This window comes from Bufo bufo, chromosome 4 (assembly GCF_905171765.1).
Source record: "Bufo bufo chromosome 4, aBufBuf1.1, whole genome shotgun sequence".
NCBI classification, from domain to species: Eukaryota; Metazoa; Chordata; class Amphibia; order Anura; family Bufonidae; genus Bufo; species Bufo bufo.
The window spans coordinates 238,127,307-238,199,395 of record NC_053392.1 but is presented as its reverse complement, the minus strand read 5'-3'; the positions used below and the strand labels follow the sequence as shown (position 1 = coordinate 238,199,395).

Genomic DNA, 72,089 nt, shown 5'->3' with positions numbered 1-72,089 from the left:
AAATCATGTTTTTCTTGAAGGATGCAGACTTCTTCCTGTACCACTGCTTGAAGAAGGTGTCTTCCAGAAACTGGCAGTAGGACTGGGAGTTGAGCTTGACTCCATCCTCAACCCGAAAAGGCCCCACAAGCTCATCTTTGATGATACCAGCCCAAACCAGTACTCCACCTCCACCTTGCTGGCGTCTGAGTCGGACTGGAGCTCTCTGCCCTTTACCAATCCAGCCACGGGCCCATCCATCTGGCCCATCAAGACTCACTCTCATTTCATCAGTCCATAAAACCTTAGAAAAATCAGTCTTGAGATATTTCTTGGCCCAGTCTTGACTTTCAGCTTGTGTGTCTTGTTCAGTGGTGGTCGTCTTTCAGCCTTTCTTACCTTGGCCATGTCTCTGAGTATTGCACACCTTGTGCTTTTGGGCACTCCAGTGATGTTGCAGCTCTGAAATATGGCCAAACTGGTGGCAAGTGGCATCTTGGCAGCTGCACGCTTGAATTTTCTCAGTTCATGGGCAGTTATTTTGCGCCTTGGTTTTTCCACACGCTTCTTGCGACCCTGTTGACTATTTTGAATGAAACGCTTGATTGTTCGATGATCACGCTTCAGAAGCTTTGCAATTTTAAGAGTGCTGCATCCCTCTGCAAGATATCTCACTATTTTTGACTTTTCTAAGCCTGTCAAGTCCTTCTTTTGACCAATTTTGCCAAAGGAAAGGAAGTTGCCTAATAATTATGCACACCTAATATAGGGTGTTGATGTCATTAGACCACACCCCTTCTCATTACAGAGATGCACATCACCTAATATGCTTAATTGGTAGTAGGCTTTCGAGCCTATACAGCTTGGAGTAAGACAACATGCATAAAGAGGATGATGTGGTCAAAATACTCATTTGCCTAATAATTCTGCACTCCCTGTATATATAGCCAAGCGGTAGGCTCCGATATGTCTGGATGAAAAAACAGACACTTCCTGCCTCTTTCTGGCAGTGCTACGTAAGCACTATACAATGTCCCAACATACGTGGATGTATCTATCTGTCCCAACAGGATACCCAAATATCAATGACAGTGGCAGGTATACTTTACCACACGCTAGACAGTCTTCTTGCCTCTCGTGCCGCTCTACCCAACGAGGCGTCCCACGTGGTATGGAGTCTCCTAATTGACGTCTCACGTGACTCCTCGGCTTATCAGAGGTACGGTGTTGAGCGCTCTGTGTAATCCTAAATCTCGTGCTCCAGCGCATCCAGTAAATCTATGCTTAATTACTGTATATAACGGTTGAGGCCTAAATTCACGCACAGATGTGACCAAAACCAGTGAAACTTGTCACAAATAAAAATAATTCTCTGGTGAATAACTGTATATATGGTTGTGGCCTAAATTCACGCACAGATGTGACCAAAAGTAGTGAAATTTGTCACAAATAGAAATAATTCTCTGTTGACTAACTGTATATATAGTTGCGGGCTAAATTCACGCACAGATGTGACCAAAACCAGTGAAACTTGCCACAAATAGAAATAAATCCATGCTGACTAACTGTATATATGAATGTGGCCTAAATTCACGCAAAGATGTGACCAAAACGAGTGAAATTTGTCACAAAGATAAATTATTCTCTGTTGACTAACTGTATATATGGTTGCGGCCTAAATTCACGCACAGATGTGACCAAAACCAGTGAAACTTGTCACAAATAGAAATAATTATCTGGTGACTAACTGTATATATGGTTGCGGCCTAAATTCACGCACAGATGTGACCAAAAGTAGTGAAATTTGTCACAAATAGAAATAATTCTCTGTTGACTTACTGTATATATAGTTGCCGACTAAATTCACGCACTGAAGTCACCCAAACTAGTGAAATTTGTCACAAATAGAAATTATTCTCTGTTGACTAACTGTATATATGGTTGTGGCCTAAATTCACGCACAGATGTGACCAAAACCAGTGAAACTTGTCACAAATAGAAATAATTATCTGGTGAATAACTGTATATATGGTTGCGGCCTAAATTCACGCAGGGATATGACCAAAAGTAGTGAAATTTGTCACAAATAGAAATAATTCTCTGTTGACTAACTGTATACAGGGAGTGCAGAATTATTAGGCAAGTTGTATTTTTGAGGATTCATTTTATTATTGAACAACAACCATGTTCTCAATGAACCCAAAAAACTCATTAATATCAAAGCTGAATATTTTTGGAAGTAGTTTTTAGTTTGTTTTTAGTTTTAGCTATTTTAGGGGGATATCTGTGTGTGCAGGTGACTATTACTGTTATTAGGCAACTTAACAAAAAACTAATATATACCCATTTCAATTATTTATTTTTACCAGTGAAACCAATATAACATCTCAACATTCACAAATATACATTTCTGACATTCAAAAACAAAACAAAAACAAATCAGTGACCAATATAGCCACCTTTCTTTGCAAGGACACTCAAAAGCCTGCCATCCATGGATTCTGTCAGTGTTTTGATCTGTTCACCATCAACATTGCGTGCAGCAGCAACCACAGCCTCCCAGACACTGTTCAGAGAGGTGTACTGTTTTCCCTCCTTGTAAATCTCACATTTGATGATGACCACAGGTTCTCAATGGGGTTCAGATCAGGTGAACAAGGAGGCCATGTCATTAGATTTTCTTCTTTTATACCCTTTCTTGCCAGCCACGCTGTGGAGTACTTGGACGCGTGTGATGGAGCATTGTCCTGCATGAAAATCATGTTTTTCTTGAAGGATGCAGACTTCTTCCTGTACCACTGCTTGAAGAAGGTGTCTTCCAGAAACTGGCAGTAGGACTGGGAGTTGAGCTTGACTCCATCCTCAACCCGAAAAGGCCCCACAAGCTCATCTTTGATGATACCAGCCCAAACCAGTACTCCACCTCCACCTTGCTGGCGTCTGAGTCGGACTGGAGCTCTCTGCCCTTTACCAATCCAGCCACGGGCCCATCCATCTGGCCCATCAAGACTCACTCTCATTTCATCAGTCCATAAAACCTTAGAAAAATCAGTCTTGAGATATTTCTTGGCCCAGTCTTGACTTTCAGCTTGTGTGTCTTGTTCAGTGGTGGTCGTCTTTCAGCCTTTCTTACCTTGGCCATGTCTCTGAGTATTGCACACCTTGTGCTTTTGGGCACTCCAGTGATGTTGCAGCTCTGAAATATGGCCAAACTGGTGGCAAGTGGCATCTTGGCAGCTGCACGCTTGAATTTTCTCAGTTCATGGGCAGTTATTTTGCGCCTTGGTTTTTCCACACGCTTCTTGCGACCCTGTTGACTATTTTGAATGAAACGCTTGATTGTTCGATGATCACGCTTCAGAAGCTTTGCAATTTTAAGAGTGCTGCATCCCTCTGCAAGATATCTCACTATTTTTGACTTTTCTGAGCCTGTCAAGTCCTTCTTTTGACCCATTTTGCCAAAGGAAAGGAAGTTGCCTAATAATTATGCACACCTGATATAGGGTGTTGGTGTGATTAGACCACACCCCTTCTCATTACAGAGATGCACATCACCTAATATGCTTAATTGGTAGTAGGCTTTCGAGCCTATACAGCTTGGAGTAAGACAACATGCATAAAGAGGATGATGTGGTCAAAATACTCATTTGCCTAATAATTCTGTACAGGGTGTATATAGTTGCGGACTAAATTCACGCACAGATGTGACCAAAACCAGTGAAACTTGTCACAAATAGAAATAATTATCTGGTGAATAACTGTATATATGGTTGCGGCCTAAATTCACGCAGGGATATGACCAAAAGTAGTTAAATTTGTCACAAATAGAAATAATTCTCTGTTGACTAACTGTATATATAGTTGCGGACTAAATTCACGCACAGAAGTCACCCAAACTAGTGAAACTTGTCACAAATAGAAATAATTATCTGGTGAATAACTGTATATATGGTTGCGGCCTAAATTCACGCAGGGATAGGACCAAAAGTAGTGAAATTTGTCACAAATAGAAATAATTCACTGTTGACTAACTGTATATATAGTTGCGGACTAAATTCACGCACAGAAGTCACCCAAACTAGTGAAATTGGTCACAAATAGAAATAATTCTCTGGTGACTAACTGTATATATGGTTGTGGCCTAAATTCATGCACAGATGTGACCAAAAGTAGTGAAATTTGTTACAAATAGAAAAAAATATATATGCTGAATTATTGTATATAACGGTTGCGGCCTAGATTCACGCACAGATGTGACCAAAACCAGTGAAACTTGTCACAAATAAAAATAATTATCTGGTGAATAACTGTATATATGGTTGCGGCCTAAATTCACGCAGGGATGTGACCAAAAGTAGTGAAATTTGTCACAAATAGAAATAATTCTCTGGTGACTAACTGTATATATGGTTTTGGCCTAAATTCATGCACAGATGTGACCAAAACTAGTGAAATTTGTCACAAATAGAAATAATTCTCTGTTGACTAACTGTATATATGGTTGTGGCCTAAATTCACGCACAGATGTGACCAAAACCAGTGAAACTTGTCACAAATAGAAATAATTATCTGGTGAATAACTGTATATATGGTTGCGGCCTAAATTCACGCAGGGATATGACCAAAAGTAGTGAAATTTGTCACAAATAGAAATAAATATAAGCAGAATTATTGTATATAACGGTTGCGGCCTAAATTCACGCACAGATGTGACCAAAACCAGTGAAACTTGTCACAAATAGAAATAATTATCTGGTGAATAACTGTATATATGGTTGCGGCCTAAATTCACGCAGGGATATGACCAAAAGTAGTGAAATTTGTCACAAATAGAAATAAATATAAGCAGAATTATTGTATATAACGGTTGCGGCCTAAATTCACGCACAGATGTGACCAAAACCAGTGAAACTTGTCACAAATATAAAGAAATCCATGCTGACTAACTGTATATATGGTTGTGGCCTAAATTCACGCACAGATTTGACCAAAACTAGTGAAATTTGTCACAAATAGAAATAATTCTCTGTTGACTAACTGTATATATGGTTGTGGCCTAAATTCACGCACAGATGTGACCAAAACTAGTGAAATTTGTCCCAAATAGAAATAAATCTATGCTGAATTACTATATATAACGGTTGAGGCCTAAATTCACGCACAGATGTGACCAAAATTGGGTACAGTGTTTTTTTTCTTTTTGCCAATTTCACCGGCAGCTGGCAGTTTAATTTCGCCCAGGGCCACGGCCTCTGCCTGAACCGTCAGCAACACGCCTACTTCCACGTCCCTTAGTGCTCGCCTTCTTCATATTAAAAGTTTCATTGTACAGATGTTGGAAAACCTTGTTAAATTTGCCACCAGCAAAATTTCTTCTTATTGTACAGTCGTGGCCAAAAGTTTTGAGAATTACATAAATATTGGAAATTGGAAAAGTTGCTGCTTAATTTTTTATAATAGCAATTTGCATATACTCCAGAATGTTATGAAGAGTGATCAGATGAATTGCATAGTCCTTCTTTGCTATGAAAATTAACTTAATCCCAAAAAAACCTTTCCACTGCATTTCATTGCTGTCATTAAAGGACCTGCTGAGATCATTTCAGTAATCGTCTTGTTAACTCAGGTGAGAATGTTGACGAGCACAAGGCTGGAGATCATTATGTCAGGCTGATTGGGTTAAAATGGCAGACTTGACATGTTAAAAGAAGGCATGAAATCATTGTTCTTCCATTGTTAACCATGGTGACCTGCAAAGAAATGCGTGCAGCCATCATTGCATTGCATAAAAATGGCTTCACAGGCAAGGATATTGTGGCTACTAAGATTGCACCTCAATCAACAATTTATAGGATCATCAAGAACTTCAAGGAAAGAGGTTGAATTCTTGTTAAGAAGGCTTCAGGGTGTCCAAGAAAGTCCAGCAAGCGCCAGGATCGTCTCCTAAAGAGGATTCAGCTGCGGGATCGGAGTGCCACGAGTGCAGAGCTTGCTCAGGTATGGCAGCAGGCAGGTGTGAGCGCATCTGCACGCACAGTGAGGCGAAGACTTTTGGAAGATGGCCTGGTGTCAAGAAGGGCAGCAAAGAAGCCACTGCTCTCCAAAAAAAACATCAGGGACAGATTGATCTTCTGCAGAAAGTATGTTGAATGGCCTGCTGAGGACTGGGGCAAAGTCATATTCTCCGATGAAGCCTCTTTCCGATTGTTTGGGGCATCTGGAAAAAGGCTTGTCCGGAGAAGAAAAGGTGAGCGCTACCATCAGTCCTGTGTCATGCCAACAGTAAAGCATCCTGAGATCATTCATGTGTAGGGTTGCTTCTTATCCAAGGGAGTGGGCTCACTCACAATTTTGCCCAAAAACACAGCCATGAATAAAGAATGGTACCAAAACACCCTCCAACAGCAACTTCATCCAACAATCCAACAACAGTTTGGTGAAGAACAATGCATTTTCCAGCACGATAGAGCCACCGTGCCATAAGGCAAAAGTGATAACTAAGTGGCTCGGGGACCAAAACGTTGACATTTTGGGTCCATGGCCTGGAAACTCCCCAGATCTTAATCCCATTGAGAACTTGTGGTCAATCCTCAAGAGGCGGGTGGAAAAACAAAAACCGACTAATTCTGACAAACTCCAAGAAGTGATTATGAAAGAATGGGTTGCTATCAGTCAGGAATTGGCCCAGAAGTTGATTGAGAACATGCCCAGACGAATTGCAGAGGTCCTGAAAAAGAAGGGCCAACACTGCAAATACTGACTCTTTGCATAAATGTCATGTAATTGTCGATAAAAGCCTTTGAAACGTATGAAGTGCGTGTAATTATATTTCACTACATCACAGAAACAACTGAAACAAAGATCTAAAAGCAGTTTAGCAGCAAACTTTGTGAAAACTAATATTTGTGTCATTCTCAAAACTTTTGGCCACGACTGTATACATGGTTGCAGCCTAAATGCAGACACAAATGTGACCTAAACCAGTGAAATTTGTTACAAATATAAATAATTCTCTGATGAATTATTGTATATAACGGTTGCGGCCTAAATTCACGCACAGATGTGACCAAAACCAGTAAAATTCGTCACAAATAGAAATAAATCTATGCTGACTAACTGTATATATGGTTGTGGCATAAATTCACGCACAGATGTGACCAACACTAGTGAAATTTGTCACAAATAGAAATAATTTTCTGTTGACTAACTGTATATATAGTTGCGGACAAAATTCACGCACAGAAGTCACCCAAACTAGTGAAATTTGTCACAAATATAAATAATTCTCTAGTGAATAACTATATATATGGTTGCGGCCTAAATTCATGCACAGATTTGACCAAAAGTAGCAAAATTTGTCACAAATAGAAATAAATCTATGCTGAATTACTGTATATAACGGTTGCGGCCTAAATTCACGCACAGATGTGACAAAAACCAGTGAAACTTGTCACAAATAGAAATAAATCCATGCTGTCTAACTGTATATATGGTTGTGGCCTAAATTCACGCACAGATGTGACCAAAACTAGTAAAATTTGTCCCAAATAGAAATAAATATATGCTGAATTACTGTATATAACGGTTGAGGCCTAAATTCACGCAAAGATGTGACCAAAACTAGTGATATTTGTCACAAATAGAAATAATTCTCTGGTGACTAGCTGTATATATGGTTGTGGCCAAAATTCACGCACAGATGTGACCAAAACTAGTGAAATTTGTTACAAATAGAAATAAATATATGCTGAATTATTGTATATAACGGTTGCGGCCTAAATTTACGCACAGATGTGACCAAAACCAGTGAAACTTGTCACAAATATAAATAATTATCTGGTGAATAACTGTATATATGGTTGCGGCCTAAATTCACGCACAGAATTCACCAAAACTAGTAAAATTTGGCACAAATAGAAATAATTCTCTGGTGACTAACTGTATATATGGTTGTGGCCTACATTCACGCACAGAATTCACCAAAACTAGTAAAATTTGTCACAAATAGAAATAATTCTCTGGTGACTAACTGTATATATAGTTGCGGGCTAAATTCACGCAGAGAAGTGACCCAAACTAGTGAAATTTGTCCCAAATAGAAATGATTCTAGGCTGGAATACTGCATATAACGTTTGTGGATTGAGCGCGCACACAGATGTGGCACAAATTAGGTTAATTTCCCCAGAAAAATACATTTCTATGATGGAGCGGTGTGTATCTCACTAGCAGGCACACTCTAGTGAATAAGCCCCTTTTTAGAATTTCTGCTAAACACCCTGCTTTCTGATGGTGTACTGTAGATCTCACTGATATGTAATATTTCTTTCTTTTGAAAGCTTTTTGGTACTGAACACAGCGATTTTCCAGCCCTGCACTATCTGTCCCTTCCTGCAGACACCTGTCTTTAACACTGCTGAATTTAACCCTTTTTCAAAAAAAAAAAAATGCTGCACTGCTGTCAAACACACACTTTAGTCCTGAAGAGGACCGTTTTGTCTTTCAAGATCTTTTTGGGAGTTCAATCGTTGTAATTTCAGCAAACCGCTACATGTCCCTGCCTACTGTCTGCTCTCCCTGACGCTGAATGATCTGAGCGCGGGACCTCGGCTCCTATATAAACTATTACCACGTGTTCCGGCCAGCTAACCAGTGTAAGGCTTATAGCTAACATGGCTATGGGATTACACTGGAGGGAATTACTTACCTGAACGCCGATTGGATGCTTCAGGAGGCGCCAAACGTGCGGGGCGGAGACTCGAGCAATGCACTAAACACACGTGGTATTCGGCCGAGTACCACCACGTGCCGAGCATAGCGATGCTCGAGCTGAACCAGTACTCGGCCGAGCATGCTTGCTCATCACTAGTAAGGACCTGCTTCACCTACACTAGTTGTGTGCTTATTTTCATTTACTCATGAAGAGGGCACTGGCTATTTGCTCGGTCCCACTAGCTCAACCATCATCCTACCCCCACCCCACATCCTAACCCAGGAAATAAACACACCACACCACTGCTTGGATTTAATCGGCCACAGCAGCCGTTTATTGAATACATACAAAATAAATAACATAAGTTAACACATGACGAGGGAGGTCCTAGAAGCCCCAATAACTCCATAAACGCTGGAACACCTGCGTCTCCATCTTGCCCCCAGCCGTTGAACCCAGCTCGGAGGCAGCAACTGATGGAACGCGTAATTAGTTCCTACCAGCTCCTCAATGAGAGTCCAGCCCCTCCCGCGGGGCCCTCCCATCCTCAGGTACCACCATATTCCTCCACTTCAAGGACCTCCCCCGCCTCCAAGAACGCGCAGCTTGACCACCTCAACCCTGCGCGTCCCTCCACACACGCAAAGCAATTTCAACACCACTCTGGAGCCCCAGAGCCCACAAATCCGTACCCACCGCATTCAGGTGCACTCCATCTGCTCTCCAAAATGCACCCTCACCTTTCTCTAACACCTCATGCCGCATCACAACACCGCCATTCCTTGCCATAAACCGGCCAACTGCTCTGTTCACCTTAATCCGAGCCTTATTAAGGCTCTCCACCGACCTCGCACCCCTCCACACCTTCCGCGGCACAATGTCTGACCAAACAGTTATGATCCCTGGAAACAACGCCCAAATCCTGAGCAAGTCAAACTTGACATCACGGACCAATTCCCTAAAAGGACGCTTACCCAAATCATTCCCCCCCACATGTAACACTAACACATCCGGAGGACGATCCAATCGCACAAAATGATGTACCTCCCGCAAAACTCCACCCCACAACATACCTCTAACCCCTAACCACCTGACCGTAGCGCACTCCGGACTAAAACCCAACTGTCGCCCACTCGGCCTCACATCTGCTCTGATCGCACCCCAGAACACATAGGAGTGCCCCAGAATCCATACCAAAGCCGCCACCCTCCGACCTGTGAACACAAAAGGAACAAATTAAAACCAACCTATCACTAACCGTACCACTACAATAATGCAGGCCTCACATATGATTTGAAACGCACCGACTCCCACCGCCCAATCCTCCTAATCACCTTCTCACTGGCGCCCCACCTGGCTGCCTCAGTTGCAGCACCAATTCTGAACGAATGACCAGAATACTCCTTGACCGGCACACCCAAAAGCTTCAAACATTTTTTAAAAACCGCCAGGAACTGAAACCTAGACAAAAAGGAGCCGTCCTCATGCTTAAGGAAAGGAACCTCATTACGCTGTAGCCCCGCCCCATAAGACCCTGCACACCGCACCGGACACATACTACAACCTGGTACCGGGAACAACGTAAAGCGCTGCCCCCTGCCCTCCTGATCAGTTTTTGACCTCCGAATCCGGACATACACCCTATCCCCCGCTAACTCAACATCTGCACTCCTAAGTCCCCCCGCTCTACTCACACTGTCACACACCAACTCCCCCAAGCGAAAAGCACCGAAAAACGCCAAAGCAAATGCAGCCCTAAACAGCACTAACTCCCACCCAGAACTACAAACACAACTCAACTTATCACCCATTTGCACAAGCAACTCAAAAGACACCGGCCTCCGATAATCCGGCACCCTGCCTGCCCCCCTACGCCACCCTTTCAACACCTGCCTAACCAAAAAACCCTTAGTCAAGTCCGGCAACCCCCGCAACTTAAAGCCAAACGCTACCCCCGCAATCAAATGATTCACCTTAGACACCGACCACCCTTCGCCCTTCAACTGTCCTAACAACATCAACAACCTCACATCACCATCCCCAACACCAGCCCCCCAGGATCCGTTCCAAGTTTCCCAGGTCGCCCACGCCTTACCATACTCCCTCCAAGTACCCGGGCTCAACGAATCCCTCAACATCCCCATCACTTCTCCTCCAGGATCCCCCACAGCCACGGCGGACACTCCAGACCTTCCAGCTCCGCTTCTGGCGCAAGAAGCCGGAACCGCTCCCACTGTAAACAAGAAAGAGAATCCGCCACTGAATTAGACACTCCAGCCACATGTTCTGCCACCAACCACATGTTAATTGACAAACATCGTAATACCAAAAACTGTAACAGCCTAACCACCGGCGGGGAAGATGCGGACAAACTGTTGATAGCCTGAACCACCCTCAAATTGTCACAATGAAAACGCACCTTCCTGTTTTCAAACTTCTCACCCCACAATACCACCGTCATCACAATGGGAAAAAGTTCCAGCAACACCATGTTCCTCACCCAACCCCGACTTACCCACGAATCCGGCCATACTCCCGCACACCATTGTCCTTGGCAATAAGCCCCAAAACCCACACCCCCCGACGCGTCAGTGTACAGCTCGAACTCCACACTATCACACAACTCCGCCATCACTAAAGACCTGCCATTGTACTGACCCAAAAACTCCGCCCACACCCTTAAATCCACTTTTAACTCCTTGCGTAACCTGATAAAATGATACGGCGCTAACACCCCCGCCGTAGCAGCAGCCAGTCGCCTACAAAAAATTCTACCCATTGGCATAATTTGACAAGCAAAATTTAACTTACCCAACAATGACTGCAAATCCCTCAACCTAATCTTCTCCCTAACCAAGGCCCTATCAATTTCCAAACGCAAATCCACCAACTTATCCTGCGGAAGCCTGCACTGCATCCGCTCAGTATCTATAACAATCCCCAAAAAACACAACTCTGTCACCGGCCCCAACGTTTTCTCCCGCGCCAATGGTACCCCAAAACGCGCAAAAACCGACTGCACCGTGTGCAGCAACAAAGAACACACCCGCGAATTCGCCGGCCCTAAACACAAAAAATCGTCTAAATAATGGATAATGGATGAACAACCTGAAACATCCACCACTACCCATTCCAAAAATGAGCTAAAGGTCTCAAAATATGCACATGACAGAGAGCACCCCATCGGCAAACACCTATCCACAAAATATTCGCCATCCCAAAAACAACCCAACAAACCCATGCTCTCCACGTGCACCGGAAGCAATCGAAAGGCCGCCTCTACATCCACCTTAGCCATCAACGTCCCCTGCCCCAACCGCCTCACCCATCTTACAGCCGCATCAAAGGAGGTATATACCACCGAACAAAGTTCAGGATCTATACCATCATTGACCGACGCACCTTTTGGATAAGACAAATGATGAATGAGCCGAAATTTATTCGGCTCCTTCTTAGGCACCACACCTAACGGGGACACCCTCAATCCCAGAATCGGCGGCTCCTTGAATGGACCCGCCATCCGCCCCAACTCCACCTCCTTCTTTAACTTTTCCGCCACAACACCCGCATGAACAAGCGCAGACCTAAGATTCTTAAGAACCGTAGGCCCCGCCGTAACCACTGATGGAATACGAAAGCCACACCTAAAACCATCCCCCAACAACCCGGCCGCAACCCGATCCGGATATCTATCTAGGAACTCCTGCATCTCTTCCACCCGCACCGGCGTCCGTCCCTTTTCCAGCACCATCACCCCCCCTATTCTTACCCCCTTTGAAGCAACGGTTAGCTCCATGGGCTCCCCCACACCCCGTGCACTCGTGCTTAAATTTGCACTTGGCCCCAAATCTGCAATTTCCTTCATTAAAAAGGAAGCACAACCCTTTCGCCGCTGCCAACGCCCCAGGGGATGACCCCCCGGACTCCCCACGAAAGGACTGCCCAGCCCTAGGAGGCGCCGTCACCCTCAACCACAACCCAATATCCTTATGATCCCACCGGATATCAGGCCTCACCGCCTTACGCTGCCGGAACTGCTCGTCATAACGGAGCCAGCCCACACCCCCATACACCCTATAAGCCTCCCCAATAGCGTCCTGGTAACAAAACAGCGCCGAACAACATTCTGGCGCCCGTTCCCCAATGACACTTGCTAATATGGCAAACGCCTGTAGCCAATTAGCAAAGGTACGTGGAATCAATCGATGCCTACGCTTATCCTCATCCTCCTTTTTCCCCTCATCCTTCTTACCCCTATCCAGGTTAAACCTTTCCAATGGGAGCAGCGAGAATATCTCCACATACTCTCCCTTCCAGATCTTTTCTCTCACTTCCTGCTTTAAATGAGCCCCCAGCGGCCCCTCAAAGCACACGTACACCTCACCCCGAGCCCTATCATCCAACCTCTGCACCTCCTCCTCCCCCCCCACCTGTGTCTCGACCGACACCGACCCTGCCCCTGCCGTAACAACCTGCGTACCTGACCCTAGCCCCGGCACCACTCCCCACCCCGGCAATGGAGACCCAGCACCGGCACCCATCCCTGACAACCAACCCGCCAATCCCCCCAAAAACTGCCCCAAACCTTTACCAAATTCGCCCATGTTCCCACCCCCCCCCCGGGAAACCCTGAGCTAAAACAGATCCCCAACCAATCTCACCAGGCACCACGGGCGCTGTGACTCCCGCTGCCGTAGATCCTGACTCCCGCCGTAACGCCACTTCACCATCAAAGCTCCTGGATGTCGACGGCTGCTCTTCCTGGACCATCTGCACGACCCTCTGCACCACGCTGGCTGGACGCCGGGACGAGACCGCAGCACCCACCGCCGCAAGGGGATCTTCCTCCACACTGCTAGAATCTTCTCTGGGCCTGCCCTGGTATTCCTCTCCCCTCAGAGCAGCCCGAGGACCCCGGATCCTTTCTGAATGCCGAGTGGACCGCCCGCTCAAGGAAGGACTGGGCCGGTCCACCGTTCCTGGTCCCGCATCCGCGTCCAATGCTGCAGGGAACGGGGGAAGGGGCGTCCCGCTCCTCACAGGGCCCCGCCGAGAATCGGGATTCCTCCCACGGCGAGAGCGGCTCGCAGGAGGCTGAGCGGCCGCTCTCCGCCGCCGAGGGTCCACAGGGGGGCTCCCTATCCGGCACCGGGCCCGGGGGGTGATTTCAGGGCTTAGGCGTGCCGGCGGTATGCTCCGCCGCAGCCGGGCAGCCCTAGCAATGGGGGTAGCCACCGGAGCAGGCGATACAATGCAGGCGCCCACCTGTTCCTGCAGCCAGCCAGGCCCCCTCACCTCCGCCTCTCGCCGCAACCTCTCCAGCATCTCCTCCACCGACATTCCTGGCGCCGACATCCTGAGGTACGTCCTGCTCGTTTGGATCCCCTGGCCGCACTGACCTCACTTCCGCCTCCTTCTCCGCTCCGGCCACGCCCCCGCCGCCCCTGGCAACTCCCGCCTTTCCTCTTACACCGCCCCCCACAAACAACTAACCCTTTCCTCACCAGTCCCTCACCGCCCGGCCTCTTCATGCGCGTCCTCCCCAACCGCTGCGCTCCAGTCCGGCCTGACTAATGAACTGTACAACAGTCATTTTTAATTTATTTCTACCGAGGCCTCACCAGGCAAAATATGGTATTGGTCATAGTTCATGGAAATTTTTTGTGTTTGAAACCAGCTCAACTTTTATTACATTAAAATAAGCACAAAGAATCAGTTATATTGCTAATCCAACGATAAGTGCAACCATAGAGAGGTCTGTGTAGTAAATAATTACTTCTGCCAAAACTGCCTCCCCAACGACTGGGGTATGCTTCACCATTGAGACCTGTCTCATACTTTGAGAAGCACTGGTCTAAATAACATCATTTGAAATTGCTCTTAAATACTACAGTTTAACTTCTGAAAGTTAGTAAGTGAGCAGTATGATGGTAACTTGACCCAAGTAATTAGTTTGAGTACAAAATTAGGAAGTACTGATCGTTTCCTATGGCAGTGTAAACTCCCTACTGGAAGGCCATATAAACCCCTTACTAGAATATTGCAGTCTATGTTATAAGCGATCAAACAATCATGTCCCCTTAGGGGGACTAAAAATCATTATACAACCCAATTATTATTTTTGTTTTATCAAAAAGGGATTGTAAAGTAGACAAGTCTGTGAAAGTTGACAGCTGAATATATACATACTGAATGTAGGATAGTACATAAAGGAGGAGTAACCAGGGTGGCTGTAATGGTAAAGAGACAAAATGGCAATATGGGAAATGAATTAGCACTCCAAAAATGTAAATTCAGACCTATGCTTATAGTATCAGTGTAGGATATGGAAATTCTATACGCATTTTATCAAGTATTTCCTGTGAATAGGGGGTTTACCTTTCAGATCTTTTATCCATTTTCACCTTGATCTCTATTAGGTTTCATAACAATGTGCTGATTTAGCGCCTCTAAATTTTGCACTCTACTGTGTCTGTACAATGAAACAAATATTACTTTTCAATTAATAAAGAGCAACGTGTGCCATTTATGCTTTTAACTAATGATACATTTGAAGCAAAATGTTGTTATAGGAAGGTAGCAAAAATAAAGAAATAAATCACAATGCGTTATGAGTGGGGGGGGAGACATAGAAAACTGAAACCAGACACAGCACACAGATTATTTAATTTTCTTTTCAGCATTATGTTTCCTGCGGGGTTAGCAATTTGGTCTGATAAAGATATATTCATTGCATGGCTTTTTGTGAGTGCCAAGTCCCTGCTGATATAGAATTTCCTTTTCATGTCCTTATGAATTGATCCTGTTTTAAGTGATATCACATCTACGGAATTATCTAAATGTAAAAATTATGGGCATACTGTCAAGAATTTGGCCATGAGTACTGAAAACTGAGAATTACTGACCTTAGCTGACTTTGAAGTTTTTGACCTTAAAAGGCTTGGCTGCTTTATTTTTGAACTCACTACTGCCCTGCCACTTTAAAGGCCATGTTTACTAAATGTCCCCCATCTGTTTTTCCCGTCCTAACACCTACATTTCCTTTACTGTTGTCCCCGTATATGTTTTCATGTCAACTCTCCTGAATGGATTCTGTCTCTGAGCATCTTGAAAGTGGATGCAATATATCCCAGCATGCCTTGTCCCCCTTTCTCCCCACACCACAGATATCTCAACCACATAGATTGTGTCTATGTGTAGTCACTTGATATATCAGCAGGACATGCAGTAAAAAAACAATGAATGGGGACAATGTGGACTGATGGCACGTACCCTGGTTCTTGGATTTGGCGCATAAGCAATAGAAACTGATTGACGAGGGCTTGAAGAGAGCCATGTAAAGGTGGGACATGTGACCCTCGAAGAGAAGACATCAAATGGAAGTGCTGTGGTGCATGTCAAGAGGAGATTTGTTTGTTTACGGCCAGAATAGCAGGGAGAGAAAATGGAACTGCAGCAGAATTGAAAGGAAGGTAAAGGTATTTACATATGTTTATGCTGAGTCTAAGGAAATATATATTTTAGGTAAACAGCCAACCCCTTTAAGTTTTTTTTTATAGACATCTGGGAGGATGCATTTTTAAAATGGGAAAATCTTAGGGAAAGGGGAATATGAATCTGTAGATGTATCTTTTAGATTAGCTGCCCGTGGCATGAGAAACTTGGGAATGTTCCTTTCCATGCAAGGCAAATTCCATAACCTGATTGGCTGACTTAGGCTATGTGCACATCTTCGGAGGAGGTTCCATCAGAAGGCTCCATCACAGATTCTGGCAAAGATTAAGGATGAAAATACCACTGCATGTACTTATGTCGGAACCCAACAGACTTCTAATTATGAATGGGATCCAGCAGGACGCCAGCAAGGGTCTGGCATATACTGTTTTTGGCAATTCGGGTATTCTGTTCCTATGGTGTAAAAGAATACCAGAATCTAGGTGCAAGTGTGCACCTAACTTAGTCTCAGCAGAAATAAGGGGAACAAGGGAAGAAGATCTGCAGCAGTGTTAGAATGTGTGCTAGTTTGAATACATGAAGCATACCCACATTCTTGTCCACATTTTCCTAATTTTGTATTTTATTAGTAGGTTGTCATTTAGCTTCTACTGTCTGACCACATTACAACTGCCCTTAAAGGGAACCTATCACCATGAAAATGCAAGGTAAGCTACATGCAGCATGTTATAGAGCAGGAACAGCTAAGCAGATTGATATATAGTTTTGTGGGAAAAGATTCTGTAGAAATTGTACTTTATACATGTAAATTCCTGCTCATTCTGTGCTGTGAAGTCTGTATACACAGTGTAAGAAGGTACAAAGAATCATTGTAGATGATACAGTCAGGTCTATAAATATTGGGACATCAACACAATTCAAAAATTTTTGGCTCTATACACCACCACAATGGATTTGAAATGAAACGAACAAGATGTGCTTTAACTGCAGACTGTCAGCTTTAATTTGAGGGTATTTACATTCAAATCAGGTAAATGATGTAGGAATTACAACAGTTTGCATATGTGCCTCCCACTTGTTAAGGAACCAAAAGTAATGGGACAGAATAATAATCATAAATCAAACTTTCACTTTTTAATACTTGGTTGCAAATCCTTTGCAGTCAATTACAGCCTGAAGTCTGGAACGCATAGACATCGCCAGACGCCTGGTTGCATCCCTGGTGATGCTCTGCCAGGCCTCTACTGCAACTGTCTTCAGTTCCTGCTTGTTCTTGGGGCATTTTCCCTTCAGTTTTGTCTTCAGCAAGTGAAATGCATGCTCAATCGGACTCAGGTCAGGTGATTGACTTGGCCATTGCATAACATTCCACTTCTTTCCCTTAAAAAACTCGTTGGTTGCTTTTGCAGTATGCTTTGGGTCATTGTCCATCTGCACTGTAAAGCACCGTCCAATGAGTTCTGAAGCATTTGGCTGAATATGAGCAGATAATATTGCCCGAAACACTTCAGAATTCATCCTGCTGCTTTTGTCAGCAGTCACATCATCAATAAATATAAGAGAACCAGTTCCATTGGCAGCCATACATGCCCACAACATGACACTACCACCACCATGCTTCACTGATGAGGTGGTATGCTTAGGATCCTGAGCAGTTCCTTTCCTTCTCTATACTCTTCTCTTCCCATCACTCTGGTACAAGTTGGTCTAGGTCTCATCTGTCCATAGGATGTTGTTCCTGAACTATGAAGGCTTTTTTAGATGTCATTTGGCAAACTCTAATCTGGCCTTCCTGTTTTTGAAGCTCACCAATGGTTTACATCTTGTGGTGAACCCTCTGTATTCACTCTGGTGAAGTCTTCTCTTGATTGTTGACTTTGACACACATACACCTACCTCCTGGAGAGTGTTCTTAATCCGGCCGACTGTTGTGAAGGGTGTTTTCTTCACCAGGGAAAGAATGCTTCGGTCATCCACCACAGTTGTTTTCTGTGGTCGTCCAGGTCTTTTGGTGTTGCTGAGCTCACCGCTGCGTGCCTTCTTTTTAAGAATGTTCCAAACTGTTGTTTTGGCCACGCCTAATGTTTTTGCTATCTCTCTGATAGGTTTGTTTTGTTTTTTCAGCTTAATGATGGCTTACTTCACTGATAGTGACAGCTCTTTGGATCTCATCTTGAGAATTGACAGCAACAGATTCCAAATGCAAATAGCACACTTGGAATGAACTCTGGACCTTTTATCTGCTCATTATAATTGGGATAATGAGGGAATAACACACACCTGGCCATGGAACAGCTGAGAAGCCAATTGTCCAATTACTTTTGGTTCCTTAACAAGTGGGAGGCACATATGCAAACAACTGTAATTCCTAAGCCGTTCACCTGATTTGGATGTAAATACCCTCAAATTAAAGCTGACAGTCTGCAGTTAAAGCACATCTTGTTTGTTTCATTTCAAATCCATTGTAGAGGTGTATAGAGCCAAAAAAAATTGAATTGTGTCGATGTCCCAATATTTATGGACCTGACTGTAGGTATGTGTCACCTAGGTTCCTGGCCTCAGAGTAAGAGCCAGTTTTCTGTGTCAGCAGCAGTTGCTGTTTGACACCTTGCTATCTAGTATGGCTGTAAATAGCTGATCCGGGACGGCTCTTACGGGGAGTAGTCAAAGTGCTGGGTGGGTGTCTACTCCCCACGGTCCAGGCCAGGTTTTGACAGGCCTATAAAAAACAGCCAGCAGTGTAAGGTGGGTGAATAACTCCTCTCTGACACTGGAGCTGTGTGAAACTCTGCTGAGATCTGAAGCCTGTGTGTGGGCTGAAAGCTGAAGACAGTGTGCCGGGCGAGCAGGTGGACTTTCTGAGGCTGAGCATTCAGCCGGGTGTAGATTAAACACTGAGGATCAAAGGTGAATGTTTTTCTGTATGAACTGTTTTGGGTGTGTACTAACACCAATACTGAAAATGAACTGTGAACCTGCAACTAGTGTGAATAAACACTGCAGTTTCTGAGTTACAAACGTGTCTTTGCCTCTATACTGCACCCGCTTGTCCTGTCTACCAGAGTGAATCCCCACAACAGTCATAGAGGGAAGGATGTCAGTCACTGATAGGATAACCTTCTTGGCCTCAAAGCCCAGAAAAAGCAGGAATTTAAATGTATAAATGACAAGTTTTACTAAATATTTTCCTACAAAACGATATATTAATTTGCTCAGATCATCCTATGACATAATATGCTGCCTGCAACTCAAACACCATATTCAACATGACAGATTCCCTTTAGGTATTCCATTTTTAATGATTACCGTACATTTATTTGTTAAAAGAATAGGATGGCAAACAATCTTCTAACATACATCCTTTTAAAATTTTATGCAGACCTTTATTACTTCCACATAGTAGCCTCTCTCTAAAGCTAAACAAAATGATATTGCATATTTTAGTCCTGTAAAATGCATTCAAAGGAGAGCTGAATAGGACTAAAAATTGTGTCAGTTATGTGAACATCACACGTCATGTGACTTCTGAATTTTGGTTAAATGCCAAAGTATCTAACAGGTTAATAGTAGTGTATTAAGGAGCAGAACATGTACAGTATATACAGTATTACAATGTGCAGCAGCACCTCATCATGTCTGTCAGGGTCTGTGTAGAAGCAGTTCTAATATTGTTTCTGTTCCCTGCAGTTCCTCTTAGAGACAGGCAGCCATTTTGCAAATCACCTATATACAGGCAGCCACATGAATACACACAGTGATGTACAGTAATCATTGTTATAACCACAGTAAAGATCATTATTCCACCATTAGCCCTTTAGACCATAGTGATGCCATGGATGTGTCCTGTGTGCTCATCTAGCACATATATGACACGTAACACCGCTGGTTACTGAATACCTAGAGGTCACATGATATGAAGGTTGTCACATGACTGATGCCATGTTTCAGTTAGGCCATGGATATATTACACTGGGCTGATCCAGGGGCTATAACATTCTACTGTGCATAGTGTGGTCATCTGCTTTCACGAGGGTGTCATGACCTATGGCTGACCCTGTTGTGCCTGGGGTCAGAAGGTCGTAGCGGGTGGCTACTCGCTTGGTTTCAAGAGAATGGATTCCGGTCCAGGTTTTCCTGCTTAGGTTTGGGATCCTTTTTGTCCCATTTAGGAATCTGTAGCTTTTCTTTTCAGCTGTTCTCTGTCAGCCACTCCCAGCTACTATATATTCTCCCTTTCTGCTTCCATTGTTGCCAGATATAGACCTTCTTTCCAGATCTTCTATTCTGACCTCTGGTGGAGTTGTAGTTGCTGTGCTGTTGGAACTGGAGCTGTTGGATCTCCAGTTCACTCCTGTTTGTTGTCTCCCTTTGGGGATTGTTTGTGGTGTTTGCCCTTTCCCTGTTGTTACCCTAAGTGTCAGTGGGGAGGACTAGTGCACCCACTGCCCTACTCACTACTTAGGGCTTATTTTAGGGTGAGCCAGGGACGAGGCACGTGATCGGTGTACGGGTTAGCAGCCCGTCTAGGGACATCAGGGCAGCCAGGTGCCAGTGCTAGGTAAGTTAGGGGTCACCACTCCTCCCTCTCCCTAATGGAAGGGTACTCCTCTTCCCTCCCCTCTGCGCCACACGTCTGTTACCTGCCATATCAGACGTGATATCTGCCTGATATAAGAAAGGTATGTTAATAACACGGATATTAGAAAATTGTATGATTTCCTATTATATAAACAAATAAAAACTGCAATATCCCTTTTACCAACTGTTAACTTACTACATGTATAGTCACACCACATTTGAAGTGTATGGTTCAGGTTTAAGTTTTTATTTTTTCCCCCTAAAAATGGGTGGTTAGCTTTAACTTCAGCATTCCATTACAATGGATTTAAAATATAGATGTGATTAAAGTGCATTCTTTCAACTTTGATTCAAGAGATTATCAAAATGATTGCATTAAAGGGGTTCTCTGGGATTTTACTATTGAAGTCATCAATATTAGATCTGCAGGGGTCCAACATCCGGCACCCCTGCCAATCAGCTGGTTGAAGAGAAGATCGGGCACTAAGCCAGCGCAACCTTCCCTTTATATTTAATCTGCTCGCCATCGACATAGCAGCGGGCGAGCAGGTGTAATTACAAGAAGCTGTCCCATTCACTTCAATGGGACGGCTCGTTCCTAGCCCCTCCATTTTCACAGGTTTGAAAGTAATTGTACAAACTGTAATAATAATAAACATAAGGATTATTTTTAATACCTGCATGCATATACATTACAGTGACTGCCTAAAGTCTAAAACCTATGGACACAACCAGATGCTGAGTATCCTCCCTTGACATGCTTTTCCTGATATTTACTGCAGCTGCTTTAAGTTGTTGCTTGTTTGAGTGTCTTTCTGCCTTCAATAAGTGAAAAGTGTGCTCAGTTACATGCTTGACTAAGCCATTGAAGAATATTCCTTTATTTGTTGCAAGACAGGGGATAAGTACCAGATCGTTGAGAATTCAACAATCATAAGACCAGTGGTCCTGTGCCCCTATTAATGGAGCGATAATTTGAGCATCGCACTGCCAGTCCATTAATTCTCTATGAAACTGCCGAAGACAGCCAATCTCTGTACTCGATCATCTCCAACAGTCTCATGAAAGAAGCAATTCCCCGAAACTGAGATGCATAATGAGAGATTCACATTGTATGGAGAAACAAAATCTCTCATCTAATGATACCTGACTTCTGTCTATTCATTTTTTACTCTCATTTTGGGTGTACTGTCTCTTTAAGAGGTACAGTATTGTGCCTTCTATTCAAGCTACACAACTTGGAATTTTACCAATACTGAAATGTCAATGATCCTTTGCTGATAATAAGAATAGTGATATGTGTCATGCATCAGAGTGATACTATAGATATGGTTTTCTCACATACTAACTGTGGGGAACGGATGTTTATATAATGTATGTATCAAAACATCCAATAGACTTCAGCCTTTTGTCCAATAAATGATGTGGCAGATATACTAAGACTTGCATTGAAATCACTAATCTGAGTATAGAGTCTGCCGACACTGAATGCACCTAATTTATTAACATGCAGGCCTCTTAATAAATTTGGCGCATTTCTAGGCAGTCTGTATGCCAGAAGTTCAAGTCTACACCAGCTATGAGCTGATATGAATTATCATTTACCCCACTTTCTGTCATAAATGATAGTAAATGTCGGGCTGCAGTAGGTCCCGCCATTCCTGATATGCCCTGCCACTTTTCAAAAGTGCAAAGAAGTGTCAAAAGGTGCAAACATGGCATGCACCATAAATTGTGGACTTTTATGCCACAATATTGGCACAAAAGGTTTGATAAATACCCCTATCTCCTCATAATACTGAAACACAATACACATTTTACTAAACATATATATTTTTTTTACAAAAGTAGGAGGAAAAATGAGGCAAAGATCAATGGAGCCACAGGTCAATGCAAAATCTAAATAAAACTAAATAATATACTGTATAATTTCCTATACCTGAGGCAGCCTAGTGATCTCTATATCAAAAGGTGTCCCTTATTGGCCATTACTAGTTAGCCTCATCATTGACATTGGTGGTATATCACTAATGTCTGATCACCAGGGGTCCGATCACTGTGACCTCAGCCAGTCACCAGAACTATGTGCCAGCAGATATAGAAAGCGATGGGTCATTACATTTCCTGGCAGCTCCTCTTCTTTTGAGAGGCTGCATGGATAGCCATCGACTATAATCAGATATATTAGCTGATTCTATAATATGTGTGGCAATGTGAACATTGAGGTGTGCAGTAAAGTCACGGGGAAGCAGGATAAAAGGGGTGTTTCTGTGCACCGGGAGCATGTCACCAAGGGGCCCGGTCTTGGTGGAGTAAAAGCCCTAGTTCAGGTGTCCACCAAAATAGTTGGGGGACACCATGTATATAGTGTAGCTGGTTCAGGGCGGGCTTTTACTGGGAACAGGCAATGTGTTGGGTGGGTGCCTGTTCCCCAGGTTCCAGTCCGGGACTTGAGGCATGCTCATGTTCAGGGATCCTATTTAATCCTGCTACTAGATCTTGGGTGTGTCTCACTCTGGGGAGTGTGTTACCTGTGGACAGAGGCCTGGAGGCTCTGTCAGTGTGGTCTCAGCTGGGCAAGGCTGAGGGACCACAAGGCTGGGAGATAGCCTGGAGTTGGGGGACAAAGCGACGCCTGGGAAGGTCGCAGGGCCATAGTCAGGCGGACTATTGAGCCCCAATCCTCCACAAGAGACACTGGATTGGAGACAGTGGGGGTACTGTGCTCTGTACAGCCAGGAGGCTGTGGGACGTTGGCTGGGAAAGCCGCATGTGATCACAGGGTGTGAACGGTGACTTAGGTGAGTCAGAAATATTGTGTTTAGTTAGAGCCTGGACTGGCGAGTGTTTATTGTTTTGTTTTTGCTGCTGTGCCACAATAAATGCACTGTTTGGACCTGAAACCTGGTGTCCTGAAGCCGTATCTGTGAGGATGATCCCCTGAAAGAAAGCTACCCCTTACATATGCCAATATCTATAAGTCTTGTATACAATAAAATAGCCAACAAAGAGGGTACGGCCACACGGTCAAGTTTCCTGATGCAGCTTTGGAAGGCAAAATCAGCAGTGAATTCAAAAGAGAAGTCACATCTGTCCTTTATAATTTCTCTCCATGATCCACTCCTGATTTTGGCTTCCAAGACTGCATTAGGAAACCTGACCTTGTGGCTGTACTCATATTGAAGTAGAGTTAATTAATGGAATAATATCTCTTCATACAGAAATTGCTTTGCTGCAAAATTTTGCAATACCCTCTTTTTTTTTACAATGTTGATTCAAGACACAAGATGGCTACTACCAATATAGAAAGGATTTTTACAATTCTTTGCAGTGAAGTTACCATTTACAAGAACATTTTCTCCCTTTTTTTCAAGTAAGAAAATCTTGGCGTTTATTGATCCAGTCATCTAAGAAAGTGACTATATGGTTTACATGTGTCGTGTGAGGACAATCTACAGTACATGGACTTTGTCTGTTTTGGAAGGAGTTCAAAAGTTTACCTTTCAGCCTAATGTAAATGCCTGCTGATTACAATCTGTTGCAAGGTACAGACTCTGTGGGTGCACCCTGAACTTGTTTGTTGAGAGGACCTGGTCCTTAAGGGAACCCATAATCATCGGTATGTAAACAGATAAGAGAAAAATAACTCAGGGTCAGTTTACTCTAAAGAAGATATACTATCGAAAGTTAGCTTCTCACTAAAACTAAAGGTAAACTTTACAATAAAATTTAAAAATATATTCTATCATAAAATGCTAATTACATTTATTTTATCACTTCACCTCTAACAGGCTAAATGCAATGATTCTGCTATGAGGACAATGAAACCTCTCCAAACGAGCACCTCTTTAAGACCACTCTTGTATTTGGACCAGATCACCTGTGACAGTTCACCATATATCATGCTTAGTGCTATTTGCTTTGAGAAGTCACCCTTTTCAATGCAATTTTGGGTGGTTGTCTCACAGTTTTCATTGTATTAGGTTTCTTGTCGCAGGATTTTGACTCACCTTTAGAAAGAGCCTTCAACATAATTTTAAAGAATGTGTTGAATAGCCAGATTATATCATGAATCAGTTTATATGAAAAAGGTCTATCTTTTAAGCATGGAGTCTAAACTGAAAGTGCAATAGGTGTTTTGGTCTTTGGGTCTTGGTCTTGAGGACCACAGATTACTGCTTGTTTTTCTTAAATCTTAAACTGTGTAGTCTGACCCTGCAGTCAAGTGTTTTTTCACTACATCCTCTACCTCTTCTTGGTAACCTACAGACAGAAGCTCTGTCCTAATATTGAAATGGTTTTCCCACTTAAGATATTGATGGCATATCTATTTATGTCTGATAGATAAAGATACACTCTCTATACAGCATTCAGCTCCATTCTGCTATTTTTTCAGAGGCTGCATGGCTGGCTGTTTAACCTCTTGCCGCACACCTAACGCCGTCATTGCGGCGGCTCTCCCAGGTTACACTAACGCCGATTGGCGTCATCTCGCGTGAGCCGAGATTTCCTGTGAACGCGCGCACACAGGCGCGCGCGTTCACAGGAAAGGAAGGTAAGCGAGTGGATCTCCAGCCTGCCAGCGGCGATCGTTTGCTGGCAGGCTGGAGATGCAATTTTTTTAACCCCTAACAGGTATATTAGACGCTGTTTTGATAACAGCGTCTAATATACCTGCTACCTGGTCCTCTGGTGGTCCGTTTTGTTTGGATCGACCACCAGAGGACACAGGCAGCTCAGTAATATGTAGCACCAAGCACCACTACACTACACCCCTTCCCCCCTGTCACTTATTAACCCCTTATTCACCCCTGATCACCCCATATAGACTCCCTGATCACCCCCCTGTCATTGATCACCCCCTTGTAAGGGTCCATTCAGACGTCCGTATGATTTTTCCGGATCCACTGATATATGGATCGGATCCGCAAAACACATACGGACGTCTGAATGGAGCCTTACAGGGGGGTGATCAATGACGGGGGTAATCACCCCATATAGACTCCCTGATCACCCCCCTGTCATTGATCACCCCCCTGTAAGGCTCCATTCAGACGTCCGCATGATTTTTACGGATCCACTGATACATGGATCGGATCCGCAAAACACATACGGACGTCTGAATGGAGCCTTACATGGGGGTGATCAATGACGGGGGTGATCACCCCATATAGACTCCCTGATCACCCCCCTGTCATTGATCACCCCCCTGTAAGGCTCCATTCAGACGTCCGTATGATTTTTACGGATCCACTGATACATGGATCGGATCCGCAAAACACATACGGACATCTGAATGGAGCCTTACAGGGGGGTGATCAATGACAGGGGGGTGATCACCCCAATATAGACTCCCTGATCACCCCCCTGTCATTGATCACCCCCCTGTCATTGATCACCCCCCTGTAAGGCTCCATTCAGATGTCCGTATGTGTTTTGCGAATCCGATCCATGTATCCGTGGATCCGTAAAAAACATACAGACGTCTGAATGGAGCCTTACAGGGGGGGGTGATCAATGACAGGGGGGTGATCACCCCATATAGACTCCCTGATCACCCCCCTGTCATTGATCACCCCCTGTAAGTCTCCATTCAGATGTCCGTATGTGTTTTGCGGATCCGATCCATGTATCCGTGGATCCGTAAAAAACATACGGATGTCTGAATGGAGCCTTACAGGGGGGTGATCAATGACAGGGGGGTGATCACCCCATATAGACTCCCTGATCACCCCCCTGTCATTGATCACCCCCCTGTAAGGCTCCATTCAGAAATTTTTTTGGCCCAAGTTAGCTGAAATTTTTTTTTAATTTTTTTTCTTACAAAGTCTCATATTCCACTAACTTGTGTCAAAAAATAAAATCTCACATGAACTCACCATACCCCTCACGGAATCCAAATGCGTACATTTTTTTAGACATTTATATTCCAGACTTCTTCTCACGCTTTAGGGCCCCTAAAATGCCAGGGCAGTATAAATACCCCACATGTGACCCCATTTTGGAAAGAAGACACCCAAGGTATTCGCTGAGGGGCATATTGAGTCCATGAAAGATTGAAATTTTTGTCCCAAGTTAGCGGAAAGGGAGACTTTGTGAGAAAAAAAAAAAAAAACTATTTCCGCTAACTTGTGGCAAAAAAAATAAATTTCTATGAACTCGCCATGCCCCTCATTGAATACCTTGGGGTGTCTTCTTTCCAAAATGGGGTCACATGTGGGGTGTTTATACTGCCCTGGCATTTTAGGGGCCCTAAAGCGTGAGAAGAAGTCTGGGATCCAAATGTCTAAAAATGCCCTCCTAAAAGGAATGTAGGCCCCTTTGCGCATCTAGGCTGCAAAAAGGTGTCACACATCTGGTATCGCCGTACTCAGGAGAAGTTGGAGAATGTGTTTTGGGGTGTCATTTTACATATACCCATGCTGGGTGAGAGAAATATCTCGGTCAAATGCCAACTTTGTATAAAAAAATGGGAAAAGTTGTCTTTTGCCGAGATATTTCTCTCACCCAGCATGGGTATATGTAAAAAGACACCCCAAAACACATTGCCCAACTTCTCCTGAGTACGGCGATACCAGATGTGTGACACTTTTTTGCAGCCTAGGTGGGCAAAGGGGCCCACATTCCAAAGAGCACCTTTAGGATTTCACCGGCCATTTTTTACAGATTTTGATTTCAAACTACTTACCACACATAAGGGCCCCTAGAATGCCAGGGCAGTATAACTACCCCACAAGTGACCCTATTTTGGAAAGAAGACACCCCAAGGTATTTCGTGATGGGCATAGTGAGTTCATAGAAGTTTTTATTTTTTGTCACAAGTTAGTGGAATATGAGACTTTATAAGGAAAAAAAATAAATAAAAAAAATCATCATTTTCCGCTAACTTGTGACAAAAAATAAAAAGTTCTATGAACTCACTATGCCCATCAGCGAATACCTTAGGGTGTCTACTTTCCGAAATGGGGTCATTTGTGGGGTGTTTGTACTGTCTGGCCATTGTAGAACCTCAGGAAACATGACAGGTGCTCAGAAAGTCAGAGCTGCTTCAAAAAGCGGAAATTCACATTTTTGTACCATAGTTTGTAAACGCTATAGCTTTTACCCAAACCATTTTTTTTTACCCAAACATTTTTTTTTTATCAAAGTCATGTAGAACAATAAATTTAGAAAAAAAATTATATATGAATGTCGTTTTTTTTTGCAAAATTTTACAACTGAAAGTGAAAAATGTCATTTTTTTGCAAAAAAATCGGTAAATTTCGATTAATAACAAAAAAAGTAAAAATGGTCAGCCGCAATGAAATACCACCAAATGAAAGCTCTATTAGTGAGAAGAAAAGGAGGTAAAATTCATTTGGGTGGTAAGTTGCAATAAACCGCTAAAGTTGTGAAGTGCCGATTTGTAAAAAAGGACCTGGTCACTAGGGGGGTATAAACCTGTGGTCCTTAAGTGGTTAAAGTCAATATCAGACCAAGCGGACTCCAAAAAAAGCTATAAACTGATAAATATTCATTAGATCGCAAGAGACCGGGTTCTGAAATTGCTCATAGTCTTCATCAAGTGCATAAATATGGTTACTAGCACATTTACATGCAACATTTTGTAGTACACTTTTGGAAAGAGAATGAATTTGTCAATTAAAATTGCTTGAAGTTGATGATTTATCTGGACTGAATTGAATCTGACCGTTGAAGGAATTAGACCCGAAACAAATTTTTGGAAATTCACTCATCGCTAGTTGTTTGTTATCTAACTTTGTATATATATCTATATATATATATATATATATATATGGCATTGCAGCCACAATCAAATGTGGTTTTTTTTAATCGCAGGATTTTTCTAAATGACAGAATATACAATAATTTTAATAACGTAAATAGCAATCCTACTTGTGAAGCAAGTTTTAAAGCCAGAAAAACAACTGACTGATGTGGTTTGATACATTTTGTAAATGTAGCCGAAGTATACAATGCAGGTTACATGAGGTTATGATACATCTAAAACTGGGTATAAAAACTGATTGGTGAGCCAAGAACCTGAACTGCTAGTTACTAACAGGGAGAAATGTATCTTCCCCCCCCACAGCATTTTTTCAGCATAAAAAAAAAAAGCAGAAACCCTGGGTTTGTAAGTTTTTAAACACCATCGTACCTAAATCTAGGTGCACGTGGTGTTTGTACACCACCCTTGACACTTTCCAAAAAGGAGTTGCGGTGGGGGTGGAGTGTGGGCAGGACAATCGGTCCTGGGGCATTTATCATTTATGCCAGTTTTCTAGCGTAAATCTTGACTGAAGTCCTCACTGGATACGGGATGGCGTAGATTTCAATATAGGTGCGCGGCCTGCTGGATGATGCACTTAATTTATGGAAAGGCGTGCACCTCGTCGTAAATTAAGTGCATCTTCCGGCATCGCAAGGGGGGGTATAAAGACAGGTGTACAAATACTGGTTTTGATAAATGACCCCTTTAGTGGTTTAAAATTCTATTTTGTCAGTATATTCACAATCGTGTAAAAAATAAATAAATAGAGATGATCCGATTATTTTTCTTGCTGTAGAGGATTTTATTTCTTTCTACTTGTACAGCTATCGTTTACATTGCAATAACGCAGTTTTAGAAACAGCCCAAACCCTGTCTCCCGGCAGTTTATTATTAACACAAGCATGACAAAGCGTCGTGAATTCAACATAAGGAGGACAAAAAATATATATATATAATAAAATATTGACTGACCTTTCCTAAAGATTAGTGACTAGCTTTAGGATGTACCTTTAAAAAGGGATTGGGTTCAAAACATTCATTAACCCCTTTAATGCCAGTGGGACTGGCAATGCATTGCTGTTCCCCCTGGCGCCAAAGAGGTTAAAAGGCACCAAAGACAAAATATACATATTTACAAAGATACAATAAGAACAAAAGTTACACAATCCTTCGACAGGGTGTCTGAGTTTTTAAACTTACTGTAAACCTTCACTTGCAAAAAAACAAAAAAAAACAAACAGACTGTTGCGTTTAGACAAAATAACTTTTCACATACACTGGTGCAATACATTAAAATATCTTGTAAGTGCTCTATCACAATAAAACAAATTTCAGATTGGATTCTGCCCGCAGATACAATCTAAATGTATGCCGTATTTCAGAATTTCTTTATAGCGCTTTTTTTTTTTAAACTTTTTTTTTTTACTCTTCATAATATAGGTATAGTTTTATTTCTATATATATATATATATATATATATATATATATATTTTTTTTTTATAACTCTGACATAAATTCCTTTTCCTTTGGTTAAAACTATAACAAAAGTTAAAGCCCTCTCTTAAAAAGCAAACACAATAAATTCTTTGTTCTATTTTTCGCCTTTAGAGTGCACAGTTTGCATACCATAAAATTAAATACTTTTTAAATTTTTCAAGGGTGCAAGACTAGCGACTAGAAAAATATCTGAATGAGGTGCCTTCTAGTGCTGGTATAATATTGCAGCTGTAGCAAAAAAGGTACCTTTTAGGGTCATATCAGCCTAATCTTAAAAGCAAGGCTACCACTGGCCAAATGACTCAAGAATGCCTTATTGCTCTGTAAAGAAGGGGACTAAGGCGGGCTAGGGCTGAACTCTACCCAGAATGGAGCAGTTTATCATTTCCCATTCGAAGAACAACAGTCAGTTGATTCTACCATGACAGTCTTGCGTTTGACCACAGCTTGGTGCATTGCTAGGTCCTGTAGCAGCCAAGAGATTTACATAGACTTAAGTGTCCCTCACATAAGTATGTCAAACATCTAGCACCTGGCACTGACACTAATTCATTCAGTCCCTCTTATGTACATGGCTAAACACTGACCACTTTGAATACAACCCCTTCGTAGGGTGCATTTATACATATATATATATATGTAACTATATCCTAATGTATTTTATAAGGTGCCAAATATAGATTATTATTAAGGTCACAAGTACTAATATAGAAACTAGAGGTGGCAAGGTGCTTTTTTCAAGTGCTTGTGTTTTGCTGCATCCAAAGAATGCCAGATGGCATGCTAGTTTGGAAAGATTGGTAAGAGGATTGGTAAATTATTTGACTTCCCAACAGATTGTGGATTCCCCCATTTTGTACCTGGCTTTTTTTTACAGTCACTAAAACATGGCTGTTGATAATATCCTTCTACTAAGCTAGACACTGTTAGCCACCAAAGAGAAAATCTTAAAATAGAAGAAAGGTGCTTCCCATGGGGCATCTTGGCAAATATTAACAAGGGAAAATAATAACTGCCATAATGCCTTACCGCAGACATACAAACCGGAAAATCTCAAGGGACATGTGCATCCCAGGCTGATGAACTACCTACCAAAGTATGGTGGGTCTAAAACTGGATTCTTAACATATGCTAACCTTCAATGTTATTATTAGGAACTCACTCCCAAACTAAACATACTAGCATTCTTACACAGCTGGTGCTTCAAAAGCTATATTTCACTCCACGTGGGAGTGCCAGTGCATTGTTGGCTGGGTCCACACAGCAAGGTGCAACAGGCTTTGCATGCCCAATTAAACTGTTCATTCAGTCTTTTCCTCAAAATTTTGATTCTCTCAGGCTGAGAATTACAACGTTGAAATAATAAAGAGCGCATGGTCACTATGCCACACAGATTTAGAAAAAAAAAATGTATATATATTTACAATTAAGGGCGCACATTTCACATGACCAGGAACAAAAAAAAAAAGCTAAACCCGTTTTGTTTTGCCCATATGCGCTTAAAAGGTCAAATAGAGGCACTCCAGTATCACTGGGCAAAGTTCAGCATGATTTTGGGAGATCAGCGGGGAGCTCTGCTTGAGACACACGGTACTGGACTTTTGTGTTGGTGATTGCACCATGCTTTTGACGCAGATGAAGTCGCAGTTGGCTCTTGTGACGAAAATGGAGATTGCATTTTTCGCACTAGAAAGGAAATGAGAGAAGAAATTGATGTCAAAATTTTTAAAAGGAAGTATAAGTTATCATCTTATATTTTAAACATTCTCAGCAACCAGTTCATATCTTATGCGTCTACACAGTCTGGAACAAATGTCTATGTATTTACTGTATGCCTACACCAACATTTCTGTCTATTTACATTGCTAAGCAACGAAATAACATGCCATGATTTTACTGAAACCACTATTTATCAGGGTATCTTCACACTAGGGATCGACCGATATTCATTTTTTAGGGCCGATACCGATAATTTGTGAACTGTCAGGCCGACAGCCGATAATTTATACCGATATTCTGTGAAATTTCATTATTTTTTTTAAAATCCTACACAAATCTGCTGAAAATTACTATTTTTATTGTTAATGTGTATTTTTTTTTTTTTTTAATCTTTCTTTTTTATTTATACTTAATATTTTGGTGTTTTTTTTTTTTACTAACTTTTAGCCCCCTTAGGGACTAGAACCCTTGTCCTATTCACCCTGATAGATCTCTATCAGGGTGAATAGGAGCTCACACTGTCCCTGCTGCTCTGTGCTTTGTGCACACGGCAGCATGAAGCTGAACATGGCAGCCAGGGCTTCGCCACCTGTGCCACCAATGATTGATACTGCGGGGCTTGGGGGGCGCACTGCGCCATCAATGAACATAAATCTCTCATTTATTCATATACAGGAGGCGGGAGCTGGCTGCAGAATCACATTGCCGGCTCCCGACCTCTATGAGCGGTAGCTGCGATCCGCGGCACCTAAGGGGTTAACTACCGCAGATCGCAGCTACCGCTCATAGAGGTCGGGAGCCGGCTATGTGATTCTGCAGCCAGCTCCCGCCTCCTGTTTAATTTGAATGAATGAGTAAGTCAACATCATTGGTGGCGCAGTGGCCACAGCCCCTCCCCTCCTCTTGTCTTCTCTCCTCTCATTGGCGGCAGCGGCAGCACAGAGGGAGGAGACACTGCTTCCTTCTCCCCTGTGCTGCGGAGGGAACACAGAGAGCGCTGAGAGCAGCGTGATCTGTGTTCCCCATACGTTATCGGAATATCGGCAAAATAGATGCCGATACCGATAACGTTCAAAATCCTCAATATCGGCTGATAATATTGGTAAAACCGATAATCGGTCGATCCCTACTTCACACATGTAGAAAAGCCAGGGTTGTTTTCCAGCTCACCTTCCAATTTTTGTAGCCCCATGCACGGAGTTGGTCGAGTCAGTCTATATACTGATTGTAGCAATTTGAAGGAAATATACTCCAGGACGGTTCCAATGTGTTTGTAGTTGCACTTTATTGTTCAATTCTCCAAACAGCAGTAGCAGTACCATTGGAACCGTGCTGGAGTATATTTCCTTCAAATTGCTACTATCTTCACACATAGCATATACTGTATGTGGCAGAATGTCTGCAGCTGAAGAATCCATTATATATAAATTGGATATCACACGTATTTGGATGTGCATAAATTCTTCAGAAAGTAAATTTCTTATTTGACTAAAGCATCATGTGAAATATACAACCTAATCCAAATCAACTAGCATAAGGATTTGTAATACACATTTTTACATGGTGGACCTACATGATAGGGTTTCTCTCCAGTGTGAATGCGCAGGTGGCTCTTTAATGTCTGCAAGTGTCTGAACCTGGTTCCACAGATCTCGCATGGGTACGGTTTTTCTCCAGTATGTATTAATACATGCGCACGGAGATGAGCAACCTAAAGATACAAAATGCTAATCATTTAATTGAAAGCATGGATTCTGATATAAACAAACATAAAATAGGTTTGTTGAATGGTCATAATGATTAAAAAGTATCTACAGCTATGTCTTCTGACATTTACTACAACACGTGTCAGTAAATACATAAACCTCTTCTAGCAGAGGCCAGGAAAGGTCTTCAATGATGTTAAGGACCATCCTCTCTATGCAAGTTACTATTACAGACGGGCAAGCAAGAAGAGAAGCAGCTGGGAATAACCCATGTCTGTGGAGAGCACTACATAAAGTGTTTGTTTTCAGTCTTCAAAGGGGTTTTTCCAGGAGTACAATATTGATGACCTATCCTTGGGTACATCTTCAAAATCTGATCAGTGGGGGTCCAACTCCCGGTGCTGTGCTGCGGCCTTCTCACAGCGCACCAATCACAGCACTGTACACTGTATAATAGCTTTGCTTGGTATTGCAGCCCAGGCCTATTTACTTGAATCGGTCATGTGACCTATGAATGTGACTTAATTGGTCTAGAAGAATGGCTGCAGCACTTAACGGACCAGAAATTGGTGGGAGTGCCGGGAGTCAGACCTCCACATATCAGGTATTGATGATCTATCCTGAAGATAGGCTACCAAAAAACAAACAAACACTTCTTTAACCATGGAGAGACATAAGAGCTGTAGACCCAAAACAATAGAACATTTCTTTATTAAAGGCTATTCCAACACTGCAATGAAGCAAAAGTATATGGCCTTTAATGGGGTTTTCCAGAAATGATTATATTTTATGCAATGCCCACAGCCTGCCTCCCAAAAAAGAAAATTCATAGTTACCTGCTCCACAACATCCCAGTCCTCTGCTGTCTCCATCTTCCAGTCCCCGCACAGTTTACATCCAGCTGGCTATGGGCATGGTCACATACACCTCTCCGGCCAATGACTGGCTTCAGCGGTAATGTGACCACAAGCATTAGGGTACTTTCACACTAGTGTTTTTGTTTTCCGATATTGAGTTCCGTCACAGGAGCTCAATACCGGAAAAAAACTGATCAGTTTTATTCTAATGCATTCTGAATGGAGAGCATTCCGTTCAGTGTGCATCAGGATGTCTTCAGTTCAGTCACTGTACGGTTTTTGGATGGAGAAAATACCGCAGCATGCTGAAGTTTTCTCTCCGGCCAAAAATACTGATCACTTGCCGGAATGCCGGATCCGGCATTAATTTACGTTACATTGAAGTGTATTAGGCATTAAGTGTTTCGGCAAAACGGATCCGGATTTTTTAATAGCGGATCCGTTTTTCGGGATGACACCGAAGAGACGGATATTTCAATGCATTTGTCATATGGATCTGACAAATGACATCAGTTTGCGTCCGGATTTACGGATCCAGCAGGCAGTTCCGGCGATGGAACTGCCTGCCGGAATTTTCTGCCGCAAGTGTGAAAGTACCCTTAGCTGGAGAAGTGTATGTTTCCATTTCTATGGCCAGCCGGGTGTAAACAGTACAAAAACCGGAAGATGTAGACAGTGGAGGGCTGAAGCAGCATGGAGCAGGCTAGTATAAATCTTCTTTTTCAGAAGGCAGGCTGCAGGTATTACATAAAATATATGTAATGTGTAATATATATATATATATATACACACATAAAAAACATTTGGTTTAATGTATGTCTGTGTGGTCAAGACTAGCTTTGTAATTGACATGTACCTGTACAAAGCGGGCACCACATGTCTCACACTTATACGGCTTTTCTCCAGAATGAATTCTTGTATGGGTCTTTAGGTTTGCAGGTCGATTGAATTGTGCGCCACAAATACTACACCGATATGGTTTTTCACCTGGGGATTAAATAAATACATGACAGATTAACATTAAAAGATAATAGGGGTCATGTACTAAAATTGTAGGCCCATTTATAAATTTTTTGCTGCAAGTGCCTTTTGCGACAAAAACGAGATTTTTGTATAACTTACCAGTAAAATCTCTTTCTCGCTCTTCCTTGGGGGACACAGGAAACCTTGGGTATAGCTCATCTCCATAGGAGGCGTGACACTAAGTGAAAGACTGTTAAGCCCCTCCTCCAGCAGCTATACCCTCAGCCTGGAGCGAGCGACTACCAGTTATGTGCCCAAGTAGTTAAAACAAAGGCAAGGATCAACCAAATTAACACCAACAAGTCAAAACTCCCGTCAGGGCAACCAAAACAATTGGTGGGTGCTGTGTCCCCCAAGGAAGAGCGAGAAAGAGATTTTACTGGTAAGTTATACAAAAATCTCGTTTTCTCGCCCAATTCCTTGGGGGACACAGGAAACCTTGGGACGTTCAAAAGCAGTCCACAAATAGGGAGGGACCACAACCCAAAGTGAATTAAAGCACCATAGGCATTAAGGCACCGCCGCCTGCAAGACCAGGCGGCCCAAAGCATCATCCGCCGATGCATAAGTGTTCACCTTGTAGAACTTGGTGAAAGTGTGCAAAGAAGACCAGGTGGCCGCCTTACACAATTGTTCAGCCGAAGCTCGATTTCGCTGAGCCCAGGAAGCCCCGACCGCTCTGGTAGAATGAGCGGTAACACCAAAGGGCGGTTCCCTGCCCTTAGCACTGTAAGCCTCAGCAATAGCCATCTTGATGAAGCGGGCAATAACCACTTTAGATGCCGCCAGCCCCCCTGCGCGGACCCTCCGGAACCACAAATAGAGAATCCGAGCGCCGAAAGGGTCTAGTTACATCCAAGTAGATCCTCAGAGCCCTAACAACATCCAGACGGTGAAGATCCCGTTCCCGAGGATGAGACGGGGACGGGCACAGAGAAGGAAGGATAATATCTTCATTCAGGTGAAAAGCGGACACCACCTTCGGAAGGAAATCCGGAACCGGGCGGAGAACCACCTTGTCCTGGTGAAAAACCAAGAGGGGTTCTACGCAAGAAAGTGCCGCCAATTCAGACACACGCCGAAGAGACGTGATGGCTACGAGGAAAAAAACTTTGCAAGACAACAAGCGAAGGGAAACCCTGCGCAAAGGCTCGAAAGGAGAAGATTGGAGAGCCGTCAGCACAACATTAAGATCCCAAGATGGAACGGGAGCGCGATACGGGGGAGCATAGTGAGCAACCCCCTGCAGAAAAGTCTTAACTGGACCGAGCGGAGCCAGAGGTCGCTGAAAAGGATCGAAAGCGCTGAGATCTGACCCTTTAGGGTACTGAGACCCAAACCCAAGTCCAGACCAGACTGCAAGAAGGATAAAATCGTGGGGAGAGAAAACCGAAGGGGATGAACATCTAAGGTCTCGCAGAAGTTCAAATAGGCCCGCCAGGTTCGGTAATAAATCCTGGACGATGCCGGTTACGCGCACGAATCATGGTACGGAACCACGTCAGCAGAAAACCCCCGCCGCGTTAGGACCGCGGTTCTCAATAGCCACGCCGCTAAACGTAGCGACCCTAAATGCTGGTGGAAGATCGGCCCTTGAGAGAGGAGGTCTTCTCTTAGAGGCAGAGGCAAGGGGGCGTCTGCCAGAGCAACATAAGGTCGGCGTACCAAGGACGACGAGGCCAATCCGGGGCTATTAGGATCGCAGGCGTGCCCTCCGCCGCGATCTTCCGAAGGACTCGTGGAAGAAGAGGCAGGGGCGGAAAAACGTAGAGGAGAGAGAACTCCGTCCAGGGAAGGACAAGCGCGTCCGCGCCGTAAGCGTCCGGATCCTTGGTTCTGCCATGAAGGTGGGGAGCTTGTGGTTGAATCTGGAGGCCATGAGATCCACGTCCGGAGGACCCCAACGGAGGCAAAGAGACTCGAAGACGTCGGGGTGCAGAGGACCACTCGCCCCGGGTCGATCGTCGTCGGCTGAGGAAATCCGCCGCCCAATTGTCCACCCCCGGGATGTAAATGGCCGAAATGGCTGGAACATGAACTTCCGCCCAGCGAAGGATTAGAGACATACCTCCCTCATTGCTGCCGCGCTGCGAGTGCCCCCTGATGATTTATGTATGCCACAGCCGTGGCATTGTCGATTGCGACACGAACAGGGTGACCCTGATGCAGCGAAGTCCAATGCCGGAGTGAGAGGAGAATCGCCCTCAGCTCCAGAACGTTGATCGGCAGTTTGGACTCCGATGGAGACCAAGTGCCTTGTACGGACCGAGGAGGAAACACCCCCCCCCCAACCCCGCAGACTGGCATCGGTGGTAATCACCAACCAAGTTATCGGTAGGAAGGACTTCCCTTGGAGAGGGGTCCGTAACCACCAGAGTAGAGAGGAGCGAACCTGGGGGGGGATGGGGAAAGTGCTGATCCAGACTTTCCTGGGACTTGTCCCATGCGGACAGAATGGCAGTCTGAAAGGTGCGGGAGTGATACTGCGCGTAGGGGATTGCTTCGAAACAGGCTACCATCTGTCCCAAGACCCGCATGCTGAACGGAAGGAAGGACGGCGGTGGTTCAGAAGGCTCTGAACCGACCGATGAGTGAGCTGGCGCTTCTCTGACGGAAGCCGAACCTCCGCTGCATCTGTATCCAGCAGCATCCCTAGAAAGATCAGTTGCTGATGGAACAAGAGCGGATTTGGGAAGATTGATAATCCAACCGAACCGGCGTAGGTTTGTAGCGAGAGGTCCACACTGGCAGATGTCAGTGACAGAGAGGGTGCCTTGATAAGGAGATCGTCCAAATATGGAAGAAGAAAAACTCCCTGGAACGAAGTAAGGCGAGGACAGGGGCTAGGACCTTTGTGAAACGCGAGGGGCTGTCGCCAGCCCGAAGGGGAGGGCAACGAACTGGTAGTGGTCGGACCCCACTGCCAAAGCGCAGAAAGCACTGATGACACCGAGCGATTGGAATATGAAGGTAGGCGTCCTGGATGTCGATAGAGGGCCAGGAACTCCCCTTTTTCCAGAGAGGCCACCACCGACCTGAGAGACTCCATCCGGAACCGCTGAAGACGAAGGAAACGGTTTAACCGTTTTAAATCCAGAATGGGACGAACCGAGCCTTCCTTTTTGGGGACCACAAAAAGGTTCGAATAGAACCCTTTGAATCTTTCCTCCATAGGAACCGGAGCGATGACCCCCTTGTCCAGAAGGGTACGAGTGGCAGTAAGAAATCGGCCGCCCTTTGGGGATCTCGAGGAAACCCGGGAGCGAAAGAACCGAACTGGGGGGAGGGACGCAAACTCGAGTTTGTACCCGGAAGACACCACTCGAGAGCCAGGCGTCGGAGGACGTGCGTCTGCCAGAAGTCCCTGAACAGGAGGAGACGTCCCCCCACCCGGGTGGTGTGGGGGGCGCACCTTCAGGTAGGGTTCTGCTTGGTCGCGGGGAGGACGAGCAGGCGTGTGACTTGCGCCAGGAGGGCTGGGTCCGAAAAAAAGGCTTCTTACGTCTGTCTTGGGACAGGGTTAGAGGATGGACCTGAAGTGGTGCGAGGTGTGGGAGCTCTGCGGGAAGACCTGAAGCGAGAAAAGGTGGGACGGCCTCGAGTGGTGCTCCTAGTCCTGGATTGGGGAAGATGTGTACTCTTCCCTCCCGTGGCTTCAGAGATGATTTCATCCAAGCGGGCCCCCGAACAATCGAGAACCAGTGAAGGAAGGCCAGTAAGAGACCGCTTTGACGTGGCGTCCGCCGTCCAAACCTTTAACCAAAGCTCCCTTCTAGCCGAAACGGCCAGGGCAGATGAACGGGCTATAAGAGCCCCCGCATCCAGAGATGCCTCACAGACAAATTTTCCGGCTTGAACGATAAGTTGGGCCAGAGCCCGGAGGTCCTGAATAGGGACGTCGGATTCAAACTCCTGATCCAGCTGAGACGCCCATTCTGAAACCGCTTTTCCAGCCCAAGCGGAGGCAAAGACCGGCCTGAGGGCGGAACCGGAGGCTGCAAAGATACCCTTTGTAATGGCCTCTATCCGGCGATCTTCCGTGGATTGTAAGGAAGAACCATCTGCAACGGGAATAGCCGTGCTTTTGGACAAACGGGCCACAGGGGGGTCGACTTTAGGTGGTGACGCCCAGTTTGTAATGCAATCCGCCGGGAATGGATAACAGATATCCAACTTCTTAGGCGGGGTAAAACGGGCATCAGGACGGGCCCAGGCCTTAGAAACCACCGACGAGAAGTCAGCGTGGAGGGGAAAAACCGCAGACGCCTGTTTTTGGCGAAAAAAGGAAACACTGGCCTTTTCAGAATTAGGAGGGTCATCGTGAATCTTAAAGGTATCACGGATATTGTTAATAAGATGGCCCACAGCAGAAGCCAGCTTTGAAGGCAAGGCCGAGTCCATATCCCAATCAGAATCGGCTAGTTCCCCTTCAGAGGGCATATCCTGTAATGAGGAAGGACCCGACTGAGGGCGCACCCTTGGGGGTGATACCGAAGCATCCGAGGATGATAGGTGCTCCGCCCTGGACCGCTTCTGGAGTTGACGGACTCTGGAGGTGTCGCCTGGAGAGAGAGACTCAGACGGGTCAGCTAAGGTAGCGGACCCGGAGGGCCCAGCAGGGGAATTATCCAGCTGCGGTAAGGGCAATGTATCTGCAAGGCGGCCCACAACATTAGTGAGACTGACCACAGCCTGGGAAAGGGATCTAGCCTAGTCAGGGGGATCCAAGAGGCCAGGGGGTGACACAGCAGATGGCGGACCCTGTAATGGGGCTTTGCAAGCCGAGCAATGCGGGTCAGGCTGCCCTTGAGGGGTGCCTTACATGCGGTGCAGGTATGATACCAAGGACCAGCAGGCACTGAGGGGTCAGACATGTTGGCTGGAAGTAATATACAAAAAACGTCCAGGCCAGAGGGCTGCAGTGCTGGAAGGGGTCAACAGTCCTACCAGGTCACAGTGGGAGCAGGCGGCAACAGCAGCGGCAACAGCAGCGGCAACAGCAGCGGCAACAGCAAGCGGTCCTCAGAGCCCTGAGGTAATCTGTCCTGAGAGCAGGCAGGCACGAAGAGGAGCGGGGCTAGTGAGGGCGGGAAGAAAGACATTCCGCCCCTTGACTGAAGCCTAACATGTACAGTGGAACGGAACGAAGCTCCGCCCACCGATAAGACTTCTCGCGCGCGCGCGTGATTCAAAATATTACATGCGCCGAAACCCCACAGAATAATGTCCCCCGTTCACTTCCATATAAGCGGGAGGCGAACGCACACCAGTGGCCGGACAAGAGCGTGCGCTGTCAGAATATCAGCCGACAGTTGAACACAGCCGGCAGTACACGTGTGCCTGCTATCCAGCAGCTGATAACGAAAAGCGGCCCACGGCCGCCGCACCTGAGGTAAAACTGCGCTGTAACCCTCCCCCACGAGCATCGCTCGCCTTTTGCCCACACACAAAGGAGCGCAGGACTCACAGCTAAGAGAGCTGTAACTTGTAACTGACATGAAGGCTCGGCAGAGGGGACAGCAGATCAGGCCCTAACGGGGGGGGGGGGGGGGAGGGGGTAGAACGGCTGCACAGCCACCTCACCATCGACGTTTTCACCCTCTGTCATCCAGCCAGGACGCCCCTTCAGCCACTGGCACCGAAGTGGCAGGGAGCTGGAGAGGGGCTTGCAGAGGTGGCGACCCTTGTGCTGGCGGATGCAGGGGAGCTGGGCTAACCCTGGTCCTCCTTTTCTTCTGTGGGGGAGGCAGCAGTGCGGATAGCCGGCACTGGCGCAGCTCAACCCCCGGGAAAACAGAGAGGTCTAATGCGACTCTGTTGTCCCTGTTGAAAAAAGGAAAAAAAGTTGAAAATAATAAAAGAGAAAAATAAAAATCTTTAGCAAAGACAGCTCTGCCAGTGCAGAGAGTGTCTTGCCTCCTTGACACTAAGCAAAAAACTGGTAGTCGGGCTCGCTCCAGGCTGAGGGTATAGCTGCTGGAGGAGGGGCTTAACAGTCTTTCACTTAGTGTCACGCCTCCTATGGAGATGAGCTATACCAAGGTTTCCTGTGTCCCCCAAGGAATTGGGCGAGAAATATTTGACTATTTAGCTCCTCCCCCCCTAACACCCTCATCACTCTTCCAAAAGGTGGACGGTAGGAGGCGGGCTACGGAAAGGAGAAACAGAGCCTGACTCATTTAAAAACATGTTTTTACTTAAACTGGCGTGTGTAAATGACCCTCAATATAAATTAACACTTTCGAAAATGGTAACTAAGGCTACTTTCAGACCTAGCGTTCAGAGAGGATTCGTCTGGTGTCTGCTCAGACGGATCCTCTCCTATAATGCAGACGTTTGGATCCGTTCAGAATGGATCAGTCTGCATTATAGTTTAGAAAAAGTCTGAAAGTTGTTCAGACGGATCCGTCCAGACTTTACATTGAAAGTCAATGGGGATGGATCCGTTTTGAAGATTGAGCCATATTGTGTCATCTTCAAACGGATCCGTCCAGACTTACAATGTAAGTCAATGGGGACGGATCCGTTTGCATCCGCACGGCCAGGCGGACACCCGAACGCTGCAAGCAGCGTTCGGGTGTCCGCTTGCTGAGCGGAGCGGAGGCTGAACGCTGCCAGACTGATGCATTCTGAGCGGATCCGCATCCACTCAGAATGCATTGGTAGCTAGACGGATGCGTTCGGGGCCGCTTGTGAGACCCTTCAAACGGATGCTCACAAGCGGAGCCCCGACGATAGTGTGAAAGTAGTCCTTAGTTGGGCTATACGGAAGGAAGTTCAACAATAGACCACTTCAATAATTTTTCCAAGTGTACATAAGAGAGGGAGTGAACCATTTTTTAATGCGTTACCAACGCCACTAGAATTTAAAATACCTTTACATCCAATGCTTGACAACTCGGAATAATTCAGCAACTCACCGGTGTGCACGGTCTTATGGCTGGCAAGGTTTCCTTTGTAGCGGAATGAAGCTTGACAGCGGTCACACTTATAGGGCTTATCGCTGTGCATCTGCAGAGTGTGTCTTTTCAAAGAGCCCTCTTCAGAGAAACGAGAGTCACATTCATTACAAAAGAAAGTGCCATTTTCTGTGCAGAAAACAAAAACAGGTAAGAGATTATAGGAAATAAATTATGTTCACTAATGTTGCCTTCTAGCAACTAGTCATGGGTTTATGTCCCAGCAAGGAACGATCTGCATGGATTTTTTTCTCTAAATACTTCAGTTTTCTCGAACGCTATTTAGCTTCCTATGAAATAGCTTCCATTGTGTACACATGCCTGTGATAAGGTGAGAGCCACATGGTATCAAATGGTTCTGCATAATATGTAAAACCTACCTAAATAACTGCTAAGAAATACATGATATTGGTTCATTGCAGTAGTACTTAGCAACTTACAGCTTAAGTAATATGCGTTCTAAATGATAGCTGAGTTTTTGGTTTTCAAATGTGAACTTACCACAGCTTGAGTCTGAAAACTCTGACTGGGTCTCAACTATCTCTTCTCCAAAGTTTGAACCCGGGGTGTGTGGACACAATTCTGGAGGGGATTGTGAAGAAAACATGTTGAACTTGGGTGTATGGATGTAAAGAGGCGAATGTCCTTCACTGCTCAAAGGTGACCCCTCCATACTCCTGAGAATAGAACAAACAAGTTACTCATGTGTTGTTTTATGATCATAAGGAAGGGTAAAAAAAAATGAACCATTTTCTACAAGCGAAATCGTGAGATTTAATTGAACTGCGTATAACTAAGGGAAACTTTTTATTTTGTTAGCTTTTCAGTGCTTACCTGTTTACCAGGCTGTTCAGCTTGCTAGCCTGGTGAATGGCTGTGTCTTCAGGGCTCACATTAAGTTTAGATGACGTTTGTATGTCCATATTTTCTGATTTAACTTGCTGTTGACATGTCTGAGAAGTGTAAAATGGTGGAGACAGGTTGACCATTTCACTTTGGTTGGCGCACGCTTCCTTGTCACTCTGGTTCAGAGAATTCAGCAATTATACTTTTTCCAGTTACAAGCTTTTGGGTCTGTAGATTTTGACATAGGAGAGCTGGATCCTTGTGAAATTCGAGCATTTTTACTGCTGCTGGACTCTGTTGGAGAGTTAGGTTGGCAGTCTGACTTCTGTGGACTTTGAGGGCTAACAAGACCTTTGCGGTTTACTGGAGAGTTTGTAGGTTTAAAGTGCGCTATTTCATCCTCTGAGGATGTTCTTTCCTCCTCTTTCCCTTTGTCACAATTATAGAATGGGCTGCTTCTTATGGATGGACCAGCAGACCGGGAGATTGCAAGCACATTGTATTGAGAGTCACTACGGGGGTCTTCCAATGAAGCCTCCTTAGGAGAGTAGATGTTGGTGTGGCACACATTGACAGACAAGTCTGTGACTGCTTTCCTGTAATCTCCTAGCACAGTCCTTGAATTTTCACCAGGTAACACACTTTCCTTAGGATATCTATTTGATCTTTGGATGTCAGCCATCTGAACATCTCTTACCTCTCCTCTGGGAAACAGAAACCCATGGACTGGTATGTGACCATACAGAGGGTATTGAGGATGGAGAGCCATTGTATAAATTGGGTATATAGGACCTTCCATCACAGATAGCTGTATTACGAAGAGGTACAGTATTTTCTGATATCTCACAGTTTCTGTAGGCCATAACATCAGGAGGCAACATTGACCTGCCTTGTAGAAAATCTTCTCCTCTAGATGGTTTCACAGAACTCACAATATCTTCACTGTCAAAAAACAAAGACAAAAAAATTATACTTATAGCCCAAAATAAGTTAACCATTATCTACAGAAGAGAAAACAAGATCATTGTAGTGCATGGAACAAATAAGCAGGGTAAAAACATTTACTGATGGAAATAACAAAACTCTACCTGGACTTGAGGAACCTCTGACAGGTATCCACGACATGCTCCATCTGTAGGTAAAGTGCAGTGCTCATGACTGCCATAATGCTGCTGTCTCTTAAGCTAAGTCGAGAAGTGTACATGAAATCCAAAAGGACCCTAAAGCCCTCTGCACTGATTTCCGGATCAAGGTTGATGATGTTCATGTTGCACTTCATCTGGTCGGTGAAGATGGCATAGAATAACCCACTGAAAGAAAAAATTATAATAAAAAATAAAACTCATTTACATTTCTACAAAAAAGGTCAAATAAGATACATGGGCAAAAATGAAAATTATAGTCAATACTAGATGGTATAACATCTAGTATCGACTATAATAAAACATAGAAAATTCATCAGAAATGCCACCCATCTGCACTAACCTGCAAGCCATCAGGACCGTCTTGTGAGCTCGAAAGTGTTCCCGATTTACAACGATGATCACATCTGTCAGGATGTCTCTACTTCGAAGACGATTAAGATTCAAGAGGACATCATTAGCGTGCCGTGTGAACTGGATGCAGCTGTCAGTTGCAGATGTCATTGTTGCCCCTATCCTAAAGCAAAGAAGACCCAATACTTCAATACTTGTCTATAACTGCTGTTAGCTACCGTGAATAACATTTCAAACAAGTTTCAACTTCCACTTTTGGTGGTTTGTGTTATTTATGGACCACTTCATTTTCGCCACTTATGAAAGTGGAGTAACATGCAGGTGCTAACCAACCAGTGACTTGTACATACAATGAAGATGAAACACACAAGTACTTACCCAAAGTTTCAATTCAAAATCCAAACTCTTCTTTGACTACTGAAAAAAAAAAATATATATATATATATATGAGTATGCATGTCAGATAGATGTCATATTGATGATATTGTCATATCATATACTACAGTGATGTTAGATTTTACATGTTAGACGACTGCTGTGATTCCATCTACTAAGAAGCTATGACTTAGGCTACATGCCCACGAATGTTGTTTGTTTGCGTCAATTCCGTTTTTGTTTTTTTGCGGATAGGATCCAGACTCATTAATTTCAACACCGTGTGCTGTCTGCATCAGCATATCCGTTCCGTAGCCCCACAAAAAAAAATAGAACATGTCCTATTCTTGTCCGTTTTAGGCATTGTTACAATGGATCCGCAAAAAAAAATAAACGGATGGCATACGAATGCCATTGTTTTTTTTTTTTGCGGATCCGCAATTTGCGTACAGCAAAACACATACAGTTGTGTGCATGTAGCCTTAGTTACAGCATGGAAAGTGTGCCAGGACATGTCAGCACTCCAGTTGGTCCTCAGGTTTCCATATAATGAGTCCTATGTTACAGTAAAGAGAATCTGGATGGAGTCTTTATGTTAATTTCCTAGGTACCTTGGTTTCTTCTCACAATTTAACACATGACTTCTGATGGCTAAGTGACTATGATGATAGAGGGAGATTATATTGTGAGCCCCTATGGAGACAGAGACCAAAATCTGGACCCTATATGAATATAAGCAAAGCAATGAAATACTTAAGTAAAATGTAACTGATATTTCCATAAATGAAAGAGGAAGATTTCAGAATGGATGAACGGACAAAACAGCTGGCCCAACAGATAACTTAACAGCTACCAAACGGTTAATATAGGAGTCATTTCCTCTTCCTATTCCAAGGAACCCTGAAACTAGGTATTTCCCTCGCCCAGTGGTTTCTCTACCTGTTTTGTACATTTCCATCCACAGAGAAAGAACAGTCCAAAAATGAAGAAAACCACCGATTGTTGGATTACATTAAGAGGAAAAAAAAATAGACTCACCGGCAGGCCAAAAGTCATAAATCCTTATCAATACGATCTGGAACCACTGATGTCCTACTATACCAGGCTCTACTATATGGACAAACATGTCCAGTTCTTTGCCTAGACTACCTGATCAGAAGTATCCAATTTAATAGTATGCCATTAAAATATCCAAGTAATATCCATATAAGACATTACCTTCTACAGTGAGAGCTGAACAGCCTCTTACATACATAGGATTGCAAGTAGAATATTAACAGACACATCCTATGTTATCACCACACTACCTGCTGTACATTGCTTTCCTGTACACAGAGGGATAGGGGTGGACACTGCAGCCGTCTCATTCTGGGAAATATTTGACTCAGACTGGGATTTCTTCACCCAGTGAACTCTAGTACATTTAACCTTCCTGAAAAGCTAGTCTGGGACATGGCCATACAGTATGCACTCCCTCGTAGGCTTCCCTAACACAAAACACATTTTACTTGTCAAAATCCAAAACTTGGAAGTCAGGGTCCAAGGAACAACACCTATAAACAATGAACATCAGACCAGGCATTGAAAGCACCCCTTTAATTGAATGTGAATTGTATTTCCACACAGATTAAAGTCATTTGGCCTCAGGAAGGGTGCAGGATTAGTGAAATGGATAAAGCATTGCGTTATTTGGGCTCAAGCATAAAAATGGGGCTCTATATTCCAATGCAAATCGTGCTTCAGCTCCTAGGCTAGCTTGTGGTCACCAAAGCAAGAGTTCCACAATCCGCCACCAGATGGCGATAAAGAACGTGGATTTTCTATCCTACTCAGGTTCTGCCTGCAGTTGAGCTGATCCCACAAACTGTCCATTGGCTACGGCCCTCGTTAGTAAATCAAACAGTACTGTATGTGGCATGTCGGATGTACCGCCACCACAATACAATACGTTTTCCTATAGCATCAGTAGTATAATTGTTACAAGTGGAAACGTTTTCTTATTCTACTGTCTATTCACTTAGAGGCAGATTTTACCTTGGCTTTTGTGACATATCCTCCCAGAAACTGTAGCTGACAAATACTGTACTTCTCATAGTAGTATTGGGAGGTTGGAAACTTCTAAATCTACAGCACCATCAGCATAACTGTTGCTCGTATGCAATTTGCAAGCCAGACCTATGTATATGTTTTTCCAACTGTTACTATAGAGGCCCAAGAGGTCTGTATATAAAAGCAGGGGGATGATGAAGGAGCAGGAACAAGACCCAAGGACATAGCATTGGTATAGTGGCATCTATCAAACCTTGGGGCAGAGAAGAACGGCTGCCATGCCCTGTAATGTCACGGCCACAATCCATTCGACCTGTTGAAGCCACATGTGACATAACGCTATGCCAGCATATATTCCAGAAAATAGTAATATACATCATTTCCAGATGTTATCAGTGCACCCCTGCTCTGCCACAGGAGCAATTCTGCTGCTTCAATGTCTCAAGGGATAACTCATGCTCTCCTATTAAAAAAAGTGGTTTTAATCTGTTCCTCATAGGAAAAACTGTTATGAGGGGCAATTTGCCCAGTTTGCTTTCCAGCAGAGAATCACTTTCAAGTTCAATGGATTAATAATTTAAAAGGCCGCCTGGGATTTGTGACTGGCAGCGAGCGCTCCCTGCAATGTTACTCATTCCTTATTTAACCAACAGCTTGTAACAGTATCAGAGGAGAGCAGCGACACAAGAAGGCGCAGCACTCAACTGGTTAATCACACCAGCCGTCGTGTGCCCTGGCAAAAGATAAAAATCGTCATTGCAAAAAAAAAAAAAGGTATGTAACAGATGAGAAGGCCAGCTCTGCTCTGTCATGGAGGCTTCACGTTGCAAACGTCCTGCCAGAAGAGCTGGCATAGCAGTCCGTAGCTACCACAGCAGCAATGTGGGGCATGGAGCTCGGGCACACACAGAAGTGAAGCCCTCATGGAGCCCAACGCCGTCATGATCAGAACCTGCTGTGGTGTCTGAGGGTGAGCCCATAGGCATGGTGCCAACTCCAGCTCACCCCACCTCTCGTGGGCTGTATATCAGTCACAGAAGCTGCGTCCAAGACATAAATGCCCTCTTGGTTTACAGGCATGAAAAGTCTAATAAACGTAACACCCAAAGAAAACTCGTTTTATTTCAGATACTAAGTGTACAATGTTTTGTATATTTTTATATACGACATGGCGGAAACAGAAGGTCTGTAGTCATGTCCAGGCATGACAGCGTTCACATCGCGTTTAACACATACACATGACGTACATAATAAACGGATACCCCACAGGGGCATTTCTTTGCAGGACTCTGCAGAATAGGACAGCGTAGTGTATTGGGCTGTGTTCACATCACGTGTTTGCCCTAGGTGTAACATATACATTAGGGGGAAAAAGGATGCAAAAGTGTGGTACACTACGCATTTCCATCCTGCAGAGTACAGTAAAAAAACGTATATTGTTTTTAGGCTACTTTCACACTCGTTTTGGTTTCCTTTTGTGAGATCCGTTCAGGGCTCTCCCAAGCGGTCCAAAACGGATCAGTTTTGCCCTAATGCATTCTGAATGGAAAAGGATCCGCTCAGAATGCATCAGTTTGCCTTCGTTCCATCTCCATTCCGCTCTGGAGGCAGACACCAAAACGCCGCTTGCAGCGTTTTGTTGTCCGTCTGACGAAACTGAGCCAAAACGGATCCGTCGCCATTGACTTACATTGTGGGTCAGGACGGATCCGTTTTCTCTGACACAATCTGGCACAATCAAAAACGGATCCGTCCTCCATTGACTTTCAATGGTGTTCAAGACGGATCCGTACTTGGCTAGGTTACAGATAATACAAACGGATCCGTTCTGAGCGGATGCAGACGGTTGCATTATCTGAACTGATCCATCTGTGCAGATCCATGACGGATCCGCACCAAACGCAAGTGTGAAAGTAGCCTTACAATGCAACCCTTGGGTGACGCAGGCCACTGTCTCCATCCGTTTGTCGTAGATGTTAAATGTAATACAAACGCGTAATGTGAACCTGGCCTTCCACTTTTACTCTCCTAATCAAACGTAATACAAACACACAGCTTTAGGCTGGGGGTCACATCCCGTTTTTTGCCATCTGCTCGATTGTATACAAAAACCGTATGCCTCAGACTGATGCCATGCAGCGGCATCTGTTCACCATACAGTTCCACTGTAAAGAAAAGGATACCTTAAACATATACTTTTTTATGCGGGATATTATGCAGGCTACGCTTTTTTTTCCAATGTATACCTTAAACGGATGACAAAAAAAAATTATTTCATGTGAACCCGGCCTTACACTTTTGCATCCTTTCATGAAAAACGTGAAGAGCCCTGAGGGATACAGCCGGCGGCCACTAGGTGGCAGTGCGCGCTCTCTCTCCACACTCTGGCAGGCGCTCTTCTGTCCCTCAGAAAAGTTGTGTTTGGATAAACACTCACACGTTTGTTCTGCTGTTTTGCCCTTTTCTTGCTTAAATAAAATAATTTTATGGAGTTTTTCTGAATCCTGACTCAACAAGTCCTCCCCCCGGCCATGAAATGACAGGTCTCTGGCTTGGACCTGGCGCGGAATGCCTTGGTTAGAGACACCTCCTTTGTATCTGTGACATTCCTGCCCTCCCAAATACGGCACCAGCCCCCGGCCAAGGAACATGTTTCTATTATGGAACCTGTATTTTGTCCCTTTTTCCGTGGCTTGTGCCACCCAAGAGCTGCATCTATGGATGAAGGCTTTATATTTTACACAGGCTTCCCCTAAATTGCAGGTGCCTGGCCAGTACATAATTATCAGTGCAGAAATAGCGTGCCCACCTTCACCCCAGTGCCCCAGACCTTCACCGGGCACAACACTCCTGACATTTCTCATTGAAGCCAAGGCAATGGAGTTTAGTCGCCACAAATAACACCCTGCCATACCAAAGGACAAACGCAGCTCTGCGGCACCGGACAAGTGGCGACTACAATGGTCGTTACATGAGATATCTATATCTACAGTCTGAGGGAAGACATGAGCGATGGAGCGCCATGATATTTTCCCTCACACACATCGCCTAAAAATCCATTGCTGCCCTTCAGCCAGTGCGGAGGAATGCGAAACCTCCAGTTAACCTCCAGTCAAGCCACGGGGGGGGGGAGCGTGTATTATTTAGCCCCTTGGCAAGGCTTCCAAGGAGCGGTATGAAAGGCCATTTAGGCGGTGAGGTAAGTACGGCTCCGCCGCTTCCCCCTCAGTGTCAGCAGCGTTTTCTCTAAATTTAGCGCGTCGCTGGGGAATTTTATCAAAGAGCGACGTTCTGATAGCGAGCGGCAGGGGGCGCTCCCGCGCCAGACACCGCGCGCAGACATCTGTTATTTACCACTTGTGTGGACGGCGTTCCTGCGCTGAAGGAAGCGACTACTGGCATCATGGAATACAAAATGTCCTGTAACCTGCAGGGCGCCCAATGTACTACAGCTAAAGAGGGCACGGGTGGGCACCCCCTGGGTGGGGGTCCCGTGCATTTAGGAGAGTCAACCAAAAAGAAATAATAATAATAATAACAAAGTCACCCAGGGAATTCCTGCCTAGAACGGGGCGCCCTGTCAGGGCACAGCCATGGGCACCAGCCGCGCGCCTCAGGACCCCCCCAGGCTGCTCCGTGCGGTGGTCTCCGGGAGTAGCGTGTGGAGCGGCGCCAGCACAAGTTCACTGGGCGAGGGTGATTTACGAGGCGCCCCCCTGTGCCAAGTTCCTTCATAGTAAACACTGAGCAATGGAGAGGAGCGCGAGAGGGAACGTCCGCCGGCCCTAATCCCCTCAAAACGGGCACCGTTAGCCAGAAATCCTCTTAATCCTCCTGGAGAGTTTTTTGGGCAGCCAGACTGCGCCCTCCCTGCCAGCCAGCAGCTCCATAAATCCACCCTGTTATCGCTGCTGCTGCCCCCTGTGAGGGAAGGGGCACTGCCACCCTCCAGACAGTCTCCTGCACACACACACACACACGTATGGAGCAGGGAAGCCAGACAGAGACAGGGAGGGCAGCAGCGACTAATGCCACACCATGCCAGGGAGAGCAGCACGGGCACACTGTCAGCTCCCGAGCAAAGTGAGCAGCAACACAGCAGGAGAAATCACAAGAGAGCAGAGGAGCCAGCAGCCTCCAGCCCCAGCAAGTCATAAAAACAGAATGAAAGAGAAGCAATCACCTGGTAGGGCTTTCCTAGAAAATCCTTGCATCACCACTTCTAAGAACCCCCAGTTCTAAGAATCAACAGGGCTCAATTCTCGGAATTTGAGCTTCTGATCCTACCATTATAAGAAGGCAGGGGAGGACGGAGAGTCTCCCAGCCAGCCCCTTTCACTGTCCTTCTGCCTATCGTCGCCGTCTGCGGGCACTTGGGGTTCCTCCGGGCACGCTGCCCAGCCAGAAAAAAAGGCCCTTCATAGGGGTTCATCTTTTTTCCGGCTCTTAATCGGGCTTTCAGCATATAGGGCTCCCCGGACCCCCCTGAGTGACTTGGTTTCGCCCGGCTGGGGGAGTCACGTGGTATGTCTTTGGCCGTGACGTAGGCTTTCAACTTCGAAGCCCGGCCCCGAAATTCTGAGAACTAATTTGCTATTCTGTGACATAAGAGAGACTGCGCTGCTAGACCGCGCTCCACACACTCACTGCACACAGCTCCCTAATAAAAGCCTCCTTATCCCCCCTACACACGTCCCGGGCAGGGTGGCAGTGCCTATGCAGCCGGAGCCCTCGTTCTGCAGCACTAGGGCTGGTCCCTGGACTGGAAGGGGTATGGTATGAGCCCGCAGGCTGTGCACCTTCTTTACTGTCTTGTGTGTTGTGTTGTGTCTGAGCCTGGCATTAGTGACAGCAGCACATCTCTGTCTACCTGGCATGGGGGACACAAGTTTAGGTGGCATGTGTGGGTGCCTGGGGTGGGGTCTGTGGGGCAGCTGACAGCCTTATAGGTGGCTTCCTGCGGGCACCAAGTGAGAGTGGCATACTGACAAGTCACAACTCTTCCATCAGTAGCCGGAACCAGGATTACAGGCCGGCTAATCAGATGGATGCCGCAGCCTGTGTCTCTTTAGTCCCTGACACAATGGCTTTAACTCCTCAAGGTTGTCACAGTTCCCACAGAAAGGCGCATGCAGCAGAGCTGATGTTGGGGCTGTAACTCTTTGGGGCTCCAAGTCTGCTCTGCTACATCTGACAAACTCTGCTCTGCTACATGCGTCTGTGTGAAATAGAGAAAGTGGTGCAGCCTTAAAGGAGACAAAAACCTCCACCAAGGAAGTCGCATCATTTCGGATCCTTTCATGCTTTCTGCTGCGGTCGCTTTTAGTTCTATTTTAACTCTTGCAGTCCAGACCATTTTCTGCTCTCATCGGAAATGTCAAATATTCCTTCCCATGCTCTTCTAGCTACGTGTAGTTCGGCAATAAAGGTGCTGGGGAAATGATCGCTGCGTGTAATTCATGACCTGTGTCGTGTTACAGGTGACTGGATATGCACAGCAGTAGCAGGAATGGGGGGGGGGTGTCAAACGTAGCAGAGCTGAGTCCAACATGCCCGATCCTTCTTTCTGTCATCATGGAAAAGTTAGGATACCCCTATAGAGATTAGATGGTTGGCCAGTTCCCCCCGAAATCCACCTTTAGTCCTCTGATGTTATCCACAGGACGTAAGGTGAATCTATTCTGGTGCAGTCCCAAAGAGCCCTGTCAGTGCCTACCACACGTCAGCCCTCCTACACCGGTGAGTTGGAGACACATATGGCGGCTAGGCCTCGGTGTACACTCAGGTAGTCTGCGTGTTGTGATGTTTTTGGCCTATCTCCTGTCTCTCTCTTTTTTTTTTTTGGTGACCTACTTTTTAACAACCGGGCACTATGGGCCCAAGTTGTTAATGGATTGAAATCCAGTGGGTGTTTAGGCATCCGGCACGTCAAGATATTGCTCCAGCAGCTGAAAAAAACCTGAAGTGTCAGAATATTTAACCTTGTCTTTGCCAGGTGACCTAATTCATCAAAACCTTCAGAAAGAAATGCACACCAAGAGGGAAGATCCACCCTGTGCTAACTATTGGGCATATTAACACTCACTGGTCAGGTGCCAATTTCACGCACAGCATTATTATGCAATGCTACATGTGACCCGTCGGTATGAGACATGTACAGTGATTATTATACAATGCTACATGTAACCCGTCGGTATGAGACATGTACAGTGATTATTATGCAATGCTACATGTAACCCGTCGGTATGAGACATGTACAGTGATTATTATACAATGCTACATGTGACCAGTCGGTATGAGACATGTACAGTGATTATTATACAATGCTACATGTGACCAGTCGGTATGAGACATGTACAGTGATTATTATACAATGTTACATGTAACCCGTCGGTATGAGACATGTACAGTGATTATTATACAATGTTACATGTAACCCGTCAGTATGAGACATGTATAGTGATTATTATACAATGTTACATGTAACCCGTCGGTATGAGACATGTACAGTGATTATTATACAATGCTACATGTAACCCGTCGGTATGAGACATGTATAGTGATTATTATACAATGTTACATGTAACCCGTCAGTATGAGACATGTATAGTGATTATTATGCAATGCTACATGTGACCCGTCGGTATGAGACATGTACAGTGATTATTATACAATGCTACATGTAACCCGTCAGTATGAGACATGTACAGTGATTATTATACAATGCTACATGTAACCCGTCAGTATGAGACATGTACAGTGATTATTATACAATGCTACATGTAACCCGTCAGTATGAGACATGTACAGTGATTATTATGCAATGCTACATATAACCCGTCAGTATGAGACATGTACAGTGATTATTATACAATGCTACATATAACCCGTCAGTATGAGACATGTACAGTGATTAGTATGCAATGCTACATATAACCCGTCGGTATGAGACATGTACAGTGATTAGTATGCAATGCTACATGTAACACGTCGGTATGAGACATGTACAGTGATTATTATACAATGCTACATGTAACCCGTCGGTATGAGACATGTACAGTGATTATTATGCAATGCTACATATAACCCGTCAGTATGAGACATGTACAGTGATTAGTATGCAATGCTACATATAACCCGTCGGTATGAGACATGTATAGTGATTATTATACAATGCTACATGTAACCCGTCGGTATGAGACATGTACAGTGATTATTATACAATGCTACATGTGACCAGTCGGTATGAGACATGTACAGTGATTATTATACAATGCTACATGTAACCCGTCGGTATGAGACATGTACAGTGATAATTATACAATGTTACATGTAACCCGTCAGTATGAGACATGTATAGTGATTATTATACAATGTTACATGTAACCCGTCAGTATGAGACATGTACAGTGATTATTATACAATGCTACATGTAACCCGTCGGTATGAGACATGTATAGTGATTATTATACAATGTTACATGTAACCCGTCAGTATGAGACATGTATAGTGATTATTATGCAATGCTACATGTGACCCGTCGGTATGAGACATGTACAGTGATTATTATACAATGCTACATGTAACCCGTCGGTATGAGACATGTACAGTGATTATTATACAATGCTACATGTAACCCGTCAGTATGAGACATGTACAGTGATTATTATACAATGCTACATGTAACCCGTCAGTATGAGACATGTACAGTGATTATTATGCAATGCTACATATAACCCGTCAGTATGAGACATGTACAGTGATTATTATACAATGCTACATATAACCCGTCAGTATGAGACATGTACAGTGATTAGTATGCAATGCTACATATAACCCGTCGGTATGAGACATGTACAGTGATTATTATGCAATGCTACATGTAACACGTCGGTATGAGACATGTACAGTGATTATTATACAATGCTACATGTAACCCGTCGGTATGAGACATGTACAGTGATTATTATACAATGCTACATGTAACCCGTCGGTATGAGACATGTACAGTGATTATTATGCAATGCTACATATAACCCGTCAGTATGAGACATGTACAGTGATTATTATACAATGCTACATATAACCCGTCGGTATGAGACATGTATAGTGATTATTATACAATGCTACATGTAACCCGTCGGTATGAGACATGTACAGTGATTATTATGCAATGCTACATATAACCCGTCGGTATGAGACATGTACAGTGATTATTATACAATGCTACATGTAACCCGTCGGTATGAGACATGTACAGTGATTATTATACAATGCTACATGTAACCCGTCAGTATGAGACATGTACAGTGATTATTATACAATGCTACATGTAACCCGTCAGTATGAGACATGTACAGTGATTATTATGCAATGCTACATATAACCCGTCAGTATGAGACATGTACAGTGATTATTATACAATGCTACATATAACCCGTCAGTATGAGACATGTACAGTGATTATTATGCAATGCTACATATAACCCGTCGGTATGAGACATGTACAGTGATTATTATGCAATGCTACATGTAACACGTCGGTATGAGACATGTACAGTGATTATTATACAATGCTACATGTAACCCGTCGGTATGAGACATGTACAGTGATTATTATACAATGCTACATGTAACCCGTCGGTATGAGACATGTACAGTGATTATTATGCAATGCTACATATAACCCGTCAGTATGAGACATGTACAGTGATTATTATACAATGCTACATATAACCCGTCGGTATGAGACATGTATAGTGATTATTATACAATGCTACATGTAACCCGTCGGTATGAGACATGTACAGTGATTATTATGCAATGCTACATATAACCCGTCGGTATGAGACATGTACAGTGATTATTATACAATGCTACATGTAACCCGTCGGTATGAGACATGTTCAGTGATTATTATGCAATGCTACATGTAACCCGTCAGTATGAGACATGTACAGTGATTATTATACAATGTTACATGTAACCCGTCAGTATGAGACATGTACAGTGATTATTATACAATGCTACATGTAACCCGTCGGTATGAGACATGTACAGTGATTATTATACAATGTTACATGTAACCCGTCGGTATGAGACATGTACAGTGATTAGTATGCAATGCTACATGTAACCCGTCGGTATGAGACATGTATAGTGATTATTATACAATGCTACATGTAACCCGTCGGTATGAGACATGTACAGTGATTAGTATGCAATGCTACATGTAACCCGTCGGTATGAGACATGTACAGTGATTATTATACAATGCTACATGTAACCCGTCGGTATGAGACATGTACAGTGATTATTATACAATGCTACATATAACCCGTCGGTATGAGACATGTACAGTGATTATTATGCAATGCTACATGTGACCCGTCGGTATGAGACATGTACAGTGATTATTATACAATGCTACATGTAACCCGTCGGTATGAGACATGTACAGTGATTAGTATGCAATGCTACATGTAACCCGTCGGTATGAGACATGTACAGTGATTATTATACAATGCTACATGTAACCCGTCGGTATGAGACATGTACAGTGATTATTATACAATGCTACATATAACCCGTCGGTATGAGACATGTATAGTGATTATTATGCAATGCTACATGTGACCCGTCGGTATGAGACATGTACAGTGATTATTATACAATGCTACATGTAACCCGTCGGTATGAGACATGTACAGTGATTAGTATGCAATGCTACATGTAACCCGTCGGTATGAGACATGTACAGTGATTAGTATACAATGCTACATGTAACTCGTCAGTATGAGACATGTATAGTGATTATTATGCAATGCTACATGTGACCCGTCGGTATGAGACATGTACAGTGATTATTATACAATGCTACATATAACCCGTCAGTATGAGACATGTACAGTGATTATTATACAATGCTACATATAACCCGTCGGTATGAGACATGTACAGTGATTATTATAAATGCTACATGTAACCCGTCGGTATGAGACATGTACAGTGATTATTATACAATGCTACATGTAACCCGTCGGTATGAGACATGTACAGTGATTATTATACAATGCTACATGTAACTCGTCGGTATGAGACATGTATAGTGATTATTATACAATGCTACATATAACCCGTCAGTATGAGACATGTACAGTGATTATTATGCAATGCTACATGTAATCCGTCGGTATGAGACATGTACAGTGATTATTATGCAATGCTACATGTAACCCGTCGGTATGAGACATGTACAGTGATTATTATACAATGCTACATGTAACACGTCGGTATGAGACATGTACAGTGATTATTATACAATGCTACATGTAACCCGTCAGTATGAGACATGTACAGTGATTATTATACAATGCTACATGTAACCCGTCGGTATGAGACATGTACAGTGATTATTATGCAATGCTACATGTATCCCGTCGGTATGAGACATGTACAGTGATTATTATACAATGCTACATGTAACCCGTCAGTATGAGACATGTACAGTGATTATTATGCAATGCTACATGTAATCCGTCGGTATGAGACATGTACAGTGATTATTATGCAATGCTACATGTAACCCGTCGGTATGAGACATGTACAGTGATTATTATACAATGCTACATGTAACCCGTCGGTATGAGACATGTACAGTGATTATTATACAATGCTACATGTAACCCGTCAGTATGAGACATGTACAGTGATTATTATGCAATGCTACATGTAACCCGTCGGTGTGGGTAGGGGCCGGGCTATATTTAGGATCCATGTATTTTCTAGAAGTAATGGGGCGGCACAGGCTGAGTATTTGGCATGCTTGCTGTATGATCGCCCTGTCACACGTTAGTGTCTGGCTGGTTAAACGCCCTTCGTGCTCATGATCCTATTGCAGCAGATCTAAGCCGTTTCTGATCCTGTCCCCGAGTACAATATGATAGACAAGCACTGGTACTTTTCCATTGAGAGTGACTGCTGCCTGGTTTGTTTTTGTCCTGCATGTAGAAGCATTACATTCCAGTCATGGGTGCATTCCCATGGGTCCTGAGCCGTAATAAAGTCCCCGGCCAAAATCTGCCTTTACTGCTTTCCATCCAGTGGATGAAGAAATACCAGATTGTTAGTCCTGGTTAATTAATAACCTGAGCTCTTATACACAAGTCATCATACAAGGGGCAAAGTCTGTCTGATGCACCATACATCTATCCAGGCCCTGCTCCCTCACACTGCTCTCTCATAGGAAATGCACAACGCATTGTATTGCTTACTAGAAAAGGGAAATTGGGAATCCTAATGTGCGCTGCTAGATCACTTCGCATTGTGTGGTCTGTTGACTATGGGAGTCACCGGCTGTATAGACAGACCATATACAGCAAGGGATAGAATGGAAAATCAAAGCAGCTAAAACATAGCTGAGCTAGAAGTTGACCCCCAAAAGGATTTGTCCCTGTTTCCAGAGTATAGAGTTTAGGAACATCTGATAAGAAAGAGAGAAATTGACAGCATCATCACATAATAAACGTGATGTCATCCAAAAAACATTCGTCTCTGCTATGTGCAGCATCGTGCACTTTCCCTAATCAAGTCCAGACAGATAAGGCTACTTTCACATTAGCGTTTTCAATTCCACTATTGAGATCCGTCATAAGATCTCAATATCGGAATAAAATGCTTCAGTTTTGTCCCCATTCATTGTCAATGGGGACAAAACTGAACTGAACGAAACGGAATGCACCAGAATGTATTCCGTTCCGTTTGGTTGCGTCCCCATCGCGGACAGAAAAACGCTGCAAGCAGCGTTTTTCTGTCTGCGATGTGGTGCGGAGCAAGACAAATCAAAATAATGTTTTGATCAAAATAATGTTTTCAAGCTGGAAAGCAGCCTACAAGAAACAGCTAGGATGAGTTCTTTCTCCGAGTGGGTCTACCCCAGAGAGCTGCAGTAACCAAAGAGTCAGAGGGCAGGCAGAAGGCGCGCACAAGTAAACCCCAAACGGGTGTGGGTTCTGCGGCTTTATAAGAGGCTGTATGTCTAAAACAGCAGAACTGCTACCCAGAAGACATGTGTATGTGTGTACACATATAATATATGTGTATGTACTGCATATATATAATGTGTGTGTGTATGTTATATGTGTGTGTGTATATATAATATGTGTGTGTCAGATTAGAGCGATACCACATTTTTAGAATTTTTGTTTGAGTTTTACAACTTTGGGAAAAAAAACTTTGGAAAATTATTTTAATCAGTCAGTCAGTGTGGTGGTTATATGTGTTATTTTGTATTTCAGTACAAACAGAAAAATACATTCTCAGTTCATGTCGGCGGCGGTTATATGTGATAAAAGCATTTAGTGGCCTATTTCAGTACAAACAGAAAAATACATTCTCGGTTCACGTCAGCGGCGGTTATATGTGTTGAAAGCTTTTAGTGGCCTATTTCAGTAGAAACTAAAAAAAATACATTCTCAGTTCACTTCGGCGGCGGTTATATGTGTTGAAAGCATTTAGTGGCCTATTTCAGTGCAAACAGAAAAATACATTCTCAGTTCACGTCGGTGGCGGTTATATGTGTATAAATCATTTAGTGGCCTATTTCAGTGCAGAGAGAAAAATACATTCTCAGTTCACGTTGGCGGTCATATGTGTTGAAAGCATGGCTGGGATTCAGCAGGGTGGCAGCAGTGGGAGGTCGGGAGCCAAACGTGCCCGTGGTAGAGTACCTGCTTTGCAGCAGCCTACCAACCCGGGAAGTAGTGGTGCAGGAGTTCACAGAAGTACCTGTGGTAACAGTCAGTCAGTGGCGGTTATATGTAGTAAAATCTTTAATGAAGTATTTCTGTTGAAAAACAAAATTTATTCAGCGGTCAGCGCTGCGGTTATATGCGGTTAAATCTCCATGATGTCTCCATGATAAATTTGCAGCGTGGGGGCCCTGTGTGGCTTCTACACACTTTCAAAATAATCCTTCAGAGGAGCGAATAGATGTCGGATGATCGGATAGCTCCATGACGTTCCTAGGAGCTGCTGTTGAGAGCAGCTGTTCATTTCTGGGACGTCCATATAGTGCGGGGGAATCCGAAGACCCTTTCAATCTCCGTGCTCCGTCATATGTGGTAAAATTATTATTGAAGTATTTTGATGGAAAACTACATTTTATTCAGCATTCAGCGCTGCACTAATGTGCGGTAAAATCTTTTCTGAATTATTTTGGTGGAAAAATAAATTGTATTCAGCGTTCAGCACTGCAGTTATATGTGGTAAAATCTTTTGTGAATTATTTAGGTGGAAAATAAATTGTATTCAGCGTTAAGCGCTGCACTTATGTGGTAAAATCTTTTCTGACTTATTTCGGTGGGAAAAAAAATGGTGTGCTCAACACACACACTGACTTGACACCCCCCAGCTATATGTATATATAAGTGGTGCAAGCACCACCTAGGGGCGAATAAAGGTAAATGACACTGCCAGCCTGTTAAAGGGAATTATAGCACGATACCACAGTACATTTTTTTTTTGTTTTGGCAGTTTTTATTTTTTGTTATTTACAACATTCATCTGACAGGTTAGATAATGTGATATTTTTATAGACCAGGTTGTCACGGATGTGGCGATACCTTTTTTTATTTTTTATTTAACATCTTTATTATTATACAAACAGTACACAAAAATGTAATTGGAAATTGGTATACATTTTTCAAACCCTCCTATTCTTTCCCCCCCCCCTTGATACCCCCTCCCGAGCCTGATGCATGCACCCCCGCCTCCACACCCAGCCCCCCTTGAATAAATAAGGAGAAGGGAGGAGAGAAAAAGGGGGCAAAAAAAATATATTATAAATAAAAATAAATAAATAATAATAACAATTAGGATAAATTACAGTTGTACAGTCCTGTCAGAATTACCAACCGTCCCATATCTTAACCCATTTCTCAATTCCACCCCTCTGCTTATAGAGAATCCGCTCATAATTTTTCACCTTATTCACCAGATTTATCTATTTGTTTACTTCTGGGGCCTGTCGTGCAAACCAACTCCGTCTAATCAGGACCCTGGCCAATAGTAATATTCTGCCTATTAGAATCTTTTGGGGTTTATGACTAGCTAGTATCGAGAGATCATTCAGCAAAAACAATTGTGGCTCAAGAGGAATCTGTGTTTTTAGTCTGTATATAAGAACCTTGTTAATACCACTCCAGTATGCCCCAAGTTCTGGGCATGCCCAGATCATATGTATGTAATCCGCACCGGCAGTGTCACATCGAGGACAGTTGGAGGAATCTTTTAATCCACACCTATTAAGCCAAGTTGGGGTAACGTATAATCTATGATAAATATTGAACTGTATTAGGACGTGATAAAAGTTGTGGGATAGTACACCTGGGTTAGTAAAAATAGTCCCCCACCCTACACTTTGTATATTTGGGCACTCCCTCACCCAAGCCTTTTGCCCTGGTGATTGTGTCTTGGAAAACCGTGAATTAATTAATAATTTATATATATTGGAAATCTTCATTCTTACTGGTGCCTTCTCAAACCTCTCATTAAGCGGGGAGGAATTATCTATTTCTAAAAGTGATTTATCATCTAAACTAGCAAGTGCCGAACGAAGCTGAAAATACCTAAACCATGACAAATTCTCTATACTATGTGATAATTCCACAAACGGCACAATTTCTCCATTATTAACAACCTGTGCCAGGAAAAGAATCCCATTCTTTTGCCAGAATTGAGCCTGTGCTATACCATCTAATATCTGTAAGTGAGTGTTGTGCCAAAGAGGCGTGAATGTGAGTGATCCTTTTACTCCCAACCATTCTCTAGTAACAGTCCACATTTTCATTAATGGTTTTATAGTCCCTTTATGCCCCCGGTCCCTATTAGTTAACAACCCCGATTCCAAAAGCGTAAATATATTATTATGTGGAGAGCTTCTTACTAGGCTACTTAAGAAAGTGTTGTTTGGCCACTCACTGCACGTCCATAACTGGGCGGCAATGAAATAGCCTTTGAAACATGGGAGGTTTAAACCCCCATGGTCCAAAGGCTTATAAAAGTATTCCAATTTGAGTCTCACACGTTTTCTTCCCCAAATCAAATCGTTGATTATTCTTTCCATTAATTTGAAATATTTTTCCTCTATCCAAATAGGTAAATTCCTAAGAACATAGAGGAATTGGGGTAGAATTACCATTTTAACCAATGAAACTCGGTCCGCTCTAGATAAGGGAAGTCTTAGCCAAATCCCTATTTTTGCTCTTATTTTGGTTATCAATGGGGTCAGGTTAAGATGTACTGAGTCTTCCACCTTGGGAGATATCGTCATACCCAAGTATTGAAAGGTGTCAACCATATCTAGCTGGGTTATCAAGGATTCCTCTTGAGGCACTGAGTCTATTGGCATCGGAATAGTCTTTGACCACAGTACATTTGAAATGACATTTAGCAACAGTTTAAAGTGCCCACATATAGAACATAGTGCGACACTGCATCAATATGAATCAGGTGTGGATCAGCCAGGATTTCCACACACCAATGCCTGATGCATCAGACTAGATCATCCATGGTGCCACACCAACAATTTGAAAAAAGAGACCGATTTCTTCTGGCTACCTGCCTCAGCTACTAAGCTGATGCTGTTACCCGCCTGATGCCACACATCTGATGCCAAGGGCTCCTTCTTTCACCCACCATCTTCAGTGGGTACTGGTATTGCCACTAACCTCCACAGTAAGTCAGCTTGCCACTCTGTGGCCTCCTGATGCTGCAGCCACCTCCAGACTCTGTCATTGTGCCGCTCTGTGGTCTACTCCTAATGCTTCTGCTGCTGCCACCTCCAGACTCTGTCATTGTGTCACTCTGTGGCCTACTCATGCTGCCGCCACCTCCAGTCTCTGTCATTGTGTCGGTCTGTGGTCTCCTCATGCTGCTGCCATCTCCACACTATGTCACCTTGTCACTCTGTGGTATCCTCATGCTGCTGCCATCTCCACACTATGTCATTGTGCCACTCGGTGGCCTCCTCATACTGCTTCCACCTCCAGACCCTGTCATTGGGCCACTCTGTGGTCTCCTCATGCTGCTGCCAACTAAAGACTCTGTCATTGTGCCACTCTGTGGCCTCCTCATACTGCTACCACTTCTAGACTCTATCATTGTGTCACTTGGTGGCCTCCTCATACTGCTTCCACCTCCAGACCCTGTCATTGGGCCACTTTGTGGTCTCCTCATGCTGCTGCCAACTAAAGACTGTCATTATGCCACTCTGTGGCCTCCTCCTGATGCTGCTGCTGCCACCTCCACACTATGTCATTGGGCTACTCTGTGGTCTCCTCATGCTGCTTCCACCTCACTACTGTGTCATAAGTCCACTCTGTGGACTTCTCATGCTATTCCCACCCTCCCCACTTCATGACTGGTCCACTATTTTGGCTTTCAGCCTGGCTGACATCATCATTTATTTGACCTTTCTTCTGATCTGTCAGAAGGAAGGAAAAATGAGACGCACAACGGATTCTGTCTGTGTAGCATCAGTAAGGCCTGTATGGTCCCATCAGAATTGGCTTATGATTTGGCAGCCAAAAGCAGGAGTGGGTACAAAACACTGAAGACATGCGAATATTCCCTTCACGTCTCATCTCTGTTTTGGATCCACTCCTGTTTTTTTTAGCTTTAGCATGCTGATGGATTACTGACCAAATGCTGACCGAGTAAAGGCGTATGCTCCACAGACAGGATCTATTTTTTGTGGGTTATTGTTAGAACGGAACAGAGGAAGGGCAAATTAATCAGTGATGTCAACACAAACTTACTGCTGACACCCTCTCCTCTCTGTCGGGGGGCTCTACTTGTATATGCGTTTAATAAAACCGGTTCTGTTGACATCGATGTGGAATCAGCTGGCAACTGTATAAAAGGAGTGCGCTTCTGCTTGACGCTAACATCGACCTGTAAGGCTGAGTTCAAACTTTAGTTATTTGGTCAGTTTTGGCCCAGTGACTGCCCTATTAAGTGAAGTGTGCAGTGATTCTTAGAGCGACGCCTGTCATCTGCATGTCATACGGACTTACAGTATTATTTCACTACCAAAGCAGACTCCCTATGCGTGTTACTGCAAGGCAGAGTGTTCTACAAACCCTATAAAGGCTCTCAGATGTTTTTTAGCGTAATTCGCTGTGAATATATTCGGATCAAATCGAATTTTTCCCGAAAAATTCAGCAAACTGGCAAATCGAATTTCTGAAAATTTCGCTCATCTCTACTTATAATCGATAATATTCAATATGGTTTTCCATTGTGTCTTTAAAATTTTAGTCGTCCGTGATTTTTTCTGATAAGTTGTCCAGAAATAAATATGACAACCGAGTTATTATAGAAGAGGCACACTCTGTATATGGTCTTAATGTGACTATCTCATCTGAACTGGAAAATTGAGTTATACAGACTACATATTACAGTAGTCTTTACAAGCCTGTTTAATTTGTTTTTTTAGTAGCCAGTCAATAAGAACTTTCATAAGCATCTAGAGGAAAAAAACTAAAAGTTAGTTGCCAGCAACAAATTTCTAGGCACATTGCCGACGTGGCTCCTGGGATTTGTCCATTACTGGGCAATGTAGTCTGCAAATGTGAAATGTTGCATCTTTGTGTAAGGTATTGTCTTTGAGGCATTTTTTTCTGTTTTAAACTATTTTTTATTTCCATCTATACTCAGTGTTCAGTATAGGAAACTGTCAGTAAGCTGCTATTGAGAGAGCTCATAAATACAATAAAAGCATAATGGTGTCCTTCTATGTATGGATTTTGGGTGAATTACTCTTCAGCACCTACATACTATCTCAAGGCTAATGATACATGAATAATCAGAGCAAGAATTAGGCATTCATATGTTAATTGAGCTGTTTGGATAACCATGTATTATTGAGCTGAGAGCATTCTTTCAATATGCAAGCCGTCCTGGGCACGCACACAAGCCATAAAAACATTCAGCAACACCTAGCCTGATTGTTATTTGTTTCAAGGCAAAAACAGAGTGAAAATTAAAATTCAAATGATATAGCAAAAATAAAGCTATATGACAAATACATAGATTTTACATACCCTGACAAACAGCCAGTGTCATCCCTGGCAGAGCTACACTTTAACCTAGTCCCTTTCTCAGTACATGCAAGTTTTGTACATACCATATGACAAGTTTTTATACTATGCTGTCAAATAATATAATAAATAATAAAAGGGGATATGTATCATTATTCTAGACCAGATGTATCATTATTCTGCACCCACATGTCCAACGTTTACTTCTTTTTCCTGCGCCCTTGCCAGTTTTACAAAAAGTGGCTAGAAGGGGACAAGCCGTGGTTAGGACACATTTAGCAATATGTTCCCCAACAAAAATGGTGCAGATCATATTTGTAATCTACGCCAGCTCCTTGCTGGCGTAGATTTCATTTTCTAGCGGACGGACCACCGTGGTTGTGCCAAAATGTACCGCTTAATTTTGGTGCATTGTATGCCAGCAAATTTTCTTATTAAGACTGACACTGGACAGACCAGTCTTAAGATATTCCCCCTAAAGTGTTTTATATTCGTATTGCAGACTTGGAACAAGCATCAGTGTACCTGGAGAAAACAAACTTATTTGATAATGTAAATGTAATTCTCTGAAACAATATAAATACAAGTTGTTAGTAAATTTAGCTTGAGGAAAGGGGTAGTGGGCAAAATATATGATTTCCAATATAACTGGCAGCGTCAAAACCTTATACAATAGCATTAAACTTGTAGGAAAAAACAATGGGGGAGTTTTATTTAAAGTGGTATAAAGTAGAACGGGCTTAGTTGCCCATAGCAACCAGTCAGATTCCACCTTTAATTTTTCACAGCTCCATTGGAAAATGAAAGGTGGAATCTGATAGCTTGCTATGGGCCACCAATTTGATAAATCTCCCCCAAGGTTTTTAATCAATGTCAAAAGGCAGACCATACAGGCAGAAGCTATCAATCAGAAGAACAGGATGCATTTCCAAGTATGCTAATATAGCGAGGAAACATTAACAGAATTCATTTTTTAATAAAAACCAGTCAAAGGCATTTCATGATGCCCCAGGTTGTACCCACAAAAAACTTACTATATTAATAGAGATGAGCAAATTTTTGAAAAGTTCAATTCGGCTAATTCGCCGAATTAAAAAAAAAAAATGTTCTTTACCCCTCAGATGCTGCGTTCATACATGATCGCGGCATCTGAGTGTAAAAACAGTGTAAAATGAACATTAAAAATAAAATTCCATAAAACGTACCGCCTCCATTTGTTCACGACGTCACCACGCACGGGATTTCGGCCGCGATCTTCAATCAATATGGAGGCTGGCGGCCCGTTGCGAGCAAATGGAGGAGGTAAGTATGAGCTATTTCATTTTTTTTACACTATTTCAGGTTAAATTGACACGAAGCACGAGGAAATTCGGCTTAGAGGCGAATCGAATTTATCCTGAAATTCGGATCGATTCACTCATCTCTATATATGTTCCTTAATTATGAGGAAAATGACTACAGTCATAGAGACAAGGACAAATTCACTCATCCCATGTGCAGACCGAAGAAACACATGGTGAGGTTACGATGTTGCATATTTAAATGTCTGTTAATAATCCCATCCGATCTGTGCTGATCCATATCAGATTGGCTTATCCTTTTGGCTTCACTAATATAGGACTGGGATTCTCTGTGCAAATCAGCTACTATGTGGTACGGTAATGAAAGTTTTCTTTTCTTTTCCAAAGAAACAGATCTCAAGAAAATGGTGGTGAGATTTCTAGGTTTGTGTACAATGTCTACAGGCAATCAGGCATCAGTATTATTAGGAGCAAATGGTGTTTGAAAGGGTTCAGTAAATACTGTAGGCCCCTGAGCCATGCTGCTTACCGAGTGTTTTTCTCATGTACTGTTTCACTTGGTAAGTAATCATTTTTAGCACGAGATGCCTTTGTATTTTATGATCTAGTGAAAAGAAATGCAACCAAATATGGGTGGTTGGAGAGGCATCTGGCCAGCCTTGGGTCCCCTGAGCACTAAATGCCATTTCTTATTCAGTTCTATTTATTGGAAGGATATTTTCCACCATACCTGAAGGCATACTTGTGCCATGCTGCAAAGTCATTGACATTGTCAGAAGTGCCTGTAATCCCTGTACAGCCCAGTCCTTGGCATGATCATCACAGAATATGAGTTTAAAGATATGAAGTGGTAAATGTGTAAAGCTAGCAATAAAAATATATTTATTCCTGTCCTAACTATTGTATGGTCCCATATTCCTTTGTTAAAGAAGCAATTTATTTTCCCCTATACAGTGCAACCTTGACTCATTTTAATAATTTAACAGCTTTTTCAGAGCCAGATGCGGCAGAGCTTCATCAGACTTCACTTACTGTGTGCTCTGAGTCATAAGGGCAGCAAGTGATGTAGGTCAGTGACATAACACCTCTGTCCCTTATCGCACATTGCAAAGTTTCAGTGTATTCTTGCATGATGCTGCTTCAGCTGGTCTCCCCTGCCTCCTGCTTGTGATAGGTTTCTCTCATGTACTGTTTCACTTGGTAAGTGCCTCCTGCTTACCTAACAGCAGGGGAGAAAAGTGTGAAGCTGAATATCATACAAATACACTGGAGCTCCTGCACACAGCACACACAGATAGCATAGACAGTGATGCAGGGGAGTGTTATAACTGCATTATATCAGCTCACCTGTTGTATCACTGTACTGATAGTCTCTTACATATGGCAGGAATGAGATATTCAGCATGACTCTCTGTATGATGGGCATACAGAAGAGCAAGGAGGCTGTAACTCGGTGGGTAGAGGAGGTGTCTGAGAGCCACCAGACGGTACTTCATAGATGCTAATGTAAACCTTTAGTTCACAGGAAGTCAGCCATGCAGTGGGGACTTATAGGGGGACATTCACTAAGACCTGCGATTTAGACGCTGGTCTTAGTCCCTGTCCGCTGCAGCTTCATACGCCTCCACATAACTTAGACGCATGATCCGGTGGCTGATCAACAAGATTAAATCAACACCAGCTCTACAGTGATAGATTAAAGTAATTTTGTACTCCAAAAACAGGTGTAGAAAATTATAAATGAGACGAGTCTGCCGGCCCGCCCTATTCCCCGCCCACTATACGCCCCCTTTTTTCCGAACTCAAGAAAAGTAGAGTAAGAGGCATAAATGGGGAAAAAGGCACAGAACACCTTTATGACAAAATCTGCGCCAAAAGTTGACATATATTTTTTAATAAAAACCCTTATGGAGTCTACACATATCATGACTAATGGTCAGACTGGCATTGCATGACACAATTTCTCATAATTACCCAGTTTGAAAAACATGGATGAAACTGAGGTAGGAAAAATTACACTGCTAAATATTGGTGGTAAGTTACCATTTTATGCCCAGAAAAAAAATCACAGAGCGCCTCTTTAACCCCTTCCTGACATGTGATGTAATGATATGTCTCCTTAACGGAGAGGGCCCCATAGCAATGGGTGTCTGCTGTTTTATACAGCAGACACCCATGGCTAATTTCTGCGACTGGCAGTAATGCCGATCACGGTCGTTTAACCTCTCAGATGCTGACAGGAGGCTGCTGCATAGTAGCTTGTATGGAGCCCCTGCCTGTGGCAGGGCTCCATAGAAACAGAGTAAAATCATCTTAGACTCCAATGCTAATTTGAGAGAAGCAATCCAATGATTGCTTCTTTCTTATGTGTTCTATAAAAAAGTGGGGAAAAAAAGTTTTTAAAAATATAAAAACTCTAATCACCCCTTTCCCCAACAAGAAAAAAAAGAACACATTATAAGTATTGCCGCATGTGAAATCGCCCATACTATCGAAACCTAAAAATATTTATCCGATACAGAAAAAGGCGAAATGAAAAAAAGTGTCAAAATGTTGATTTTCCGTTTTTGGCCCACAAAAAAATTCAACAAAAAGTGAACAAAAAGTCAATATGGTCAGAATGGTATAAATGAAAAGTACAGATCGCCCCGGGAAAAAAATGGGCCCTAACCCGACTCCGCACGCATAACTACAAAAAAGTTATAGGGGTCAGAAATGACAACGAAAAAAATAAAACGTTTTTCAAGTTTTTTTTTCAGTATCAGAATGCAAGAAAAACGTATAGTTATGTGGTACGTGAACACCGTAAAAAAAAAAAACTGTAAAATTGTGGCAGAATTGCATTTTTTTCCAATTCCACCCCATTTGGAATTTTCTTCCCACTTCCCACTACATCCTATGCAATATTAAATGTTGGCATTAGAAAATACAACTTGTCCCACAAAAAAAAAGCCCTCATATGACTATGTGAATGGAGAAAATAATAAAAAATGATGGCCCTGGGAAGACAGGGAGCAAAAAACGAAAATTCAAAAATGGAAAATCGCCTCGTTAGGAAAGGGTTAATGGAATAGTCATTTTACTATCAATGTAAGCATGCAGAAGTATTTTCCTAAATGCCATACAAAACAGGATTTATAATTGTAGTGATCAATATTTAATGATAACTGTCATCTGCAGATTTGTTTAAATACTGTATGTCAAATAAATGTAGAGATTATTGATTTGAATGATAGTCATAGCTGTATGGGCCATACTATTACCTATAGTTACCACAGGGGGATAATACAGCATAAAACACTAATATTGTAGGTCAGTATAGTAATTATCAAGTGATTCAACACATAGCCAAAGTATTGTTTTCACTGCTACTACACATTCAGTTTTCTGTTTGAGGAGCACAAACCAAGATAGTTAATCATTAGTTTGTGTTATCATTTAAAGGACAATTCTATTGACCAATTTGCCTAAACTGAAAAATGAAGCAGCGTTGTGAATAGCCTTACTTATAACTCACTTTCTGTTTTATGTGCACAGCTCCTATGCACTCGTATGTGCTTCCATGGTAACAGACTACAAACTCTGTGTTGTCACTAATACTCCCCTCTGTCCACTACTGACTTACAACTGACAGGATACAAAAAAGTAAAGGGTAGATAGAAGGAGAGTTATCAAAATTGTTGTGAAGGAAAACTGGTTTAGTTGCCCATAGAAACCCGATTCCACCTTTCATTTTCCAAAAAGAATGAAAAGTGGAACCTGGTTGCGATGGGCACCTAAACCAGTTTTCCTTTACAACGGTTTTAATAAATCAGGGCCTGTGTCTTCCGGTTCCGACTACACAGAGCTTGTTTGAGGTCTGTTACCTTGGAGGCGCATAAGTCTGTATAGCAGCCACAGAAACAAAATTGGATGCAACTTTGGAAAGTTGATTCATTATTCATTTTAGATGCACATTGGAACAATAAAACAAAATGGTTGTGAAAGTAACCCTTCAATACTTGGTATATAACATCTGTGCCTACTAATAAAGGGTCATATATTAAAAAAACTGCTTTAGGGCTCATGCACATGAAATTTTCTTTCCGTGTCTGTTCCTTTTTTTTTTGCGGACCGTATGCAGAACCATTCATTTCAATGTGTCCACAAAAAAAACAGAAGTTGCTCTGTGTGCATTCCGTTTCCGTATGTCCGTATTTCTGTTCCTCCAAAAAATAGACATAGAACATGTCCTGATATTGTCCGCATCACGGACAAGGATAGTACTGTTCTAGTAGGGGCCAGCTGTTCCGTTCCGCAAAATACAGAATGCACACGGATGTCATCTGAATCTTTTGCGGATCCGTTTTTTGTGGACCCAAAATACATACGGTCGTGTGCATGAGACCTAATACTTATGAGCTCTTTTTATGCAAATGACTTGCATTACAGAAATAATAACTTTCAAAGAAATTTGCAATGTTTGTAACACACTCGGGTTTCCTTTTCATCTCGTATCCATAAAACTCTCAATTGTGTTTTTTCCCAGCTAGAAGTATACAATTCATATCCAATGTCTCCCTACACATATAAAGCAGTTTTACACTTACCTGGCTTTAAGCCACGTGGCGGTATTAACTATCCTGCAAAGCAACGATGTGGCACTTTCAAATTATTAGTGTGTGTAACCCATTGACTTTCCAGATAAGTGTATACCCCCTGTTAGGCTACTTTCACACCTGCGTTCGGGTGTCCGCTCGTGAGCTCCGTTTGAAGGGGCTCACAAGCGGCCCCGAACGCATCCGTCCAGCCCTAATGCATTCTGAGTGGACGCGGATCCGCTCAGAATGCCTCAGTCTGGCTCCGCTTGCAGCGTTCGGGTGTCCGCCTGGCCGTGCGGAGGCAAGCGGATCCGTCCAGACTTACAATGTAAGTCAATGGGGACGGATCCGTTTGAAGATGACACAATATGGCTCAATCTTCAAACGGATCCGTCCCCCATTGACTTTCAATGTAAAGTCTGGACGGATCCGTCTGAAGCTACTTTCACACTTAGAATTTTTTCTAAGTTATAATGCAGACGGATCCGTTCTGAACGGATACAAACGTCTGCATTATAGGAGCGGATCCGTCTGAGCAGACATCAGACGGACCCGCTCTGAACAGCAGTGTGAAAGTAGCCTTAGTTGCATCTCTCTGTTCTTCAAGAGTTAAGGCATGGGTGCACCAAAGAATCACAGTTTGGAGACGGCAGAATACCATCTTGAACCAGCAATACCAAGAGGGCCGAAGTGGTAAATTGTTGAAAAAAAGTAGCCTCGCCCCCTACCTTGGCACTGCCTCACCCAGTTGACCCATTCAGTTGGTTGGCAAAAACTGAGTGTAGCACCTCACAGTGTGACACATGGGTATAGCAGGCACACCTTAAGGCCTCTTTCACACGACCATCTGGCTTTTTCAGTGTTTTGCGGTCCGTTTTTCACGGATCTGTTGTTCTGGTTTTTTTGTCCGTTGTGTTTCTGCTTCCGTTCTGTTTTTCCGTATGGCATATACAGTTTACAGTAATTACATAGAAAAAATTGGGCTGGGCATAACATTTTCAATAGATGGTTCCGCAAAAAACGGAACGGATACGGAAGACATACGGATGCATTTCCGTATGTGTTCCGTTTTTTTGCTGACCCATT

The 72,089-nt window shown here is 43.6% G+C and overlaps 1 protein-coding gene across 1 annotated transcript; it reads right to left on the bottom strand.

Moving 5' to 3' along the window:
• Window positions 1-29,803: 29,803 nt before the first annotated feature.
• On the bottom strand, window positions 29,804-51,272 carry BCL6 (BCL6 transcription repressor). Its single transcript, XM_040428391.1, is given in 12 exon segments — window positions 29,804-31,677; window positions 33,284-33,421; window positions 35,130-35,260; window positions 42,217-42,384; window positions 42,757-42,932; window positions 43,090-43,300; window positions 43,303-43,852; window positions 43,854-44,043; window positions 44,190-44,411; window positions 44,587-44,760; window positions 44,976-45,014; window positions 51,205-51,272. Coding segments are annotated over 10 exon segments (2,091 nt in total). The 5' UTR covers window positions 44,748-44,760; window positions 44,976-45,014; window positions 51,205-51,272; the 3' UTR covers window positions 29,804-31,533.
• Window positions 51,273-72,089: the final 20,817 nt, after the last annotated feature.